Here is a 68,164-nt window from a genome sequence, read left to right as displayed (position 1 = left end):
CTCACTTTAAACACAAAGACACACATGTTAAAAGAAAATGAGTGAAAAAAGACTTACCATGGAAATACTAATTGAGAAAGCTGAAGCGACTACATTAATACAAGGCAAAGTAGACCTCAAGACGAGGACTATTGCCAGGCATAAAGGTGAATATTTCATAATGATGAGGGAATCAGTTAATGAAGAAAACATATCGGGCTTCCCTGGTGGCGCAGTGGCTGGGAGTCTGCCTGCCGATGCAGGGGATGTGGGTTCGTGCCCTGGTCTGGGAAGATCCCACAGGCCGCGGAGCGGCTGGGCCCGTGAGCCATGGCCGCTGAACCTGCGCGTCCAGAGCCTGTGCTCCGCAACGGGAGAGGCCACAACAGTGAGAGGCCCACGTACCGCAAAAAAAAAAAAAAAAAAAAAAAAATAGTAAAAAAAAGCATAATGTAAGAAAAAAATTCCAAACTAAAATATCAATCAAAAGATTAAATACCAAGTTATAAACTGAATAGGAAAAGTAAAGGACCTATTGATATGGGAGGGGGGACCTTTAAAACACTAGTAAAGGACATATACAACAAACTATAACTCAGGGAAAAGGACAATTGAATACTGTAAATATGTCAATTCATTCTAAAATAATCTCCAAACCCAATGCAATCTCAATTAAAATATAAAGCGGATTTGCAGAGGGAACTTATTAAATGGTACAGAAGTTCTTCATGAAAAATAAGCATTGGTGAATAGCAGGAAAATTCTGAAAAAGAAAAGTTATGGGACTAGATTGGGGGGTGGGGAGGCATTAGACCTATCAGATACGAAATATTTCTGATATGAAAACAATTTTTTTAAAGTTTTGTACAGAAGAAACCATCAACAACTAGACAAATAGAACAGAATAGAAAGTACAGAAATATTCCTCATGTATATGCTAATTTAACTTTTAAGAAAGATGACATTATAAATCAGTTGGGGGGGAGAAATTACTAAAAAAAATAGTGTAGTTACATGCAAAAGAATCAAATTGGACTACTTTTTCACACCATATACAAAAATTAACTCAAAATGGATTGAAGACTTAAATGTTAGACCTGAATCCATAAAACTCCCAGGAGAAAACAAAGGCAGCATACTCTTTGACCTTGGTCTTAGCAATATTTTTTAGGTATGTCTCCTCAGACAAGGGAAACAAAAGCAAAAATAAACAAGTGGGACTACATCAAACTAAAAAGATTTTGGGACTTCCCTGGTGGCACAGTGGATAAGACTCCGCACTCCCAATGCAGGGGTCCCGGGTTCGATCCCTGGTCAGGGAAGTAGATCCCACATGCATGCCGCAGCTAAGAGTTCGCATGCCGCAACTAAGAGTTCGCATGCCACAACTGAGGAGCCCGCCTGCCACAACTAAGGAGGCTGCCTGCCGCAACTAAGACCCGCCGCAACCAAATAAATAAAAATTTTTTTTAATCTTAAAAAAAAAAAAACTAAAAAGATTTTGCACAGCAGAAGAAACTATCAATAAAACAAAAGGCCGCCTACTGCATGGGAGATGATATTTGCAAATGATACATCTGATAAGGGGTTACTATCCAAAATATACCAAAAGACTCATACAACTCAACATCAAAAAAACAAACAACCCAATTGAAAAATGGGCAGAGGACTGATATATACATTTTTTCAAAGAAGACATATAGATAACTAACAGGTGCAGGAAAACAGGTTCAGCATCACCAATCATCAGGGAAATGAAAATCAAAACTACAATAAGGGGGGCTTCCCTGGTGGCGCAGTGGTTGAGAGTCCGCCTGCCGATGCAGAGGACACGGGTTCGTGTCCCGGTCCGGGAAGATCCCACATGCCGCGGAGCGGCTGGGCCCGTGAGCCATTGCGGCTGAGCCTGCGCGTCCGGAGCCTGTGCTCCGCAATGGGAGAGGCCACGGCAGTGAGAGGCCCGCGTACTGCAAAAAACAAAACAAAACAAACAAACAAACAGAAAACTACAATGAGATATCACCTCACATCTGTGAGAATGGCTTCTATCAAAAAGACAACAAATAACAAGTGCTGGCAAGGATGGGGAGAAACGGGAAACTTCATGCACTGTTAGCGAGAATGAGAATTGGTGCAGCTGCTATGGAGAACAGTATGGAGGTTCCTCAAAAAAGTAAAAATAGAACTACCATACAATCCAGCAGCTCTACTCCTGGGTATTTTTCTGAAGAAGAAAAAAAACACTCATTCCAAAAGATATATGCACCCCTATATTCAATGCAACATTATTTACAACAGTCAAGATATAGAAGCAATCTAAGTGTCCATCAATAGATGAAAGGATACAAGAAGATGTGGTATATATATATACAATGGAATACTACTCAGCCATAAAAGAGAATGAAATCTTGCTATTTACAGCAATATGGATGGACCTAGAGGGTATTATGCTAAGTTAAATAAGTCAGACAAAAACAAATACTATATTATTTCACTCGAATGTGGACTCTAACAAACAAAACATAAGAACAAACCTAAAACAGTAAAAGGCTCATAGATACAGAGAACAAACAGGTGATTGCCAGAGGGGAGAGGGTGGGGAAGTGAATGAAATAGGTGAAGGAGATTAATAGGTATAAACTTCCAGGTACAAAAATAAATGAGTCAGGGAGATGAAGTGTACAGCACGGGGAATATAGTCAATGATATTGTAGTAACTTTCTATGGTGACAGATGGTAACTAGACTTATTGTGGTGATCATTTTGCAATGTATGGAAATACCAAATCCCTGTGTTGTGCACCTGAAACTAACATAGTGTTAGATGTTTGGATGAATGAGAGTTTAGAGCTGGAGAGCTGAGGAGAGGGCTGAACCCCAGGACAGAGCAGATAACTCAGGGCGGCGTTGGCCAAGATAGCTGGAAGCCCAGGCAGGGTCACCTCACCCACCCAAGCCTTGGTCAAGGTGCTCCAGCCAGGGCAGCCACAGATGGAATAGAAAGATGAGGCCAGAGGAATGAATGACTTGGGGGTCCATCCTTGCAGGGAGAGCAAGTAGAGGAGGCATGCTCTGGTAAAGATAGAATGTCAATGGTCCTTTATCCTCCTAGAGGTGACAGAATCTCTGCTTCAGGCGACAGGTCTGCATCGTTGGGTTTGGCACTCAGCCCAGACACCAAAGAGAAAGAAGAAGAATTCCAAGAGGAGAAATGGGCTCACTCCCAGACACAGAGAGTGAGTCAGAGGGTCTGAAGAAAGGGCGGGCTCAGCCTGTTTACATCTCAGTGAGAACTAGGGAAAGTACTGTAACCTTGGGTTTTTGTTTTTGTTTTGTTTTTTGAGATTTCTGATAACTTTTCCTATTTGTTGTTTCTGTTACTCCATCTCAAAAAGAAAGTTTAGATTTGTGATATAAAATATGCTCGCAGGAAAGGGCATAAACAAGACAACTTCACAAATTAATAAAAAGCAAACACCTGGGTAGCCACCACCCCAATGAAGAAATAAACCCTTCCAGCCCCAGAAGCCCCCATGTGACCCCTGAGAGCACAACATCTTCCCACAAAGACATCCGCTACCCTGACTTTTATAGGAATCACTTCTGCTTTCTGGTTTTACCCTCTAAGTATATATATCACAATACAATGCCATTTCGTTGGGTCTGTTTTTAAATTTCATCTAAATGAAATCAGTCTTTTATATGCCTGGCTTCTTTCACTCAACGTTATCTTTTTTTATGATTTATCCATGTTGCCTGTCATGTGCATTGCTGACCTTTTCTCCCTCTCTGTGGGTGTGTCTCTTCGCTCTTCAAGGCATCTTTTTAAAATTTTTTTTGCGGTACGCGGGCCTCTCACTGTTGTGGCCTCTCCCGTTGCGGAGCACAGGCTCCGGACGCGCAGGCTCAGTGGCCATGGCTCATTGTAGTTTTGATTTGCATTTCTCTAATAATTAGTGATGCTGAGCATTTTTTCACGTGCCTACTGGCCATCTGTAGGTCTTCTTTGGAGAAATGTCTATTAAGGGCTTCTGCCCATTTTTTGATCAGGTTCTTTATTTTTTTGTTGTTGAGTTGTATGAGCTGTTTGTATATTTTGGAGATTAAGCTCTTGTCGGACCAAGACCATTTAAAATTTAAGTTCAAAGTTTGAGGTTTCCTGGGACACCCAAAAGACAGGAAGCTGAGTGAAGTCCATGTGGCTTGGTTTATTTGCAATTCAGTCTTCTCCAAAAGTGCAGCTCTTTGGGGTCCTAGCCTAAGGTGATAAAAAATTACATATATACCAGATTTCTCACCCTTGGAGGGCCCCGCACTCCTAGCTCATCCCCTTAGTTGCTTCCTCTGAATCAGTAAATGCTCCCAAGGACAAAGGGACCTTGCCTACTCAGTTCATCTTTCTGGGGTTTTACTTGCAGACCTCAGCCGGGTAATCCTTCCCACTCTCGTTAGCTCTTCACTGCTTTTTTTTAAAAATAAACTTTATGTTAGGGAATAATTTTAGATTTACAGAAAAGTTGCAAAATTAGTACAGAAAGTCTCTGAATACCCTTCACTCTGTCTGTTTCCCCTAATGTTAACATCTTACATAACCATGTACATTGGTCACGTCTAAGAAATTAACATTGGTATATTACTATTAACTAAAATCCAGACTTTCTTAGTATTTCGCTAGTTTTTCTAATATCCTTTTTCTGTTCTGGGATCCAATCCAAGACACCACATTGCAGTTAGCCTTAAATGTTTTTGAGAATATTTTAAAATATATGTCTATTTCATCCAGCTTCTGAGGGAGGATGGCCCTATTTACTTCGTCTTACATTGCTGCCCTCCCCCATTGTTTCATGGCATTCCTAGAAATTAAAAAAAAAAATCCTTTAAACAGTCAACATAAAAATCTCGAAAGCAGTTTTTAGACTTGTATAGTGGAGGAAGTTGAACAATTGAGTTTGCCACTGGCTGGGGATGGGGGAGCTGTAAGTGGAATAGAGGATGAAATGTATGTGAGAAAACAAAAAACTTTGTGTTGGCTCAGGCTATGCCCCAGAAACAAACAAACTGCAAAATCTCAGTGGCTAGGGACTTCCCAGTTGGTCCAGCGGTAAAGAATCCGCTTTACAATGCAGGGGACGCAGGTTTGATCCCTGGTCAGGGAACTAAGATCCCACATGCTGCGGGGCAACTAAGCCCACACGTCACAACTACCGAGCTCGCATGCCCTGGAGCCTGCGTGCCACAACTAGAAAAGAGAAAACCTGCACACCACAACTAGAGAGAAGCTCGCGCTCCGCAATGAAGGGCCCGTGTGCCACAACTAAGACCCGAAGCAGTCAAAATTATAAATAAATAAATAAATCTTTTTAAAAAATCTCAGTGGCTAAACACATAAAATCCTCTCTTGCTCATAAAAGCAAGTCTGCCGCTGGCATGGAAGACAGTCAGCTCTCTTCCAAGTGGTGACTCAAGGATCCAGGTTCTTTCCAGCTTTTGGCTCACCCATCTTTGCTGGGTGTAACACTCTTGCTCTCTCCCCACACCTTTACTTATTTGATAGATGAATTGGAAGGAGGACAAGGCATGTGTCGCCCAGCGCTTTTTACTTCCCTTCCTCCTGGGAGCTGGCTTGCCTGCAGAGACTGTGTGTTCTGCACTGCCTGTGAATGTATAGTGTGCCTAACTCTGAGGTTCAGGAGTAGAAAGCTCACTCTCCTCAATCCAAAACCTGATTACTGTACCTACGTAAACACAACTTACACTGTTTTTTTTCCCCAAAGTTTCATGCATCATCTAAGGCAGTGGTTCTCAACCCAGAGTAATTTTGCCTCCCAGGGAAATATTTGACAACATCTAGAGAGACTTTTTTTTTTTTTTTTGGCGGTACGCAGGCCTCTCACTGTTGTGGCGTCTCCCGTTGCGGAGCACAGGCTCCGGACGCGCAGGCTCAGCGGCCATGGCTCACGGGCCCAGCCGCTCCGTGGCATGTGGGATCTTCCCGGACCGGGGCACGAACCCGTGTCCCCTGCATCGGCAGGCAGACTCCCAACCACTGCACCACCAGGGAAGTCCCTGGAGGATCTATTTCTTACGGAGTCTTCAAACCTCACTCCTGGCTAGGTGTGGGGCTGGCGGGGGTGGAGGAAAAGGACCTCACAATACACATGAAGGCATCAGAGGTGTTGCACAGTACACCCCACACCCTCTTCATAAAAATAAAAATTGGAGTAACGCTTCCTTTACTCTCCCGAAATGGCAATCATCAATAACATGCCTTCTCACATACTCAACTTTTAAAAATCACAATATAATGCCTGAGCTGTAATAGAGGGGGAAAAAATGGAAGGAAAACGATTTGTAACCAAATAACACATACTCAAAGTGTCGATGCTGAGGCCTCATGACACTAGAAAACACAATAAAGTGTCAGATGCTTGCCCCTGCTTATAACAAATAAGTTAGGATTTAAGAAAGCAAGAAGATCAGAAATTATTCTGTATAAGAACCAAAAAATAAAAGAGCAGAGATATACTGTTAAACACTAGAATAAACATTATTTTCATCTGTGTTTTTAAAACGGTGATCACCGGGACTTCCCTGGTGCTGCAGTGGTTAAGAATCCGCCTGCCAAGGCAGGGAACACAGGTTCGAGCCCTCGTCCGGGAAGATCCCACATGCCGTGGAGCTAAGCCCATGTGCCACAACTACTGAGCCTGCGCTCTAGAGCCAAAGAGCCACAACTACTGAGCCCATGTGCCACAACAACTGAAGCCCGCGTGCCTGGAGTCTGTGCTCCGCAACAAGAGAAGCCACTGCAAGGAGAAGCCCGTGGGCCACAACGAAGAGTAGCCCCTGCTCGCCACAACTAGAGAAAGCCCGCGCGCAGCAACGAAGACCAAATGCAGCCTAAATTAATTTAAAAAAAAAAACTGTGATTACCTTTTGTAGTCTGAGATGATAACAGAGTTTTCACCCATGTGAACCCCTGTCCCTGCCAATTGAATGCCAGCAGCGGCCCCCAAGCCGCCAACATTGTGAAATTCAAACATATCTCCCACATCACTCACACACACACACGCACACGCACACGCACACACACACACACACAATCTCCCCTCCCAGAACCACTGAGTTAATGCTTCAAATATTAGCCCAGCAAGTGGGTAAAAATTCCACCTGTACATATGGAAGTATATGCCAAAATATTAACAGTGGTTTTCTAAGAGAGGAGGAGAATAACAGGAAACGTTACCTTTTTTTTTTTTAACATATCTGCACCGTGTAAAATTTTGCTTGCAACCGGTGTGACCTTTGCAATCAGAAAAAACAAACAGAACTATTTTGGAAAAACGGTATGTCAGGGCTCCCTCTAGTGTGCGTGTTTGTTCTATTCCTTTCAGGAAGGATTCAGTTCCGCGGTGGGAAGCCGCTAATTAACTTTTTAAAAGGCAAGACACCTCAGCGCGGCTCCCCAGCCTTTGTGCTCGGCCTGCTGGTGGCTCCAGGTACCCGGCTCAGCCCAGCCGGACAGCTTCCCTCACCCTCCGCCTGCACCGCCGCCCTGTGGTCCAGGGCGGTACTGCGCCCTCCGGGAGGCGATGGGGAGAAGCAGTGGCGGCTGCCTGTGGACCCCCTAACTTCTGTACCATAGACCACTTGGCAGTCTGGTGAAGCTTATGCGCCACGCCTCAGAATAATGGTCTTTTTAAACATATAAAATACTATACACATGCTTGAAAGAAAACCAATAATAAATGAAGTGGTTATCAAAATATAATTGTGTAATACTGTAATAAATGTGCTTTTTTTTTTTTTTTTTTTTTGCGGTACGCGGGCCCCTCACTGTTGCGGCCCCTCCCGCCGCGGAGCACAGGCCCCGGACGCGCAGAACCAGCGGCCACGGCTCACGGGCCCAGCCGCTCCGCGGCATGCGGGACCAGGACACGAACCTGTGTCCCCTGCATCGGCAGGCGGACTCTCAACCACCCCGCCACCAGGGAAGCCCAAATGTGCTTTTTTAAATTAGCACTTTAAATAACAACTCCAGTGGCAGATCTAATAACTAATGATTTTCCAAGTAGTGAGGTGCGTACACAGTATTTCAAGCTATCAGTGACAATTTGAACTCCTAGTGTCTGTGATTTTTTTTTTTTTTTTTTTTTTTTTTTTTGCGGTACGCAGGCCTCTCACTGTTGTGGCCTCTCCAGTTGCGGAGCACAGGCTCCGGACGCGCAGGCTCAGCGGCCATGGCTCACGGGCCCAGCCGCTCCGCGGCACGTGGGATCTTCCCGGACCGGGGCACGAACCCGTGTCCCCTGCATCGGCAGGCGGACTCTCAACCACTGCGCCACCCGGGAAGCCCCTAGTGTCTGTGGTTTTTAATTGGTGACAGTCACGGCACTGCGAACACTACTCATCATACAAGGAAAAATAAGTATTACGTAAAGTTTAGTGAAAAGTCAAGATGTACTATTTCCCCTCCCAGATTCATGAACTCCTTGAATTCTACACACAGGCTCTCTGGGGTGCGCGGCCGGGGGCATGGTTAAGACCCCCTGAAAGGGCATGGGTTTGGGAGAAGCGCTCGGTGGGTTTTCAGGTGCGGGTCACTGTGAACCAAGGCTAAGTACTGAAGGGATCAGCAGAGGCGCCTCCCCCGGCTGGGGGAGCCACACGGCCCCTCCCCTCCCCTCCTTCTCTCGATTTTGCCTCTGGAGGAAGTTAAAGTCCCGCGTGGCCCGTAGAGGAACTCCCAGCTCCCGGCCGTGCACTCCAGCTTGGCCAGCGCTCACCATGCGGCCCCTCGTCCTGCTGTGGGGCTGCCTCGTGCTCCCAGGTGAGATGGGGGGCGGGGATGGTGAGATGCGGGGCGGGGATGGAGGGATGTGGGGCTTATCCCCAACGTCCTTATTGCTTATTCTTATTGCCCGTTGGGTCTGCAAGAGAGGGACCTGCTGAACCTACATTTCCTTGTGGGGGTGACCCAGCCCAGCCGCCTGATCCTTCCAGGCTTCACCCCTCCCCATTCGTCCTCAGCCCTCAGAGGGTGCGGGCATTTGCTGTTTCTGGAACCCAGAGCCAGGTCTTCCCCCAGACCTGTGGGCTCCAGACCCTTCATGTCCAAGTGGCTGTGAGAGTACCTTTACCTCTTTTGTCTTCATTTCCTGACTCTGTGCCAGCCTGGGGACAGACAAGACACCCCTTATTTAATGTTGCCACATTAAACTCAGCAAATATTTCTTGAACCTCTGCTGTACCACTCACAACAGCCCCGAGAGATAAATTATCCTGTTTCATCAATTCACAAGCCTGCTTTTCTTTTTTTTCTTTCTTTCGTTTTTTAACCTTTTAACATAAAAAATTAGGATGCATCTTATAACTGATGTCAGTTGTTCAAATGACAGTGTTTTTTTCTTAATGTTTTATAAAATTATGGTGGCTCTTACATATGATAGCATCTTAATTCAATGAAATAGGACATTGTCATCATCTATAGGTGAGAAAACTCAGAGGGGTCAAGCAATTTCCCCAGGGTCACACAGCTACTAAGTGGCAGTGCTGGGATTCAAACTCTGGGCTGTATGAATCTAGATCTTCCCCATCACCAGCCTTCAATATGCCAGGTATAGGGAAACAGTAACAGTCCTGCCCCAGGATCCCTCGGTGGCAGAGTGGAGTACCAGCTCCTACCAGGGCTGCCCCAAGAAGGGAGTGACTGAGGAAAGCCTTCTGGTCTTGATCCTGGTACTTGAATCAGGGAATTCCAACCTTCATCCCTGCTGTGGTTTCAGGTTATGAAGCCCTGGAGGGCCCGAAGGAGGTCAGCGGCTTTGAAGGTGACACCGTGTCCCTGCAGTGCACTTACGGGGAAGAGCTGAAGAAGTACAGGAAATACTGGTGCAGGGAGAGCGGGTTCTTGATCTCCCGCTGCTCTGGGACTGTCTACGCTGGAGAATATGGCCAGGAAGGCAGGGTGTCCGTCCACGACAACCCCCGGCAGCTCAGGTTTGAGGTCACCCTGAGGAACCTCACCCTGAAGGACGTGGGGCAGTACTGGTGTGGGGCCAAAAGAGTGGGCTTCGATAAGACTTTCTCGGTTTCTTTGCTCGTCTTTCCAGGTAACAGATGTCCCTCCTTCCCTGGGAGGGGTTCAGGGTCATGGAGGTGGGGGCTGGAGCACGGCACCTCCCCACAATAAAGGACAGGCTGCGGCTCAAACGGGGGGAGCTGAGAGCCACGCACAGGTTTGGGGTGTTCCTGAGATATGACCTGCTTGCTCAAAATGGCTTCCTCAAGGCCTCTGTTTGAGGCATAGCTGGGGAAGTTCTGAGAAATTGGTCCTGGGGAGATTAGGGTTCAGGGGTCAAGGGTCAGAGGTCTGGGAATGCTGGGAATCAAGGATCAGGGAAGGTGCTGAGGCATTGCTTTTGGACTTGTAGCTTCTGCTGGTCTCCACCTGACAGTCACCACAGCCAAGCTGGGGAAGACGGGGGCAGAGGTCTCTCCATTCACAGGGACCTCCCCATCCGAGCGTGCAGCAACCTCTCCGTATGCAGGGACCTCTCCTCACCCGGCAACCTCTCCATTTGCAAGGACCTCTTCTCACCCAGCAACCTCTCCGTATGCAGGGACCTCTCCGTATGCAAGGACCTCTCCGTATGCAGCAACCCTTCCAAATGCAGGGACCTCTCCTCACCCAGCAACCTCTCCTCCTGCAGGGATCTCCCGCCAAGCCACACGGCTAGACTCTACCTCCACAGAGGACACCAGTTTTGTCCCCATCAGAAGCAGCTCCAAGACCAGGTGAGCAGCTCCAACCAAGGCCACCTTTTCAGGTCATCCCTGAACCATAAGGTGCCCCTGAGCGAATAGGAATACAATACTCCTTCCTCCGGGGGAACACAGCTTCTTGACGTGGCCACAGACACGCAGAGAGGGCAGATTCAGCCCCCATCCCACCCCCTACCCGGCAGGGCCCTGGAGCAGTGAATGACCTACATTACGGGGGCCAGCAGCCCTTTTGCCTTGGACATGCAGGCCCGCCCAAGGTGAAGGGTCCGCCATGGCCCCAGTCCCCACCTCGCTCCCCGCCCGGCTTCAGGGACAGCCACCCCAGTTCAGTAGTTCTTGTTTGTGCACTTTACACTGGGCCCTGTGCTAAGCAGGAAACTGTAGACCAAACAATGTGATGTTTTCTTACCCAACTGGGATCCCAGCCGGAAGGACTGGCTCTTGGGTCTTTATATATAACTGCCCTCCATTGCTGGTGGCCAGGTAACTACTCACAGGTTCAGAGCCAGCTGAAAGTACCTCCTGGGGCTGGCGATGGGGGCTGAGGTCCCTTCCATTGGGACCAACCAGATGCTGTGGTCCCTGGTACCCTCTGACCCCCTTGGGAGAGACGAGGGATATGACTGGGACTTAGAATAAGAATGCCCAGTGTGCTGCCGACATCTGACGACAGCCACCAGTCTCCTTCCATCTTGTCCGCAGGGTGTCCGTCCCAATGACCCGCATGTTGGCCCCAGTCCTGGTGCTGCTGGCCCTTCTGCTGGCCACAGGCCTGGCCGCCCTCGGCAGCTATATGCTCCAATGGAGGAAGAAAGGTGAGCAGTGTAGACGGGAGGGGTGAGAGGCTGTCAGCCAGGGGCCTCGCTGAGACCCACAGTCCCCACCACCGCCCCAGAGAGACCTCGTGGGCCTCGGCGTATGCGTCCGAGACATGGGCATCGGGAGCCCTGCTCCTCTTTTCTGAGGGACCCGCAGGGCCGTCCACACCAGGCACAAGCAATTCAAACGGGGGAGCAAGAGGCTGGGGGGCTCTCATCTTGCTCTGGTCTGTCCGACCAAGCTCATGAGCCACTTCTCTCCCTGTTGATCCCAGTGAATCCATGTCCAGTCTCTGTAGGTCCTGCTTCTTGTACGAGGACTGATTACAGGGGGAAGTGCAGGCCTGAGCACTTGAACTTGAGCAGGATGTGTGTATGGCCCCGCCCCTGCCACTGGGTCTCTAGAGGTGCTCAGCTCCTTTCAAGACTTGGCTTCAAATTCCAGCTCTGCCACTTTTTAGCTGTGTGACCTTGGGTAAGTCATCTAACTTCCCTGAGCCTCAGCTTCCTCAGATATATGCCCAACAGAAATAGAATAGAAGCCACACGTGTGATTTAAAATTCTCTGATAGTCACACGAGAAAAAGAAGAAACTAGTGAAGTTAATTCTAATGATACACTTTATTTAACATGATATATCCAAAACATTATCATTTCAACATGGAATCAATATAAAGATACTAATGAGGACTTCCCTGGTGGTGCAGTGGTTAAGAATCCGCCTGCCAATGCAGGGGACACGGGTTCGAGCCCTGGTCCAGGAAGATCCCACATGCCGCGGAGCAACTAAGCCCGTGTGCCACAACTACTGAGCCTGCGCTCTAGAGCCTGTAAGCCACAACTACTGAGCCCACGTGCCACAACTACTGAAGCCCACGTGCCTAGAGCCCGTGCTCCGCAACAAGAGAAGCCTCCTCAATGAGAAGCCCGCGCACCACAACCAAGAGTAGCCCCCGCTCACCACAACTAGAGAAAGCCCGCGCGCAGCAACGATGATCCAACGCAGCCAAAAGTAAATAAATAAATGAATAAATTTATTTTTTAAAAAAAAGATACTAATGACACACATTCTACGTTCATTTTTTCCAATTGAGTCTTTCAACCCCAGTGTAATTCAGAGTAGTCACCTTTCTGGTGCTCAATGGCCGTGTGTAGCTCCTGTGGTGGATGGCACAGATTAAGAGGGTTTAACCGAAATAACGGTAATGGGAGCTGCCTTGTGCCCGGCACAGTGGTGTGGCTTATGTTCTTTTTATCTCCTTTAATCTCCTCAATACTGTCGAGTTAGGAACTACTTATTCAACACCTACAAATACCCCCAATTTACAGGGCAAGAAACTGAGGCACAGAGTGGTTAAGCAACTTGCCCTGGGTTTGTATAGCTGGAAAGTGGTAGAACCAGGAAGCCAACTTTGTAAATTGGCAGTGTTGTCCCAGCACTGGTGGCCATGGTGGGGAACGCTGGGCTTGCTACGTGACTCCCCTCTGTGTGGCCCCCAGGAAGAAATGTCAGCTTTGCCCACATCCCTAGGCCCCCTCAGAGGAGTCGGGAGGAACACACAGGGTGAGAACGTTCCCATCACAACCTCAGAGCCTCTTCGCACTTTGCCTCTCCAATTGCGGTCCCCAGCTGGCAGCAGCAACCGGGTAGCCTGTTAGCAACTCAGACTCTCAGGCCCCAACCTCAGCCTACTGAATTAGAATCTGCCTTTGAGTAAAATTTGCCAAGGTCCTGTACACACACTGAGATTTAAGAAGCAATGACCTTGGCATACAGGATCACTTCCCTAGCCAGTTTCTGGCCCATGCGAGGGGATTTCCATGTACCAATCTCAAAAGTCCAGGTCATTGCCGAGGTGCTGGGGTTCTCGGGCCAATCTGCTTGCCAGCTCCCTCTGGGAAGCCCCAGGTGCAAGGAACCCAGTCCACGTATGCGGGAGCAGCTGCAGACTACTCCCAGCTACTCCTGGCTTCAAGGTGCTCCTTCTGTTGCAGGAAGGGGGACCCCATCCAGGGCCCGAGAGTGGGCTCTTGTCTAACACTCAGAAATGAATTGTCTGAGGAGACACATGTGCTGACACAGCAAGAGACTTTATTGGGAAGGGGCGCCCGGGCAGAGGGCAGGAGGGTAAGGGAACCCAGGAGGACTGCTCTGCCACGTGGCTCGCAGTCTCGGGTTTTATGGGAAGGGGTTAGTTTCCGGGTTGTCTCTGGCCAATCATTCTGACTCAGGGTCCTTTCTGGTGGCCCATGCATCACTCACTCAAGATGGATTCCAGCGAGAAGGATTCTGGGAGGTTGGTAGGACATACGGACTGGAGTCTCCTCTCTCCTTTTGACCTTTCCCGAATTCTTCCAGTTGGTGGTAGCTTGTTAGTTCTGCATTCCTTACCAGGACCTCCTGTTTAAGATACCTCGTGCGAGTGGTTACTAACAGGCCTGGCCAGGGTGGACGGTTTCAGTCAATGGTTCCCTTAACACTTCTGGTCTCTTTCAGCTCAACTGGCCACGGAGACACAGAGGAAGGAGAAGGTCCATCTCTCCCACTTGGTAAGGAAGGAGGCAAAGCCCACGCTCAGATCCCTCTGCGTCCGGCTCCCAGGCCCTGCCTCTCCGGCTCCCTGCCTGGTCCTCCACGGCTGACCTCAAGGCAGGACTTGCATCCCACATCCAGGGAATCTGTGTGAGCCCCGAGATGAGCCCTTCGGGCTGCCCTCCTCACCCAGACTTCCCACCGGGTGCCAGTGGGGCTCTGCTCCAGGCCCAAGGCCCTCTTCCCATCCCCCCTTTTAGAATCAGAGAACATTGGAGCTGGTTCCACAGGGGGGCTTTGATATCAGCTCGTCCAGCCTTTCTCTAAATTTGGTGCAAAATCCCTTACGAAACACCTTGGGGGGTGTGTGGGCGGCTATTAGAAATACACTCTCCTCGACATCGGTCCCAGCCAGAACCCCTTGGGGTGGGGGCCAGGAACCTGAAATTGAAACGCTGCCCTGGGGGATTCTGATAGCACCAATAGACTCTAGTCTGCTTTTGCAGAAGGGAGAACTGAGGCCCAGAAAGAGAAAGAGTCTTGCCCGAGGTCACACAGCAGGCGGTGGCCCAGATACAGAGCGGGTCCCAGAGCTCTCGACTCCCATCTCTCCTCTTTCCGGAACACCCTTCTCTGAGCTGTCGTTGGCTCTGAGACCAAGGTGGTGTAGCGACCTTGACACTCGGGCCGCGGTGGTGCTCTGGAGACCGGGGGACAGAAAGAACGGGGGTCCCTGTGCCCATCATCCTGGAGAGAGGACGCTGCCCTGAGTCTACCTGCTGCTGGGCCCCTCCCTGACCCCTGCAGAGAGAGACCCTCTTCCCACACCAGCACTCCTACGGAGAGAGTCACTGCTTAGGAAACCGAAGCTTCATCTGCCTCGCCAGCACCCCCGCCCCCAGCCTCTCCCTCCTCAGCTGTTTACTGAGAGGCCTCCACCCTGATTCCCTTAGACACTGGAGCAGGAAAGGGGGGCTGCCATTGCCTTCTTTCCTGGTGCCAGCAGGGACAAAACACTCAGGCCCGATCCCCCTAGGGAGGGGCTGCGGTGGGATGGGGTACTGGGCCTTCCTTCACTGAGGAAGCAGCTGTTGTTACCTCAGGAAGCTCAGCAGGACAAAAGGGGTGGACAGGAGTGAGGGAAAGGTCATGGAAACAGATGGAAGGGCTGCCACGACCACCGCCAGGGCCCTCCCCCTGGCTCGGGGTCCTGAGGCTAGCCCCTCCCCCAACTCCAGAAGAGGGGCTGGGCTCGGAGGGAGAACCGCCATGGCTTGCTGCCGTTTTTCTAGTGCCTAGAAGTAGAGGCTCTCGTATAGATCTCGTATAGTCAACAACCCAGAAGATGCCTCCACACTCGCTGGAACAGCCCAGGGTCCACTGCGTGGGCAGAGGGACCGTTGAGAGATGCAGACGCCCCCTGGACAGAGGGTAGTGGTCCTGGCCACAGCCTACACGTGCGGTTTGCTCTCTGTCCCCTGAGGTTCTTTCCTCAAATTCTGTCACCCTTGAGAAGGTGACGCTTCTGCAGCTGTTGGTGGTCAGCGGTCAGCAGTGGCTGGGTTTCGACCAAATCAGAAAGCTGTCAGTATGGGATTCATGGGAAATGGACCTGGTGTCAGGAGTTCTCTGGCCCAACCCCAGCTCTGCCATGTCCCCCCCACAGGCAGGGCTGGGACGCACGAGGGCCATGAGTGACAGCATTTGTGAATTCTCCCTCCCCCTCCCCTATTCCTTCAGGCCCTCATCCCCCCAGTCACATCTCACCTGAGGGATTCTGTTCTGACTCTTACCTTGTCCCCGTAAAACTGAAGGTGTCACCAGAGGTGGCTCAAACATCTACCTCTGCCCCCATGTCCCACACCTAGGGTACTGATAGAAGCAGGGGCCCAGTTAGTAGACAAGGGACACTGCCACAAAGAGAAGTGTGCAGGACGCCCTACCAGGAAGGCAGCATGGTGTAGGAAAGAGTCTGAGACCAAAGAATCATGAAGACAAGGCCCAGCTCCACCACTCACCAGCTGTGTGACATCTGGCAAGTTACATCACCGCTCTGAGCCTCGGCTTCCCCATCTCACGAGACTGTGGTGAGGAACGAGTGAGATGAGACCCCTCGTAGTTATCCAGAAAATGGGAGCTGCTTTCCTTGGCTTCGGTGCCTATCAGGCCAGGGGTTTGCTGGCCGGGCCACCTCAGGGCAGCTGCGCTGTTAGGAGACATGGCTGGGGGCCTTGGCCAGCTCCAGCCTCCGCTCTGCTCAGCTGCTGGGCAAGGGAGCAGGTGACGGAGGGGCCCGGCGTTCTGACCTGAGGACCACGGGGGCAGCTGAGCCCAGGCCAGGAGACGGGCTTCCGCACTCGCTCTGGACTACCCACCTCGCTTCCCTGGGCCTCAGTTTTCTCATCTGATCAGGGAGGGATTGCTCAGACCCATGATCCCTAAAGAATTCTTCCTGTGCTGTTTGTTATTTGGCGAATCTTTGAGGTGTCCAACTTTGCTCTCTCTGGGCCTATTACAAAGAACCTGCAGCCTGCATGTTCTTCCTGCTTCAAGGATAGAAATAATCATCATGGAAACAAATTAATCATTCCAGGAGTTCCCAGTTGTTGAGTGATAAAAACATTATCAGAAATATTTATTATAACCCTAAGGGAAAACTTTCTATCCCCATTTTATAGCTTGGGAAGCTGGGCCTCAGAGAAGTTGGGTGGCTCACCTGAGGTCACACTGAGACATAGTGAATGGGCCGCAGGACTCTGACTCTGCAAAATCCACCCCCTGCCTTTCCCTCCTCCTGCTCTGGCTTGCGGACCATCCCTGCTGCCAAGAACAGGCCGTTCTGACTGAGTCTGTGTTTCAGCCACTGGGGAACAGCGGGGTCCCAGAGTATGCTGTGATCGACCTTGCAGGGCCCACTGGGCCTCCTGCCAGCCCCAACGTGGAGATCCGGTGCCTGAGCCAGGTGTGGACAGAGGGCTCTGGGGGTCTGGAGCGACCTAGCCTGGCTCCACTCAGACAATGCAAGGAAGTGGGGGAGGTCTCTGCCCTCAGTCCACCTACCTTCCGCATCGCAGTCAGAGCTTAGACCATTTCACCCAGGAAGCCAGGGCTCCTGACCTCACATCCTCATTTCTTGTGATCCAGAAAATTCTTGAATAGCGTGGTGAGAGTGACAGCTTAAAGAGTTCTGAGCTGGCAGGATCCCCACGTCTGCAGCCGCAACTGGGCCCGAGGCCATGAGGTTGATCTCCCAGGGAGTGGGGCCTGGTGTGTGCGGTGGGGGGGGGGGGGGGGAATGAATCAAAGCCTGGGGGTTCTGGGAAAAAGGAGTGGTTAGTCCTGTGACCCCCAGACGGACAGGCCCAGAATGTGCAGAAAAGGCTGGGCTGGACCCAGCAGCTACCTGGAGACCCCCCCAAGCCGGGCTCTGCTTTTCAACCCCTACTGTTGTCTTTACAGACTTCAAAGGAAGACGAAGCCTCGTGGCAGACCCCTGAGGGAGACATGACCCCAGGCCCTCCCCTCCCCGTGTCTGGGGACGAGGCAGACTTTTCTAAGTTCATCTCAGTCTAGCCGCCTAACGCCCTCCGTGAATCTCTGGAAGGGCTGAATTTGCGCTGACTCGGATAAGTTTTCTGCTACGGCTTCAGAGTCCTCCTGCCAGAGTCCGGGGCTCTCCTCCACCCTCCCCAAGCTTTCCTCCTGCATGCCCCAGCTGACCCGGAACGCTTCGTCAGCGCTGGAGCCTGGAGTGGTGGCTTCACGGTTCCAGCTGGAGACGGGGACCTCCCCAAGATGGTCACATTCCTGGGCAGAGCGTGCAGCCACTGGACCCTCAAGGGGCCAGGCAGGGCTCAGGGGGTCTGGTCCGAGTTTGTATCTGCTACAGGAGCTCCTCTGGGCCTGGGTGCCGAGCCACGGGCCGCTCCTAACTCCCCCTCCAGACCCCGCCTTCTCTTTCCTTCCTTCCATCCTCAGACGCAAGGTCAAGTTCTCCTACATGAGCTGGTGAGGAGGAGGGAGACTGCTGGGTTAGACGGGATTCTGATTTCTCAAAGCCGGGCTGGGAACCTCCTGCATCCCAGTCCTTCAGGAAGCTGGTTCTGAGAGCTGGGTTCTGAGAGCTGGGGAGGGGGTAGGAAAACACAGGGTGCAGGTGGAGGTAGGTATCTAAAAGGGAGGAGGGAGGGGACAGGGCAGGACCCTAAGGGGAACCTGACGGTGACCTGGAGTTTGGTCCCCTGGAGTGGGCAGAGGGAAGGTAGAATAAAAGAACGACTGGGTTTTTGAAAAATGAACCGGGGGCTGCTCAATATACAAAACCTAGAAAGATGGGGGGATAAAAGGAAGAAAACATATCACCCATCATCTCACCGCTACCCGAAGACGAAATCACTGCAATTTGTTATATTTCTTTCCAGTCTTTTTCCTCCACATCACTTGCTGATGTGCTTCTACAAATTATTTTGTACCTATAACTTTATATCCTGCTTTTCCCACTTAATTATTATATCATAAGCATGTTTTTGCATAATGTTTTTACAAACCTTTTATAAATTAAATGTTGACCAGCAGCATAATATTTCAGATTGGTATGCTTCAGTTTATTTCAGTTCTCTCTCACTAGATATTTAATTTGTTTCTATTTCTGTTATAAATAACAGCATGGTGAATCTAGGCACACAGCTTTGCCCGCATCTGGAGATTTCTTTCAGAAGGATGTGCATATGTGGAAGTGTCAGAGGGTGTGAACGGTTCTGAAGTTACTGATACCCATTGCTAAACAGCTTTGAGAAATGGCAGTACCAGTTTCACCCCCACCAGGTCCTAGCAGTCGGCATTTCTCAAAGTCCTCACCAGCCTCTGCACCCATCCCAGTGGGTGTGGGAGGAGAAACCACCCGTAAGGCCTATGGAATGAGGGCCTAGGGGGCTGGGCAAGGTGGAGCCGGTCTGAAGATGCAAGGGAAACTCACCAGAAGGTGGCAGCCAGTTCCCCGGGGGGTGAAGTAGTGAGCACTTTTTACCTTCTCTGAGTGGAAAGGGAGACCCGAGTCTGAGCTCTAGGGACTCTGCCCAGGATCTGGGCACAGTGTGTGCCCAGATGTTGGGGGAAGTAGGAATTAGCAAGTTTCAGGTGGTCTCAGCTCCAAAGCAGGCTTCGCCCATGAGAAATCCCTCAGCTGGAGGCTGGTGAGAACAGGGGCTTCTCAGAAGGGAAAGAAACTTCCTGTCCTCTCAGCCTGTCACCTACAGCAGCCAGAGCTTTTGGGGGACCAGGAATGCTCAGCTGGGTCATCCCAGTCCCACCCCTTGCCTGATTTCAGACCATGTGCCTGCTAAAGAGATCTATGTCTTTTGTGAAGCAGAGCTCTCTCCAAGGCAGCCCAGGATTGGCATCCACTGGATTCCAAGTTTCCGTGGATTTATTAGATACTCAAGCATCCTTCACAGACCCTGGCACACTTGTCCTAGCTCCCAGTGCTGCCACAGTGCTGGCCCAGCGCCACCCTCCTGGGCAGGGGAAGAAGTCTACTCCCTCGCCAGCTGCCACTCTGCAGTCCCCCATCTTGATACACCTTGGTTTTGTATTTGTACACCCACACCTTCAGCTCTGTGATCTCGTGTACCTATGAGAGGCCCTTGAACAAAAGAATTGCAATAAGCCGCCGCTCGCCCATCCCAAGAGCACGGGTTTCCAGCCTGGGGACTTGCTGAGAGGTAAAAACTAGGGGAACATCAGCATTGCTAAAGTTCTGTTTTGCCAAATTGGGATATTAGCTATAATAAACTACCCTCTATCCTCCCATTAGTTTCTTTTAAAGAAATATTTTAACACCAAAGAGAGTGTCGATGGGAAAATGAATGTTTTAAGATAGTCCTTCCCTAATCGACCCCTAGACAAAGAATTGGATGTTATGATCCTAATCCACTGAGGCCTATTGAAGAGAGATTTTCTACAATCTTTTGGTTACAAAAGGGGAAGAGTGGGGAAGGGATAAATTAGGAGTTTGGGATTAACAGATATGCACTACTACATAGAAAAGAGTTAAACAAGGACCTACCATAGAGCACAAGGAACTATATTCAGTATCTTGAAATAACCTAGAATGGAAAAGAAACTGAAAAAGAATATATATGTGTGTGTGTGTGTGTGTGTGTGTGTGTGTTTCATAGAGACCCTTTACCAGGTTGAGAAATTTCCCTTCTAGTCCTAGTTTACTGAGCTTTTTAAAATCAGAAATTGATGTTGATTTTATCAATGATTTTTCAACAACTATTGAGATGATTATATGTTTTTTCTTTTTTAGTCTGCAAATATGACTCTATTCTTTGATTTTCTAACATTAAGCCAACCAGGGATTAATTTGACTTGGTCAGTACTGGTATGTAGTTTTCTTTTCTTGTTAAGTTCTCTGCCTGGTTTTGGTACCAGGGTAAGCTGAGAAGTGATCCCTCCTCTTCAATTTTCTGGAAGAGTTTGTGTAGAATTGGTAATATTTCTTTTTCATATGTTTGGTAGACTTCGTCAGTGAAGGCATCTGGGCCTAGAATTTTCTTTGTAGGAAGGTACAAACTAGACATTATTGTTAATTGCTATTTTACACAGACAATGTTTACTTAGATCCTTACATTTCAGATTTTCTTTTTAAAAAGTCATGTTAGTGGTAAAGTCTGTCAGTTTTTAACTGAAAAGCTCTACTTCATAAAAATTCTTGAAAGAAAAAAAAAATTCTTGAAAGAGTTTTGCTGGGTATACAATTCTAGGTTTACAGCCATTCTCTCTCAGCATTTTGGAAATACTATTATTTTGTCTTTTAGCTATAAGTGTTGTTGTTGAGAAGTCTGCTGACAGACTGAGTGATGTGATAGTTTTTCTCAGACTGCTTTCTACTTGTACTGGTGTTCTGCAGTTTTACTCCTGACCATGAGTAAATTTTTCTTGTTTGGTGTAAATCCTTACATCTGTGGATTCATGCCTTTCATCATTTCTGGAAAATTCTCTTCAAATATTTATCTATACTCCATTCTTTTTAATGTCTCCATTGACCAGGATAACATTTTTTTAGACCTTATCTTTATAACTGCCATATCTCTTACCCTCTCTTTCATATTTCCCTTCTCCTTATCTCTGTTCTTCATTCTATATAATTTCTTCAGCTCTATCTTCTAGTTTAGTACTTCTTAAACTTGAAAATGCCTATTAATTACCAAGGAATCTTGTTAAACTGCAAATCTGATGCAGTAGTTCTGGATGGGGCCTGAGAGCTGCGTTTCTAACAAGCTCCCAGGCTGATGATGCTGCGAATCCAAGGACCATACTTAGGGGAGCAACTTTTTGGTTCATTCATCTCTTTTCAGTTGTGTTTGATTTGCTGTTAACCCCCTCCAATTCGTTTTTGTTTTAAGCATTGTATTTTTATTTCTACAAGTTCTGGATGGTTCTCCTTCAAAACTAACTGTTCATTCTAATGTCTTCTTGCTTGTTAATTTTTGTAATGCCATCTTTTATTTCATTAAACATTTACACGCACATGGTTAGTTTACATGTTGTGCCTAATATCAGAAGTCCTTGGACATATAAATATGTTGTTGTTTATGTTGACTATTGCTCATGGTGGTCTGTTTCTCTGAATTTTGTGATCTCTTGTTGTGAGCTCATGTTTGGATGAATCTATGGAAAATCTGGGGGCTGAAATTGAGGATACCTTCCTCCAGAAACGAGTTGCATTTGCTTCTGTCAGGACGGGTCCAGGATAAAGATACCAACTTGGAACCAGGTCCCTAACTTACCAGAATCTCAGGTTATCTTACCGTGACCCTGGCTTTATGTTTAACTTACCAACTAAGATGCTAATATTGGCATTTTCCTTTAGGACAACTCCACCTTTCCTGTCCACTCACCATGCCTAAGAGGGCTGTTTTCTTTTGTTTTGTGACCTCTTTGAGATTTCCCTCCCCACAAGCCCAGCAATGCAATAAAAAAAAATGTTTCACATAGGATCTCATTGTTTAAGAGCACAAGGTACCTTGTTCACCCTGTCTGCACTAAAACCCTGACTCCCATTTTCCAGGCACCATGTAAGGCCCTTAGATTTTTATGTAACTCTAGGGAAGGGAAGAAGCCTTCCAAAACAGGATTGAGATATCATTTCTTTCCACTCTGGTGAGCAGGCACTCAGGGAAAGATTTTATTCAAGTTAGAAAAATAATGGGGTGTTTCTTATACCGGCATGTGACGAAATAAAATTCACAGTCACCACGTCAGAATAAAGGGTAATCCTTAAAATTATATATATTCAGCTTAATTATAAACTATCCTCCTGTACTTAATTTTCTCACTTGATACAGATGAAATGGTCCACAGACCAACACTTGGGTACCAGTACTACACAGTATAAAGGCAGGTTTATGAGAAACTGCAGAGAGAGGAAGATCTGTTTCTGGAAGGAAAACCAAGCCCTGAAAAAAATGGGTGGAAACAGCCTTAAACACTTAGATAATTTCTGAAATTGTCAGGCACTGTGCCAAGACTTGCAAACACGAAATAAGAGAGGATACAAATAGAAACATCCGGATGCTGCACTTTCTCCTCCTTAGGTGGGGATGGTGGTCAGAGGTGCACACTTATGCCTCACACCTGGCACATCTGGTTCTCACAGTGCACTGTGGCTCCAGCATGGCCTTTTTCGAGGATATTTGGCTGCTCCCGTGAGCTGGACTCCCACCAACTGAAAGATGTCCTTGGTTAAGTGGGTTCAATGAACACTCTTAACCGTCAGCTCCATCTTCTGGCAACTCTCCATACACTCTTCCTCAGGCTCAGTCTCACTTCCCAATAGCTTTTCTCCTTGATTCCTCAGCCTAAAATAATTTTCTAACTCACTCACGCCAAGAGTCCTGAAAATGTCTATCAATCTGTTATTCAGAACGATTACAGTCACTATTGAAATTAACAAGTGGATCGAACCATCCCTCTAGTTGACGGGACCCCTCCCAGGTGTGGGGCTGTAGCTGGGAGTGTTTGTCTGTGTGTGTTTAAAGTTTGTCTCATTTGGGCCAAATTTACCTTTATCCTTTTGTGTTGTCCCAGAAAGCTCATACTTTAAGTTCTTTCTAGATCCTTCATCATGAATTTATGCTGACGTTTGACTAAGCTAGTGGTGATACAGGGAATGAAGCCTCTGTTCCTAACCGGTTTCAGGGTTCAGAACTTACACACACAGGGTCCACTTCCTCCATGTAAAATGACATGACACTGCATCTTATAAATCCCTTTCCTGTTCAGAAATTCAGAGGCCGTTGCCCAACTCATAACTTTTTAAGGGAAGAAAAGGTCAACATGTCAGCTGATAGTATTCATTTGTTCGAAGAAATGGTTTTTGGTTGATATAATTGTACTAAGCCTTGTGCCAAAGGACAAGAAAGCTTGGCCTCTGCCCTCTAGGAACTCCTGGTTATGGAGGGCGGGAAGCCACATAAACAATGACCACAGTGTCCCGAGGGGGTCCATGGGGTTCTTGGAGAGTCACATGGAAAGTGAACAGCAGGCACATGCGACTGTGGATTTGGGTCTTGGAAAATCTCTAAGAAGTCCATCCAGGTGGAGATATGTCTCATGAGCAGTTGAAAATAGGGTTTGGGAGTCTTAATGTGTACAAGGTAACAGACGCTGTGGACCCACTGGCCCAGGAGTCCGTGTAGCAGAGAAGAAACAAGAGCTAAAGGCAGCATAACATTTCAGAGGTTGGCTTCTTATATTCTTGTTTCCTCCCAGTCTTGTGTCCCTCTTTAGAGAACACAGCTTTATTTTCTGCATTAAGTACAGTAGATGAGGACACACCTTAGCCCCCCAGTAGGCAAAAAAAGGGGGAGTATTCTAATCTGGAAAGTCTGAGTATCTTAAGTCTGGCCCTAAGCCAAGGTAGCACGACAGACTAAGGGGAGTGGGGGGATGCTCCCTTCCTAACTTGGAAATTTGTAAACGGAAGGTAGTGGGGAATTAGGTGATCTGTGCTTTAAGCAAAAACCCCACGACCACCACCTCCCCTCACACGTGTGCACACACACTCATAGGCAGGATTCCAGAGTAGAAAAAGAAATTCAATATCAAAAATGTTACCAAAATACCAATTCCTTTTCAGTGTGCAACAAGCGTTTATTCATCCACTTAGCAAACATCCCCGTATGTTTGAGAATTCGTTCCGGCATCAGCACCTCTTGGAAATGCTTTTTGATGCTCCCACGGACTGACCGAGGAGCCATTTCTTGGTGCTGCCGTAACAGCTTCTCATTACAGAGTCCTGATCAGGACCCTCTTCCTATCTGCTCCCGTAAACTCTGGGCCTCTGGATGTAGGGACCCCGCCTTGTTCAAAGATGCTCAGTAGATAATTGTTGAATGAATACAGTAGTCCCCACTTATCGGCGCTTTCAGTTACCCATGGGCAACGGCTGTCCAAAAATATTAAATGGAAAACTTCAGAAATAAACAACTTGTAAGTTTCAAATTGCGTGCCTTTTTTTTTTTTTTTTTTTTTTCGGTACGCAGGCCTCTCACTGTTGTGGCCTCTCGCGTTGCGGGGCACAGGCTCCGGACGCGCAGGCTCAGTGGCCATGGCTCACAGGCCCAGCCGCTCTGCGGCATGTGGTATCTTCCCGGACCTGGGCACGAACCTGTGTCCCCGGCATCGGCAGGCGGACTCTCAACCACTGCGCCACCAGGGAAGCCCCCGTGCCATTTTTTTAAAAAAATAAATTTATTTAATTTTGGCTGAATTGGGTCTTCATTGCTGTGCCCGTGCTTTCTTTAGTTGCGGCGAACGGGGCTACTCTTTGTGGCGGTGCACGGGCTCTAGGCACACGGGCTTCAGTAGTTGTGTCACACTGGCTTAGTTGCTCTGCAGCATGTGGGAACTTCCCGGATCAGGGCTCGAACCCGTGTCCCCTGCATTGGCAGGCAGATTCTTAACCGCTGCGCCACCAGGGAAGTCCCCAAATTGTGTGCCATTTTGAGTAGAGTGATGAAACCTCTCACTGTCCCACTCTGTCTTGCCCAGGACACGCATCATTCCTTTGTCCAGCGTATTTCACCTGATAGTCACTTAGTAGCCCTCTAAGTTAGATCGACTGTCTTGCTACCACAGCGCTTTGCGTTCAAGTAACTTTTATTTTACTCAAAATCGCCCCAAAGCACCAGAGAAGTGATGCTGGCAATTCGGATCTGCCACAGAGAAGCCGTAACGTGCTTCCTATAAGGGAAAAGGTGAAAGTACTCAACTGCAAAAGGAAAGAAAGGGAATTCCCTGGTGGTCCAATGGTTAGAACTCCGAGCTTTCGCTGCTGAGGGCCCCGTTCCATCCCTGGTCAGGGAACTAAGATCCCACAAGCCACACGGCCAAAAAACAACAAAAAAAAAAAACAAAAAAAAAAAAAAGGAAAGAAAAACATCAAACGGTCTAAGAACAAATCTATCCAGGAGACTGTGAAGAAGGAAAAACATTTGTGCCAGCTTTGCTGTCACACTTCAAACTGCAAAAGTTACAGCCACAGGGACTTCCCTGGTGGTGCAGTGGTTGAGAATCCGCCTGCCAATGCAGGGGACACGGGTTCGAGCTCTGGTCTGATCCCACATGCCGCGGAGCAACTAAGCCAGTGCGCCACGACTACTGAGCCTGTTCTCTAGAGCCTGAGAGCCACAACTACTGAGCCCGCATGCCACAACTACTGAGGCCCTCGCTCCTGGAGCTGGTGCTCCGCAGCAAGAGAAGCCACGACAATGAGAAGCCCGCGCGCCGCAATGAACAGTAACCCCTGCTCACCGCAACTAGAGAAAGCCCGTGAGCAGCAACGAAGACCCAATGCAGCCAAAAATATAAATAAATTTATTTTAAAAATAATAAATAAAAAAAGAGAGTAATTGAAAACTTTCCTTACTAGATAGTAAAACAGAAGTTTTTAAAGAATTAAAACTCTGATCATGGCAATTAGGCTAGATAAACAGATCAATGGAACAAGCTAGACGGCCCTCCTTACCAGCTGGCATGGCCTGCACTTGTCTCTCCCAGAACTCTGTGGTCCCCACCAAACCCAGCCCAGAGGAAGCCGGGCCAGTGAGCTTGTCTAAAGGTGATGCTCTCAACCCCCTGGGTCTCTTGAGGAGCTGAGTCTGGGGATGGCAAGGGAGCCCACGCGATCCCTCGTGGTTCCCTTTCTTAGCCCATGTTTCTCCTCCAACAGTGCCTCCTTCCCCAAGCACAACCCTACCCCCATTTCTAATCAATCCCCCTCCATCTCTGGAAGGCAGCATGGCAGGGAAGCCCGGCTGGGAGCCGAGAGTCCAAGAGCCTGGTTCCAGCTCTGCCGACAATTTTCTGTGTGACATTAGGCAAAGCCCTTGCCCCTCCAGGCCAGTCTTCCCAGCTATAGTGTGATAAGAATCCTTTCTGCCCTACTAACCACATGCTACCGTGCCAAGAGGGAAAAAGGATTTAAAAAAAAAAACGGGCAGAGTTCCTTTTAGAAATGTAACTGCCTGTATTAGGAAAAACTGATGCCAGTTTGGGACTAAAAGGAAATTCCCCACACTACAAAGTGATGTCCAAAATAGAGAGGCAGTGGTTGGCACACTTGGCTACATGTTAGAATCATCTGGGGAGCTTTTATTTATTTATTTATTTAATGTGGTTTTTTTTGGCTGTGTTGGGTCTCCGTGGCTACGCACGGGCTTCCTCTTGTTGCAGTGAGTTGGGCTGCTCCTGGTTGCCGTGCGTGGGCTTCTCTTTGCGGTGGCTTCTCTTATTGCGGAGCACGGGCATGGGCTTCGGTAGTTGTGGCACGTGGGCTCAGAAGTTGTGGCTCGCGGGCTCTAGAGTGCAGGCTCAGTAGTTGTGGTGCACAGGCTTAGTTGCTCCACGGTATGTGGGATCTTCCCGGACCAGGACTCAAACCCATGTCCTGGTTAGATCCTGTTTCCTCTTCTGGAGCACCAAGAAAGACTACATTTCCCAGCTTCACTTGCAGTAATCCAGGGCCCTGTGACTAGGGAGACTGGATCCCTGAATCACTTGCAAGGAGTGCCACCCAATCTCCATCAGTCGTGTTGTGAGAAAGAAATGAATAGTAAAGTTGTTCGGTTGCTGAGATGTTATTCGTTGTTCAGTGGCTAAGCTCTCAGCCTTTCCTGAACTTCGGATTTAATTGTGCTGGATTGGGGTCCAGGCAATTGTATTTTTTAACCCCACAGGCAATTTTAATGTGAGACCAGGGTTGAGAACCACTGGATTAGGACAGAATTACAAGTGTGGGGTTGCTAGGTATAGTAAAGAAATATTGAGTTTCCAGGGGTGCCCCAGGAGATGGGGAGAAAGTTGTCCAGAAATGAGAGAAAAAAGCAGGAGAGCGCCCAGAAACATGGAGGGAAGCAGGGGGACCCAAGAAGAAAAAGTTGGCCAGGAAAACATTCTATGTGCTGGGAATGGTCAAGGGACATTTCAGAATTGGTATGTTTAATATTTGGGTCTAAATTCTCATCAGGGCTGTCAGGTGGGTGATATAAACCCCTATGCCTGCCTCCAAGTCACCAGTCAAATTAGCTCCACACTCGTCCCTGTGTGAACGGATGCTTGGGGGGGAAGTCAAAGGAAAGGGGGCCCGTTCCACACCTGGTCATCACAGGGAGAAGGGAACAGCCAAAGCCCCCTCTTGAAAATCCTCAGTAAGCATTCTGGGCTCCCCTGAGGAACTCAGGTGGGAAGGAAGGCTGACCCCTCAACCACACACCCACAGTGACATCGGGGTGACATTTCAACCAACTCTCTACGACCCTTGTTGTTAAGCACCTAGAATCAATCCTAGCATTAGTCCTGGGAGAGGCCGTGACACTTTACAGAGGATGAACTTGAGGGCCAGAGAAGCAGAGGAACCTGCCTAAGGCCACACAGCAAGTTCCAGGTGAAGCTGAGTGGATCAGCCATGGGGTCCCTGAGTCCCCTGGCCCCCGTGGATGCTCAGACTCCTCGATACAAGCATTTACCAAGAGCATCTTCTGGGGGTGGGGAGCGTGGAGTGGCGAGACGGGAAATTTCAGAAGACATCACAGAACGCAAGACATGTCACTCCAGCTTCCATTCCAGAATCATCTATGCTGTGCTCCCCACCCTCAACCTTTCCCAAAGCCATCCACCCGACCCCAGTGAAAGACAAACAGAGCCCAGAAGCTTTGCTTTCACATTTAATCAAAGGAAAAGAAAGCCAATCAGAGAGAAAGCTCCAGAACTGGATGGCTGAGAGAGGGGACAGGAGAAGCACAGCTGGGCTGGGACTGAGTGTGGACGGGGCGGCAGGCTCCCATAATCCTGAGGTTCCTCAATACAAGCGTCCACAGTGGGAAGAGGGAGGCTGGAGCCTGAGGGCTAACGCGGTGGGCACACACATCCATTCCAACCCAGTACGGGTCCCCGGAGTACAGCTAAGGCAGGGGAGGTAGAATGCTGTTCAGAGAGGAATAGAGACGGGAAGGGAGGGGCCCAACCCACAGGCATCACCAGAAGTGAAGGTGCCAGACAGTAACTGGAGCTTCACCCTCAAGGGCCATGTGCCAATCCTTCAGCAAGGTGCCCAGCCACACCTCCCATCAGAGAATGGTCTTCTAATCAGAGTGCTTTGGAGGCTAACCAAGGGGGAGGGGGTAGCTGTCTCTATTCCCAAGTCTCCTGGGTGACGTGGGTATGAACAAAGAACCCCATGGCCCTGGGCCAGCGCGAGAACACCCCATTCTCCTCCCACTCCCAGTCCCCTTGGGTTGAGGGTGAGGGTGAAGCAAGAGAGAGCTGAATTGAGGATAAATTAAAAGAACACTGACTAAAGGGAAAAGAGGAACATAAAGCTGACTGCATAGTGGAGGCAGAGCTATGCAAATGAGATGGAAGCGGACTTGACCTTTATATCTCATTTGCATATCCTAGGCAAATGCAAATGAGATCCCTAATATAATAAATATACTTCTGACTTTGTAATAAATATTCTGTTTCTTCTCCCTCCCCTTCCCTAGGAAATGGGCACACAGTGGTTCAGGGGCCAGCGTGGCTGACACTGCAGCGAAGACTGATTAGACAGAAGAACTGGGGAGCACAAAGGCTGGGGGTGGGGTCATGGGGGGTCCCCTACAAGGACAGGTTCACCCCAGGAGGGGCCACAGGGACGTCTGGGGAAGGCAAGGACAGCAGACTTTTTAAAACAGGGATTCTCCTATTTTACACAGCTGCCCGCCTCAAGGACTGGAGGGTGGCATTTAGGGTCGGGGGACAACAGGAGAGTGGAGGGAGACATCTGGGGAAGGCCGAGCCTCTGGAATCTGGGATAAGGGTCTCATAAGAAATGGGGGGCTGATGGGGAGCCCGGAAACGGGGCCCCAAAGAGTGACCTCCAAAGCTCAACAACGCTTTGCTTCCCCTCTCCAAAAACTCAGCCTGACACACACGCCAGTGGCAGAGCACAGACCAAGCACTGCAGCCTGAGGAACCATAAGCTGTGGCGACTCCAGGGTGGATGACGCCCCGTGGAGGTGTGCGGGGAGTCTGCTGGGGTGCAAACATCCTCCAAGGCCATGCCCCGTGGCCCAGCCCTCCCCTTTCCCCAGCCCCCAGGCCGCCTTCATGTGAGTGGGCACCTGGACCCGGCCACAGAGACCAAAATGGACACTGACCACGGACAGGGAGCCCAGACACGTCCCCACCACGGGCCACGGAGGGCTGGGAGCTTCCCGTCAGGCTCCTCGTCACAGGGCTCGGCCTCCAGCCCACCCCTGCCTGGGCTGAGCCCGCAGCCCCTGCCGCCCTTGCCCTGCGGGGAGCAGAGCTGGCCTGTCAGGGGCACATCGGAGAAGTCTGTGGAGAGACTTCGGCAGTGAAAAGCTGTGCGTGAGGGAAGGACGGGAGCCAGCCCCGTTCCGAGGGGGCAGAGAACCGCGCTGCTCCCTGGTGCGGCAACTGGCTGGTGCTTCGGCTCCTCCAGCCTTCGGGATGGTACCAGGCTGGCACCGCACCTGGGCTTGCCTAGCTGCCAGGGGGCCACGTAGCCCCCTGGCCACAGGGAACCAGCCTAAGGCCTGCCCCTAGGCTGCAGGGGCGAGAAGTAGGAGCAGCCCAGGAGTGGGGTCAGGGTGGCCAGTCCAGAGGAGAAAAACTGACTGGCGAGAGGGGTGGGGGCAGCGCACCTACTGACCACCTGGTCCCAAAGCAGCTTTTCTCTTCTCTGGACTGAGCATTATGGAGGCGACTCCGACACTCCGGGGCACGGCTCGGCCCTCAGCGAGGGACATCTGGTGGCCAATGAACGTCGGGAGTGGGTAGCACCTGGGCACAGACGTGCCCCACGAACACCCACCTCCCTGGCAGTGCACGCCTCCTGCGCTGAAGCCAGACTTAGGGCCATGACCCAGGGAGAGCCAGAGCGCCGGGAACGGGAGCTGAGGATCATGGCTGGGGCTCACGGTTGGGAAGGGGACGGATTCAGGGTTCTGGGTCCCAACCCAGAGGGCCGAGGTCCAGGAGAACAGGCTCAGTACACCCAGCTGACGGGCACCCACTGGGGCTCCGTGCGCAGCTTCTCCAGGGCGGCCTGGAGTTCACGGAAGGTCCTCTCCAGGTTCCTATTGACCAGACTGAGGTCGAAGTAATGCCCGTAGCCCCTCTGGATACGGCTGCTCTCCTCCACTGTCCGTCTCAGGTCCGCCTCCTGCCAGCACAAGGGGACCTCCCGCCCATCAGTATCCGCCTGGCACCCCCAGCGTCAGGGGTCCCACAGCCTGCCCCGTCTAGCCCCCTCCCCAAAGCCCAAAGTACCAACCATGGCAGGCACAGACCCCCTGGCTGGGGAGGCAGCAGCCCCTCCCTGCATGCCCCAAGGCAGCTCTCCTGTGACAGTGGACAGACAGATGGGTGGTGGGAAGGGAGGAAGGAAATAACCTTTAGGGAGCGCCAAGCACTGCACTAAACACTTGGCGACCAGCGTAATCTTCGCTACAGCTCTGCAAGCGGGACTAATTATTCTCATCTACAACAGAGAAAACTGACCTACAAAGAGGCCACACAGCCAGCCAATGGCTGAACGGGGTCTGCCTGACTCCAAAGCCAGCGCCCCCTTCAGTCTGACTAGGCCCCCGTACCTAGACAGCCTGAAGGCAATTGCCACGCCTGGTCCTAGGGCTGCCCACAAGGGCCCGAGGCAACCCCTCTCCAGACACAGCCCAAGCTGGACCGGCAAGGGTGGGAAGGGAACTTGAATACTGACTTACTGAAGCCGAGGCAGGAGCTCTAGGACTGACCCAGCTGTGTCCCGGGGGCTCCAGTAGGCTCTGTTTGTGGCCAGAGCCGGCTGCAGCAGTGGGGAGCCCAGCCCGGACCTTTCTCCTGGGTCTGAGCCCCTGACCGGGGCCTGAGAGCTGCAGTACCATAAGTGGCCAGCAGAGGGACCCCTGAGTTCGGAGCTCTGCAAACCCTACACCCGCTGGGGAAGGCTGTTCCAAGGGGTCCCTGGCGGGAGAAGGGTGCCCTGAAGTCCTGCAACACCTGCCTTGAAGCCTCTCCTCCCTGCACTGCCTCCTCCCTGATGCTAACTGGTCCCTCCAGGCAGCCTTCCAGCCTCTGGCCTCCTCCCTCCCTTCAGCCTTACCCCCAGCTGTAAACAGCCCACCTCTGCCCACAAATCGCCCACCGGCCCTCTGGGCTCCCCTGGAGCCCTGTTCCCACAGAATGGACCGAGCAGGGGGCTTGGCAGAAGCTCCCGTGCCCCGGGCCAGCTGTGTCCCTGACTCTACACTTCACTTCCTCGCTCAGACCTCCATTCCCACACCTATAAAGTGGCATTCGCGAGTCTAACCTCAGTGGTACCTCAGGTGGGCGCCTCTCCCCTTCCCAACACCACCTTCTTCTCTTCCTCGGCTCTGGCTGGCCCCCCACACCACCCCAGTCAGCCATTAGACCCCCACCACCACACCTCAGAGGCCCTCACCGTGAGCTGCTTGGTGGACACCCCACTCTCCAGCGCCGTCCGGTTCATGGCTCGCAGGGTCTCAAAGTCAGGGGCCTCAATGAACACCACATAAGGGACAAACTCAGCTGTTCTCAGGACCTTCACTGCCTGCAGAAGAGGAGGGTCAGGAGTTTATCCCCATGTACATCTGGGGTGATGGGGGTGAGAACCGGTACCTGGGAATAGATGAGAATGTGGACCTGGGGCTCTGGGACATGAGTCCTGGGGATGAATGGCAAAATAGCTGGCAGGTGGCTAGGGATGGGGTGACTGGGGGTCCAGGAGGCTGAGAAAGAGGTTCTAGGTGGGCTGGGTCCCTAGCAGTAGTTGAGGGGTTATAGGGGGGTACTTGGAAATATATGGGGTAATACTGGGGGGCAAGCAGAGTACCCAGAGAGGTATTGAGCAGGCTGGGAAGGAGCAGGCCAGGCAGTACCTGGGGGTTGACATCCAGCACACACACCCGGCCGGCAGCGACCACGCCCCGGATGGAGTCGATACGTGTGCCATACAGGTTGCCCTCGTATTCACCATGTTCCAGGTATCGCCCAGCACGGATGTCAGCCTCCATCTCCGCACGGGACACAAAGCTGTAACCCTGGCCTTCCCGTTCTGAGTCCTTGGGCCTCCGGGACGTGTCTAGGGGGAAGGAGGGGCCGAATGGGCACAGGCAGGCCACACCACCTCAGACACACGTGCTCGTGCTCTACCTGCACCAAGCAGCCCTGCTGCCTTCCCGCACACCTTGCCCTCGCCCTCACCATTGGCACCCACAGACTCGAGACGTCCATACTGAGGGGACCTTCAGAAATCACTGTTATAACCCAGTGCTTACAGATGGAGGCTGAAGCCCAGAGAGGGCAATATGCAGCCCAAAGCCACACAGCAAGGCCAAGCAGACCTGGGGTCAGCACTCAGGTTCCTGCCTCTGGTTCTGTCACCAGAAGCCCTCTTTTCCACAAGGCCACACACAGCTCATAGCCCTGCTTCACATGGGTTCCCAGCTGGGCTTTTAGCAAGTGAAACATGAGAGAAGGAAAGGTAAGGCTAGCACCACCCACGTGGCCAATGGTTCCTCGCCCTCCCCAGCCTGCAGTTCCCACATCCACCCACAGAGGGCGCGCACCACACACCTCACACCCAAAGGTATCACTTAACCTGGGGCCTACGCAGATGCCCATTCAGTGGGCCCAGCCTTGGCCCCCAGGGCAGCCCCTGCTCCCTGCCTCCCACCCGGCAGGACCCAGCCCCCACTCACAGGGCACTGTGGTGCCATAGCGATCCGGATCCCACATGATGAGTCTGTTCTTCAGGCTGCGCCGGCCCACACCCTGAGCCCCGATGAGCACCAGGGTTTTCCGGCGGAAGGGGGGCATGCGGGCCACCTCCTCATAAATGAGCAACTCATGGCGGTCAAACTCTGGACAGGGAGATGTCACTGCTCATCAGGTGAAGGGCGTGGGGCTGGGCTCTCAGGGAGGCCAAGGATAAGAGGGCTGGGGCCGAGGGCAGGAGGGAAAGACAGGGCAGGGCTGAGGGACAGGACTGGCAGCATCAGAACCAGGAGATGCACAAGTCATTGGTGGGGGACGGAGGGAGCACTGAAGGAGGATGGGGGAAGGGGGCCCCCAACACCCACCTGCATTCTTGGTGGTCAAATACATCATTCGCTTCTTTTTCTTTCCTGAAATGCTGCCGCACAGGGTCCCTGGCCATAAGGAGATGAGCAAGTGAGGCCAGGCAGGGCCATATCAGGTCCCAGATTAGAGGTCTGGGGGCAGGACTGTACCTGAGGTGGGTGTCAGCTCCAGGTCCCGCTTGACAAAGGCTTTCCGCTTCTCCTCTAGGAGCTGACTGGGGATGAGCCCAGCGCTGCCCCCTTCTACGTGGCACGCCTGAAATGACCGTGGGACAAAGACGTGCCCGAGTAAGCCCTCACTGCCCGCCGACACCATACCTGGAGAGACAGCATGGGTGCCCAGGGCTCACCTGCCACCAGTTGGCGTCGTCCTGGTTTACAATCTGAAGCAGGTCCCCAGCATTGAAGCGCAGGCCGGCTTCCTTGCAGGGGATAAGGCTGTCTCTGGCTGGGTCATAGTCAAAGTGGCATTTCACAAATACCTGGGCCAGGGATTTGGCAAAGGGTCAAGGGAAGAAGCAGGGGAAGGCTGGAGGGGGCGATGCCCATTCCTGTTGCCACCCCTACCCCGAGGGTGGGGGGATGGGAGTGTCATACAGTTCACCTCCTGCCCCCTCCCCTCACAAAGATGAAAGAGACCCTGGCACTGCCCATCTAAAGGCATGATGCCACAGGCCTGCCTGGTCCACCTCCCTGGTACCAGCCTCCCTTTGCATCCAGAACAAAAGGACCCAGAAGGATGGGGATCTGCTCAGGCCTGGGGCCCTGGCCCTACCCATCAGGAAGGTGGGATCACCTGGTAAGGAACACGATCCTGGCACCTGATGCAAGATCCCTCCATCCCCCACACCCTCCCTCGGAGGAGAGGGCTCTGGCAAAAGGCTAGACAGCCAATAGGAGAGGTGAGCAGAGCAGCGAGACCTCCACAATCCACCAACCTGAAGGCATCTGTATAGAACACGTGATAACCCAATTCTGGGCACCCGTGCCTACACGCAGGCACACGGAGGGCTGCGCACGATGCAGGAATTCATTTGTACACTCAGGTACTCCAGGCTTTAGATGCGCGCACATCCCTTACACGTGTGCATGAGTGCCCGAGACTAGGGCGAACGCGTGGCCACATTCGCCAGATGCCTCTTGCTTTGACTACACTGGCTGGCGAGGAGGGGCTCCCATCAGGAGGCCCGTGACCCTGGCCGCCGGGAAGCTCAGCCACCCCCTGGGCCTTGTGCTGGGCGAGGGGCTTGGAGGAGGGGCCCACCTGGCGGGGCAGATGGGGCTCCTGGTAGCTGGGCAGGATCTTGAGGATAACGCTGCCGCTGGCGTTGCGCAGGAGCTCCTGCAGCGCGCGGGGGTCGCTGCCCACCGGCTGCCCGTTCACCTCCTTGATGATGTCGCCCACGTGCAGTAGGCCTTGCTGAGCCACCATGCCCCCGTGCAGAATGCGTGCGATCACCAACTCGCCACCCTCCACGCGGAATGTCACGCCCTGGGGGACGGAGGGCGGGTATGATGAGGCGCCAACTGCTCCAAGTCAGAATCTTCAAATGGGTCTCTTAAGAGCCCCTCCATTCTACCCTTCTACCCCCGCCCTCACAGCGACCTTCTCTGCCATCTTCTGCCCAAATTCTCTACCTACAGGGGCACCAGTGGACTGAGAGTGGGCAGAATGGAGAGAGTCACAATGTCTGCGGTCTCCTGGGTGTGCTGGCGCCCGACCCTGGGCAGAGCTGATCCCGTCTTCATCTTCAGCCCTCTCCTGACCAGACTTGATCCCCGCCGGTCACTCTCAACCCCCCCCCTCCCGAGATTCCACCGCTGGCGCCGCCCAGCGCCCTCACCAGATGCTCTCCAGCCGTCTTGCGGACGCCCACCATGCGCACTGCGTCAGGAGGCACGGGCTGGTTGCTGAACGTGGGGTCCAGGCCAGGGCTGGGGGGCGGTGTCTCATAGGTCTTTGAGGCCACAGAGTCGTGCGTCTCCAGGAGGGACTGGGGAGGCGGGGGGAAGAGGAGGGACCATGGGGCAGAGGTCCCTTCCCACCCCAGTTCTAACTTCCTGCCGGCGCCAGCCCCCCAGCAGCCCGGGAGAGGACCAAACCTGGAAGTGGGGCTCCTGGAGGATGCGGACCAGCTCCGCCGCCGCGCTGCTCCGCTCGGCCAGCCGCGCCAGGTCCCGCAGGATCTCCCGCACCAGCTCTAGGTTGTTGTCCCGCACGGCCTCCAGCTTCGTCTCCTCCAGCCGCTCGTGGGCCTGGGGGCGGGGGCGGGACAGGTGAAACTTGACGCTTCCCCAAGAGCCCTGGGGTACCGAACAGTGCCCCCCCACCAGCTCCCAGGCATCTTCCCACCCCCAAATGCTGACTTTAGACCCCATCCACAGCACTGCTCCTGGTATCAGTCTCAGAGCCTCACTCACTCAGACACAAGCACACTCACACGTGCGCACAGGTGCCTTGCTTTCTCCTTTCTCCCCCAAGACAGTGACTGGGACTCAGTTTAGGGAAGAGAGAATCCAAAGGATAAAATTTCATTTCCATCTCTTGCCACAGAGGACCATTAACATCATCAAACTCCCCAGCCTCCAGAACCCTATAAGCATCTGAGTTCAAGGACAGCTTCTTCCAACCGACATCATGGCTGGGTGGGGTCTTGGACACCCTGTAGCCCAGATTAAGGAAGCCGGGGAAGTGGAGTAACTTGCCCAAGGTCACAGGGACTCTAACTTGGGTCTCCAAGCCTTGAGCCCAGTGCTCCCAGTGAAGAACGGGACAAGATATCAGTACATGGTACCAGGAGAAGGTCCTGCACCTCCTTGTTGCTCTACTGACTCTGGGCTCCATGACAATGAGCATGGGCTCCATGACAAGGTGCTCTGAAAAGGGAAAAGGAAGCCTTTGCCAGTGACGAGCCCAGCGGGGAGAGTTATGTTACGTTAAGTGGGAAGAAAGGAGTCCCATTTCAGGGATATACATGCAGACTTCTTTTTCCCTCTGAATCATCTGAAAGATAGTTGCAGACAAAAAGTACTTCGCCGGGCTTCCCTGGTGGCGCGGTGGTTGAAAGTCCGCCTGCCGATTCAGGGGACAAGGGTTCGTGCCCCGGTCCGGGAAGATCCCACATGCCGCGGAGCGGCTGGGCCCGTGAGCCATGGCCGCTGGGCCTGCGCGTCCGGAGCCTGTGCTCCGCAACGGGAGAGGCCACAACAGTGAGAGGCCCACATACCCCCCCCAAAAAAAGTACTTCGCCTCAAAGTACTTCGGCATGAATCTCCTAAGAACAAACAGGAGATCTGCTATATAAACTACAGTGCCATTATCACGCGCAAGAAATTCAGCACTGACACACAATATAGTATTATCTAGAAGACAGTCCATGCCCATGTTCACTATTGTCTCAAAAACATTCTTTATAGCTTTATTTTTCTGATCTACAATCTAACCAAGATCACGTGTTAAATTTGGTTGTCACATCTTTTTATTCTCCTTTAATCTAGAACAGACTCCAATCAGTCTTTCAGGGCTTTTTTTTTTTTTTTTTTTTTTTTCAGGTCAAGCAGTAAATACACATGTGGTTTTGTTAGATATTGACAAACTCCCCTCCGTGGGGCTTGTGCCACTTTGCCATCCCACCAGCATTAGCTGAGAAACTTTCCTGAAGCCTTGCCACCAGAGTGTGTGATCAAACCTTTGAATGTCTGCCAATCACATGGATAAGAAACCATCTCTCAGTGGGGTTTGATTTGCATTTTGCTTATTATGAGTGAAACTGAGCAGCTCTTCATATGTTTAAAGGCCATCTGTATATCTTTTTCTGTGAACTGTCTGTTCATGTCTTCTGCCAATTTTTCCATCAGATCTTGTTTCTTTCTTTTTCTCACTTTTTTAAACATTCTCTATATTAGGAAAATAAGCCCTTTATCTGTAATACGTCTTGCAAATATTTACCCCCAGTTTGTCATTTGTCGTTTGACTCAGCTTATGTTTTTTTGTCAATGCAAAAAATATATATTTAATGTAGTTAAATTTACTAACATTTTATGCATCTGAATTTTGAGGCATAGTTTTTTTAAAAGGCATTCCTTACACACAGATCCATGTTTCCTTCTAGAATGTGTATGGTTTGTTTTCTCAACCTCTGATCTTCTTGGAAGTTTATTTTCATGTACAGTATAAGGTATGGACTTACTTTGATATCTTTCCAAATGACTATCCAGATATCCCAATACCATTTAATAAAAATCCATAAGAAAATTATTCCTTAATTTTCTATGTGTGATAATGATAGTGTGGGTTTTTTTTAAGAATCTTTATCTTTGGGCTTCCCTGGTGGCGCAGTGGTCGAGAGTCCGCCTGCTGATGCAGGGGACACGGGCTCGTGCCCCGGTCCGGGAAGATCCCATATGCCACGAAGCCGCTGGGCCCATGAGCCATGGCCGCTGAGCCTGCGCGTCCGGAGCCTGTGCTCCGCAACAGGAGAGGCCACAACAGTGAAAGGCCCGCAAAAAAAAAAAAAAAATCTTTATCTTTTATCTATACAAATTGAAATACAGATACAATTATGTCTGAGATTTCCTTCAAAATAATTCAGGAGAGAGAGGAGGAGAAGGTGGAGGTATGCATAAAACAAGATTGTTCATGAGTTGTTAAATGTTGAAGTAGGATAATGGATGATGGGGGTTCAAGAAACATTTTTGAAAATTTCCATAATAGAAAGTTGTTCAAGCCCATGAGATGGGGAGATTTTAATAACATCTCATAAGGATACTCTGAGGATTTGGTGAGATGGACACAGTGCCTGGCACACAGCAGGTGCTCAATAAAGGCTCGCTCCTTTCCTGTCTTCTCTTCCCCAAACGGGCCAGGGAAACAGCATCCCACACAGGGAGGCATACTGGCCCCACTGTCGCTAAATCATCCTCTGCTGGGGGAGCAGCATTTCAGCCTGACTCCTACAGTCTGGCTGGGCAGAGGGTTCCCTGCTGGGGAGACAGACAATTGAAGGGGCAAAGGAGTAGTACTCGGAGCCCCGTTATGCCTTGATGATCCTCAGAAGCCAGAGGGCAGAGACATGCCCCAGAAGGTTCCACCAAACCCTGTGTGATCTTCACTCATTAAGCTCAGCACAGCCCACAGAGCTTGACTCCGTTACCAGTGTCTAGACAATGCTGAGAGCCCAAGGCCCCAGGAAATGTTTCAAGAATAAAGAAAGGCACTCAGGCTTGCAACCGTCTCACCATGGTGACCCTGGCCAGGCTCCTTCGGGTTGACGGGAGCTAGCTCTGGCCCAGGTTACGTGAGAAGCATCGAGGTTGCCCATTTTAGCTTTAGCATCTTCTGCTCCATGGATGAAGAGGACAAGTTTCCCCGGAAGCCCTCACTTTACCAAGCAGGAAGCCAGTGTGTCTCCCACGCCTTTTACCTCCCACCTTTGACTTAATGACCCCTCCCCCTAGGCCGATCCATTCCTCCGCCTGTGGCCCCCCCGGATGTCTTACCCACAGATGGAAGATCACAGCTCTCCAAGCTCAACCTTCATGGGCCAGAGGAAACTTTAAACATTTAATCATTCAAATACAAAAGAAACACTAGCAGCAGGCTGACCCAAACAGCTGATTGACCAATACTGAGAACACCCAACATGTGTCACGATTTGCAACATACTTTTCAGGGACTTTGGGAACTCAGAATTGGATTAATCGTATCTTTGGCTCATGACGTTTTCTCATCATTGGCTTGTGAACGGCCTCCTTTTAGTTGGTTGGTATTAAATTAGGTACTTTTGTAATAATACAACAAGGATCTAAGTAGCCACCACTTAAATCATAAAGGAGGATCTTGACCATATCCTACATCTAATCACATGCCCCGCACACCCATCCACCCACCTCTCCTGCTCAGAAACCACCACCTTGATTCCCTGTGTTCATCACGCCCTGGCTTCTCATTTTACATAGTTTTATTGTATCTATATGTATTCAGTATATTCCTAAAATAAATACTGTTTTTAGTTATTTTAACCTTTAAAAAAAGGGAACTGTGCTATATATGATTCCTGGAGGCCTGATTTTTTTTTCACTTAGTATTAAGTGAAAAATTGTTTCACTTACTATTTTTTTTGCAAAGATTTACTCTTATTTTTCATATTAGGTGAATACATATTCACTTAATATTAATTTTCATTTAATGTTATTTTGCTAAGATTCATTCTTTTTTCCCATATCACATTAGTTCATTCTTTTTTTTTTTTTTTTTGACCATGCCACACAGTATGCGGGATCTTAGTTCCCTGACCAGGGATTGAACCTGTGCCCCCTGCAGTGGAAGCGTGCAGTCTTAACCACTGGACCGCCAGGGAAGTCCTAGTTCATTCATTTTAATGGCTGTATTATAGTCCATCGTGTGACTATGCCGTATCTGATTCATCTCCTCTCTCCTTGAAAGGCATCTGGGTCATTTCAGGTTTTTGCCATTCCAAACAGTACTACTATGAACGTTCTATGTCTCCTGGTGCACATGTGAGTTTCTCCCAGGAGCAGAATTGCTGGGCCATGGGGTATATACATGTTTGATGGTAAAATAACATACTTGACAGACATTCCACTTAAATGTCACAATGACCCTGTGAGAGTAATAGTATCAAGGCCATTTTCCCAATAAAGTGTCCGAGGCTCTAATGGGTAAAATGAATTCCTTTTCACAGCTCATGGGTGTACAGCAGGGACTCCTGTCAAAGTTTCCTGAGCGTCCCCACAGCTGTGATGTCACTATCTGGGCGCCTGTTTTTAGAAAGCGTGCTCTTGTACAACACACACTACAGTATTGGAGGCACAAGGCCCCACAGCCAGGACAGTGATTTTGAATTTCTGTGGTAACCATTTGCTTAATTCGGCTCTGAAAAATCACCCTCAGCACAGCAGGGGCTTAAGCTCCTTATAGACCAGAAACTTGGGCCAGGTTCACACTTGGCTAATGGTAGAGCCGGCCCTTAAACCCAGATCTTTCAGCTCCCGATCCAGAGCCGGATGTAAACTGCAGATGCAGAAATGCCACACAGCTTTTCTTTGAAAATCTTTTTCCCTCTGCCTTCCCACTCCAACCTCTCTGATCAGGAGACAGAATTCTCATTTGAAGCCCAGGCTCATAATTAAGTAGTTCAAAATCTGAAAGTCCAGAGTGTGGTGAGCCAGAAAGGAAAGGGACTCTTCAACCTGGATTTGGCCGTGTGACCTGCTTTGGACAATGGGGCAATAGCAAATGTGATGCAAAACAGAGGCTTGGAAAGTGCCTGGGATTGGGGGCTGGTCTTCCACTGCTGCTGAGACCACCATGTGAAGCAGCCTGGGCCACCCTCCTAGAGGATGAGAGACCACACCATCCGAAACATTGCAGTCTTCCCAGCTGAGACACCAGACATGTGACTGAGGCTATCCTAGACTACCCCATCCCAACTGAGCAAGCTCAGACCAGAAAAACCACCCAACCAATCCACAAAATCATGAGACATAAATCAAAGTTGTTTTAAGCCATGGTGCTGTGGGGTGGTTTGTTACACAGCGAAAGCTAACTGATGCACTGGGCTCCCCACCACTGTAGCCTCTGTTTGTCATGTCCCCTGGTCAGAGTCTCCATCTTAGTGACCCTCCCAGCCCCTCATTCTTGTAAGGCCCTGCCTTGCTTTGCCAGCTCTCTCACCTCCCCCTTGCCACAGGACTGGAGTCTTCCCTATGAACTCGAGTCCAATGGCCAAGACTGCATTATAACAACTCTTTATGGTTTAAAAATGCTTCCACATCCATGACCTCCCCCTATCCCGACCACAACTCTGAGACGTAAGCATCGTTATCCCTGTTTCTCAGAAGAAATGACTGAAGCTCAGAAAGGTTCTCAGACCTACTAAAGTCACACAGCTAGCCAGCGAATCTTCTGACTCCAAACTCTGTGCTTTTTCTTCTTCATCTCATGTGGATTAGTTCACAGGCCTCCCAGCTGGCAGATGTCCCCACTGGTAACAGTTTACCTAAATTTCTGACTGTCATCTGCCTTTGATTTCTCACCGTGGCCTTGTCCGTTGTTGGAACACCTGTTACTGGGTCCATGTCAGAGCTCCCAGATGTCACCCACCTGCCAGGGCTGCCACCTGCTGTCTGTAGCCAACCCTCTGGATATGTGATCTGCCTGCCAAATTTGACTTCCTTCAGAACCTGTAACTCCCTGGGTTTGTCCCCTCAGGGACCTGCTCCTCCCTGGTCCCAGATCTACCCAGTGTAGCCCCTCCCACATCATCTGCCACATCCCTGGAGAGGAGAGTCATCAGGGTAAGGGAAGGAGGTGACTAGCTACCACATGGGGTTCCAACTGGACTCCGCTCCTGTGGGTTTCTGGGCCACCAAGCTTTTGCAGCTGGACCTTTGATCAAAGTACTTTGTCTAATAGGTTTGAAATTGATCTGTGTGTACATAATCATTAAAATAGGTGAGAAAGAGTAAGAAGTAGGTTCTGTTGTCCAAAGCGAGTCACGCAGTCAAGCCCAGACTGAAGAGTAGAAACTCTCCCTTTTGATGGGAAGACTGGCAAAGTTGCATTGTAAAGGGTCGCGCATGAAGGGATCGGAAAGATTTCTACTGAGCTCAGATGGGCCTTTATGGAGATTCACTTCCTGTTTGTTTCACAGCTAGATGGAGAGAAGTCACTGGGTTGCCTTAGCCCCTGAGCCTCTTACAGGGGTCTCAGCATTGAAGACATGTCCACACTACCTTCTGTTGTGTTAATGCACAACTGGAACCATTCTAGGAATTTCTTGGGAGGAAATTCTGGCCGGCTTACCCCAAGGACACTTCTGGAGAAGGGAGTTTACTTACGGTCTGACACAGCACATTGGTAATTTCTCAATCAGGCAGGGGTCCCAGGACTGGGACATTGCAGGGCTCAGTGAGAAAATGACAGACTCGGGCTCCCTCAGGAGAAGAATAAACTTTCTGACAGTTCATTGCCATAGCCCTAGCTCTGTGCCTGGGACTTGGTGAGCACGCCATAGATATTTGTTGAATAGAGGATGGATGACAGTGACTAAGTGAAGGACAGAGCCATCCGGCCAGCAATCCCATCTTTGGAGAGCTGTCAAATGGGTTCCACAAGGCCATCAGAGAGGAATGCTATAGGGGTGGGGGTGGGAGGGTCACACCTTGCAGGGTGCTGGCTACAGGATCTTCTAACCCAGAGGTTCTGCATCCCGAGAGCCCCTCCTTATTTCACTGGCTGTCCCGCTATAGAAGCAATAGCTAGAGTGACTCAGAGATGATGTGGTTTAATAAATCCAACCGTGAAGTCAGCTTTGGAAGGTTACAGATGTTGAGGTTCAAATGTGCACACTCAGCAACTCCACTACCAAGTGTCCACCCTAGAGAAACTCTCACCCACGTGCAGAAGCAGATGGATATGAGGATGTTCACGGCAGCTCTGTGCTTTACAGAGGCAAGTCAGCGACAGTGTGCCTGTCTCTCAGCAGGGGAACCAGTAAATGAATACACTGGGCTCTATTCACCTATTGGAATACCACACAACAGTTCAGATGAATCTATATCTCTACGCATGTCAATAACTATATTACTTATATGAACTAGACATCTCAAAAACCACAGCTGCTTACGCTATCATTCCATTACGCAAAGCTTAAAACCACATATAACAGGGGCACGTTGTTTATATCTAAATATGTGTATAGGCAAGACAGGCACACATTCAGGGGAACAGCATCATCGACTCAAGCCAGGGGTCACCTGTGGGCAGGGGAAGCAGTGGAAATGAGGAAAAGGGGAGAAGCATTCACTGGATCACGCTTTTATTTCTTAAAAAAAAAAGAGCAGGAACTAAAGCAAACATGGTCGGCATTCACATCCTGGAGGTGGGTACTCAGAGGTCTGTTATGTGCTTTTTCTACACACTCTCTTGTATTCACTCATTCAATAAATATTCAGTGAGCACCTACTATGTGCCAGGCACTGTTCCAGGCTCTGGGGATACAGTAGCAAATCAAGCAGACATCCCTGTCCTCAAGGAGCTCGAAATCTCCCTGTATGAAACATGCATAATTCCTTGTTTTGATTTTTAACACATGAATCCAATCCTTGACCACCAAATGAGAAGCAGCTTGCCTTTCTCCAGTCCCCTACAATCTGCTCAGTTTCTCTTCCCCAGAACCTCCCACTAGCGACCCTCTCACACCTCTCATCTTCCATCATTAACGACTGCCCTTGGTCTTCAGCCATTCCACAGATGATAACATACCGGGCTGTGTCCCCGGGACACAGCATCCCCTGTAGCAAGGGGGCCTAGTTCCCTTCCACGCCCCATGTCAGGGCCGACCACAGCTGTCCTGTGACAGAGTCCCCACCCTCACCCTGTGGAAGACCCATCACCTGATTGTACCCCCCTCCCCCTCCCCGCCATCACTGTCATTGCCAACTTCCTGGTTATGCTCACCACCATTCACTGGAGACCCTGGGACTGCCTCTAGTCTCCCCCCGCCACAACACCTGTGTAGACACCCCATCCCACGAGCCCTCCATTCCTAGATGTCTCTTTTTTAAAAAAATATTTATTTGGCTGTTCCGGGTCTTAGTTGCGGCATGCTGGATCTTTAGTTACGGCCTGGAGGCTCTTAGTTGCGGCATGCAGGATCTAGTTCCCTGACTAGGGATCGAACCCAGGCCCCCTGCATTGGGAGCACAGAGTCTTAGCCACTGGACCACCAGGGAAGTCCCAATTCCTAGACTTCTTTAACATCGATGACCTTCCCGTCCACTGCAGCCACATCCTAGATTGTCATGTCACCCCCAGAACTGTCCTCCTTGGAAATCTTTCACTTCCCAACCCTCTCTCTGACCTCGGCCTTCATTTCTTCCAGCTATACGCTCTATCCCCAAATCTGGAGAGCCCCCAGGCCTTCACCTCTGTTTTCTCCCTGCCCCCCTGTCTGCTCCTGGCCACTCTCTCCTCCCCTCCCAACCTCGGCCCCAGAGGTGATGCTCTGGACCATTCTCACCTCTCCCTGCATCTCAGCCTCCCACAGCCCCCATCCAGCACAAGCCCTGGACCAAAGCCACCCTCTGTGTCTCTGGCCTGAGTCACCCCCACCCTGGGATTGACAGTCTGGAGCCCTGTCGATCCCGCTCCCCGGCTTTGGTGAGTTCCCTCTCTCCCCTTCAGTTATTAATTAGTTGGACCTTCACTTCCAAATCCCCCCCTCCGCCCCGCTCCACTCAACCCCTGACCCCTGATGGCCAGCTGAAGACTGCCCGCCTCCCCTGAGAAATCTGAGCCATTAGCATGATTCCCTGCAACTCCCAGCCTTGGGAGTCCTCCTCATCCTCCGCAGCGAAGGATCGCCCCCTCCCCAGTCTGTCCTTGCTTCTTATCTCACGTGCAGGCAGCACCAGCCTTACACTTGCCCTGTGCAGAACCCCAGGTGCGTGGCTACCCGCACCCCTCACCTTCCACACCCAAATATCAAGGACTGACAATTTACTTCCTAAATATTTCTTTCATCCTCCCCTCCCTCAAGCCCTGTTACCACAGGTCTAGTTCAGGGCCATCCCTGACGCTGGTCTCTCCAACTCCAGCCATGACCCTCCAACCATCCTCCTTGTGGCTGCCAGAGCGATGCTCCTAAAACACCTGTGTGCCGTCCTCACACCCATGCTTAAAACCCACAAAAGGCTCCAAGTTGCTCACAGGACATCACAGGACGATGCCCGAGCCCCAGGCATAGCCCCCAGGGCCCTGCACCAGCCGCCAACGTCTCCACAGCTCACACTCCCTGTCTCACACCTAAAGCTCCGGCCTCACGCTGACACTTGCAGCTCCTGTACACTCCTGGCTCTTTCTCACCTCTGTTTCTGCTCAAGCAACATTCCATGGCATGGAATGCCCTGCCCCTCCTTCTCATACTTCAAGACTCAGCACAAATGGCCCTTCCTCCAGGAAGTCTTCCCTACCCGCCCTGGGCTGGGCCAGGCATCTGTCCCTTACACTCCCCAAACGCCTAGCGCCTCTGCCTCTATCACTGCTGTTACCAAAGTGTTTTATAACTTTCTGTTTTAGTGAGTCTCTCCCCCACCTGATATGTGGCAGGTGACCTTAGATAGATGTCCGCACAAAATGCCCAAAGGCAGAAAGCTAAGCAGGATGAACTCTGGAGATTCCAAAGCACAGGCATGCTCACCCCTAACCAATCATACCCTCTACAAGTTGGCAGTCACCAAACACCCATCCATGTGGGCACATCTACACACTCACCAGTCAGGTGTGGGGGCAGCCTCCCTGCCTGCAGTGTCTCAGATTCATCACCTGGGCATGGATGTCCATGCTTACCCCCCTCTGGGGGTCTCCGGTGCCACGTGCCCCATTCCCAGCACCCCTGTGGCTGACATCCCCCCACACCCTATGCCTCCCCAGGCACAGTGCCCTTGTGTCAGCCTCCCTGGAGCACTCTACCTTGGCCAGGGATCTCACTATAGGACTTTCCATAATGCCTCGAAGGAAGATCAGGTCCAGTTCGGCTGCCCCTGTGGCATTGGGGAGGGATCCCAGGTTGTCCAGGACTTGCTGCATGGCTGGAGGGAAGGAGCAGGCAGTGAGACACACAAGTACCAGCTGAGCACAGGGGACCCAAACACACCATAGAAACCCTGCCCTTCTTACCCCACATCCCACAGAAGACAGCGCCTCCCCGGCAGCACATACTTCCCTGCCCAGCACTCCTGGGACTCCTTGAATGCCTGGGGCAGGGGCCCTAAGAAGGGAGGGGCAATTTCCTTGGCCCGTTCTCTAGGCCCTAGGTAATGTTAGCCTGGGCAGGTGGAAGGCTCCAGGCACCAGGAAGTGGACTCTGAGGTGGGGGGAGGGGAGAAAAGAAAGCAGGTGTCAGGTTCCAGGTTCTGCCCTAAACCAGAGAACCACATCATTCAACCTCTGGATGGGCTGAAGCCACAGGACTCAGCCACCTGCACGTGGCAGGCTCAGGGATGAGAAACAGTGCTTGGAGCACGTCCCTGAGTGCAAGTCAAGCAGGCAGCCATGCAGGAGGTCAGGGCCTACCCAGTATCCAGTACCAGCTGCGCCACTAATTCAGAGTGATTTTGCACTAGTCACTGTCCCTCACAGGCCTCAGTCTTTCCCTCCTGTAAAATGGGTGGATTAAACTGGTTGGTATCTACAGGCCCTTCAGCTCTGAAAGACAATGACCCAGAACTTAATACAGGTCATAGGAAGCCAGGGCTGAGGCCCAGAACACTGGTAGGAGCTGGGGAAACAGGCACCCTGGGACTGGGGATGGTTGTGGACACCCAAGGGCAGAGGGCAGACCAAGTCATCCCAGGGATCAGCAAACCCTCAGCCTGCGATGGGACATAAGCAAGGGCATGAGAACACCTGAAGCTGGGCCACTGCTGAGGTCTGAGGTGGGGGCTGTCTTCCCTCACCAGCAGAGGTGGGAGCTCCTGGCTGTGGCAGGTTCTGGGGGAAGGAAGGGAGAAGCAGAGTGTGCCCAGCTGGGGGCAGAGATGGGCAGGGGGTATCATTATTGTGCCACCCTGCTACGCACGCCTACGTCTGCATAACAGCACCCAAACCGGGGAGGAGGAGGGGTGGTGGGTACAGTCCCTGGCAACTCTCACGGCTCCCGGCAGTGCCCCCCTCCTCCAGGACGGAATGGGGGTGGGACGCAGGAGGCTTTGAGACTGGAGCTAGCAGCTACTGTCCAGGGACTTTTGGCCTCCCAACCTCTTCCCCCTCATCCTTCCCACCTTCTCCAGAAAAGACACCCACACCTGCCCTCCAGACCCCTTCTGCTCAGGCCTGGGCTTGGCATTGGTCAGACACCTGCAAGGCCCTTAGTGGGCTCAGAAAGAGGCCAGGGCAGGGACCCTTCCCGCTCTGCCAGGATATCCTGGGACCCTCCCTCTCCAGTCATCCTCACACAGAGATTCCCCAGCCTGCCAGCCATCGGGAGGACTGAGCCAGGGTGGTTGGTGCCCTCAGCCCAGGCCAGCGCTCCCGGAGGGCCGCGCCCCCAGACCCTTAGGCTCCCAGACAGCCCGCTCCTAGGGACTCTCTCCAGATGCCCCAAAGCCCGCAGGACCAGCCCCCAGCCTCCCCACCCCGCCTTTCCCTACCTTCCCTCCGGAGCTCGGCTTCCTCAGAGGAGCCCAGGGATATACCCTCCAAAGAGGCCCCGCAGCCCGGGCTGCCGGCCATGGCTGCCCCCGACCCGGCCCAGGGTTCCCGGAGTAGCCTCCACGCCGCCGCCGCCTTCCCGGTCAGAGGCTGGCAGCGGTGGAGGAGGCGGGACTCAGAGAGCGCCCGCTGCAGGGTCAGCCAATAGCAAGGCTCAGCTGGCTGACCGCCTTGCTGATTGGCCAAAGCCCCGACTGTAGCAGAGAGGCGGGGAAGGGGCGGTGGGAGGGTCCTTGTCCCACGGGTGGCAGGATCCCCCAGTTTTAGTACCTACCACTAAAAGGGAAGGAGGCGGCTAAGAGAAGGTTTGCAGGGCGAAGGGGTTAAGCGTGCAGCCCCTTCAGGACGGGAGCGGTGCTCAGAGACCCTCCCCTCCCAGCCCAGCCGTGAGAAACGCAAGGTGGGTGGGGACTTGGCCCCATCTTGTTCCCGCCCCGCCTCCTGCAAGTCCCTCCTCTATTACACCCCATGCCACCTCCTCTTGAGCCTTCCGACCTCACCTCTCAGTCCCCTCTCCAAGCCCAGTTTCCTTTACAATGACCCCCTCCGGATCTAAGGAAGCCACCAAGAACGACTCTCGGTCCTCCGCCAGGAGGCTGCGGCACCACTGTGGCATGGGACAAATACCTCAAGCCCCAAATGCCTCCCCCAGCTGCTAGCCATGAAGCGGTGAGGGGGAGAAGGAGGGAAAGGGGTGACACCACTGTGGGCAGGGAAGGGCGCCCCAAGCCCGCTGACCCCACATCTCAGCAGCAGCTTCTCCCTCCCCATCTCCCAGTTGCGCTCCCCCTTGCTTAAGGGGGTGATGCCCGTGGGCAAGTCAGGCATCTTGGGGTTGGGGAAGGGAAAAGGTGAGGAAGCATTCACGCTGCAGAGACCAGGGGGTCCGGGGGGGAGGGGGTGGATGGGGATTTGAAAGTTAGCCCAGCCCAGAGCCACCATTCATTCCTCTGAGACCCTGTACCCATGAAGCCACCACTAGGCGCTGCTGCTGCCACCAGACTGCCATTCCCTGAGGAGTGACACCAGGTCACAGCACACCCAAGGTTGCCATGGCAGCAAGCAGGATTACACACTAGGACACTAACCCAGAGATTTAAAGGGACAGCTCCAACTGAAAGCCCCACATCCTAGCCTTGATTCAAAGAAAGGAGGGAACCAGCTGAAGGGGGAAGAGAGGGCAGAGCTGATGGACTGGAGCCCAGCAGTAAGCTGTCTAAACTCTCAGCCCATGCCAACACCCATGTATCTCCAACCCTCAGGAAAAGGACTCCTCCACCTTACTAGAAATAGAGTTGGGGTCCCTCTGCTAGAGGAATACACCCACACCATCTCCCTCTCTCCACAATGATAGTGGCCATATTGACACGTAGGTAAGGGTAGAAAGACCCTGCTAGCTTCACTCTCTGCAGAGCCCAAGGCAAGGACCTCTGGGGGAAGGCAGAGGGGACGGGGAGGGTGAACCTGACCTTAGAGGCAGGGGCGCAGCTGTCTATCAGGCCCATGGGAAGTGTAATGACCACCAAATGAGGAGGGGCAGAACCCACCATTAGATTTTCGAGGCCAGGAGCCAAGTCCAGCCCCAGTGCAGGCACAGAGGGCCACCTGAGGGAAAGACAAGACTCCTATGCTTTGAGTCTCCCATCACCTCTTTACAGAGGAGGAAACACAGGCCCCAAGAGGTTAAGCAGCTTGCTCCTATCCTTCTTCCTTTGCATATGGAAAGGCAAAGCAGCCCATGGCACAACACCCAAGGCAGCAGGTGCCCCAGGAGTCCTCAGAGGAAGCAGGCCCTCACCCCCCCACCGGGCTCCACTCCCTGCCCCGTCCCCCACCCCACCAGGGCTTATCAAGAGGCCTGCAGCAGGGAAACTAAATTGCTGGGCCTTCCCCTCCCTCTACACCCCTCCCAGGCACTATTAATGGGTTTACTGAACAGTCCCAGATTGGGAGGCCTTTAATCACAGGCTCAGGGATGGGCTTAATTAACCCCTAAGCAGCTTACACAGGGGCCCAGGGAGGCTGGAGCAGCAGGGGGAGGCACTGAGCCCTCCAAGACTGCAGAAGCTGGGGGACATTGGTACAGTCCCGCCACTGCATGGAGAACAGGCCCTTCCTGGGGGACAAGGGTGTCACAGATTAGGCTCTGGCCCACTCACAGCAGCCTTCACTTTCCTAGTTCAGTTTGTCAGAGGAGAGGAACAGGCGACTCAATCTAACCAAACTGGGGGGCCTGAAACATCTTGCAGAGGCAGCAGCAGAGCCTAGAGGGAGGGAAGGGGCTACATGGGTAGGAGGCATGCAGGCAGGGGAAAATTCAGAGAAATCAGAGCAATACAAGAGCAGTTTACAATTGTCAGGGCCCTTAGAAAGCCTCTAGCACAGGGCCCTTCACCTGGTGGGTCTCTGAATGCACTTAAGGGGGCATCCCTGAAGCCCTGGAGTAGAATGCAGATTCTGTGCATAGAAGACTTTGTCTATGATGAGGACCCTCAGCTTTCATCAGATTCTCAATGGGATTCAGGACCAATACAAGTTAAAAACACTGCTCTTCTCCCATCACTTCATCTTCCAGATGGGGAAACCTAGGTCCTAAAAGGGAGGTGACTGGCTCAGGGCCACAGGTTAACAACTCAGCAGCACAGCATAATAACTGAATATTCTTAATAGTAACGTGCTTTCTCTGTCATAGCCTTTACACCTCTTTACAGAAGAGACGCAGCCTCCAAGAATTTAAGCAGCTTGTTCCTGAGGCTTCCTAGCTTGTCTGGGTGACCCACACCCTTGCCCTAAAACGTCCTATAGAACTAAGTCGAGGCTTCCTGACCTGGCATTCTCCACGCACAGCTTCCTGTGCCCCAGCACACACACACTCCCAACTTAGCACGTGACAGTCCACTCTACCCATCTGGTGGGCACTGCACCGTGGACTTCTCCAGAGCATGCATTCCCCTGGCCTCCCTGGAGGTGAGCTGTGCTGTGTCTCCAGCCCCACCCTGGGACGGGTGCAGCAGGGTGATAGAAGTTGCCAAAGAGATGGCCGAGCAGCTGGGTGGAGCAGCTGCGGCAGGGGTAGTTTGTTCTTCCAGGGGAGATGTGGGAGTGCCTGATTGCTGCTCCCCACCCTCTGAACCACTGATATACACTGATATCCCCACTCCCTTCTTACCAGACTCAGAGTTGGTGGCGGCAACTGGCATGGTGAAATCAGCAAGGGCTCTGAAATGGCTCTCCTGGAGGAGGGGAGACAGGAGGTTGAGAAGGCACGAGGGCAAAGCAAGGGAAGGAATCAGGAAGGGCCTCGCCTTCAGGATCACCCAGCGAGGTAGGGGAGAGGGCATTGCCCTGACACTAAATGATCCCACAGTCCTGGGAGGCAGGAAGAGCAGATATTACATGCCCATTTCTCCAAGGAGGAGAAGACAGAGGATCAGAGAGGTTAGTTGATTTGCCCAAGGTCACAAAGCTAATAAAGAGAGCTACAATGAAAACCCAGGTTTTATGACTCAAAAAAAATTGTTTCTGCCTACCATCTGTCTTTTTTTTTTTGAGAGAGAGAGAGAGAAAGGGTGGGAAAAAGTCCAGTTTGAGTCAAAAGCAGGAAAGATGGGTGTTCCCTGACTTGAAGCTCCATGGGTCAAGAACCGCATCAGTTTTCTTTTGCCTCTGGATCCCAGACCTAGCGCGGTGTAAATGCTCCGCAAACGTTTGTCCATCTGTCTGACAGAAATGATGTCATTCATCCCCAAGGCCTCTCTTGCTTCCTCTTTCTCCCCCTGCCCCTTCTTAGCTGGAGCTGGGACAAGGAGAGCAGGGGCTCTGGGCAGAACCAGCCATGGAGTTTACAGACCCAGTTCCCATCCCAGGTCCTCCCCAAGCTGGGGTTGGATCCCTCATTCTCCAGGGGAGGGTGCAGGTGGGTAACCCACCATTCTTCCTCACTTTGCCTTCCTAGGCCTGTGCTGCTGGAGAAAACCCTAATTCCTGGTTGCCTTGACAACAGGAGGCGGTGGCTCACAGCAGGGGTGGGGGAGTGCAGGGAAGCAGCTGGCAGTGCCCACTTTAGGACTGAATGCTACTGGGCCCTGGGGGTGGGGGAGCCACAACTTCACCTCCCCCACCAAAAGGTCCCTAGAGGGACCACTACCTGATTTTAATAAAATCTTCTCTCCTCCTATCACCTTCCCAGGCCTGAGCTGGTCATCTGAGCTCAAGTAGCAGAAATTACAAAAGTGGAAGGATGGCTCCCCTTCCTCCTGCATCTGCCCCTGAGAACAAGGAAGAAAGGAGCTTTCAGGGAGAGGAAGGGCACCCCCTGTCAGGCTAGCACCCAGGCTGGGAGCAATGCCCAGGATCCACTGTACCAGCTAGTGCGCCGGGCGCCAAACCCTGCTGTCCTATTCCTAGACAGTATCGAGGAGGGCTCCCTTCCTGCCCCCTCCCAGGTCCCAAGGACCTGGAACCTGCAGCCCTCTCCTGGCTGGAGCTAATCTCCCTGACGGTTGCTGGCAAAGAGAACTCCCGATGTCCTCCTTCCCCCGAGGGTGGAAGGTGGGAAGAGGCAGGGAGGATCCTGTCCCCAGAAGTCTTGCCTAGCCTGCCTGGGTTTTCCCTCTGGGGAGTCGGTTCCCACGGCATCGGCTAGCTCTGCCCTCCCCCCACCCAAGCCTCCGAGAGGGCGGGGCCCGGCTGTGCCCACAGGAGAACGCAGTGCCAGGCAAGCCAGCCTGGCTCTGAGCCAAGGTCCGGAGCCCAGGCATCTGGGAACCCGCACCTCAGCTTCCAAAACCTTGGGCCCAGGAGCCCTCTCACCCCTACGTCCAGGCTATCCACACTACCCAGGGTCGGTAGATGATGTGGGCCCACCGAGAAAGGGGGAGGTTTCCTCCAAGCTCCGTCAATACCCGTACAAAGGGATGGAGAGGAGAAAGGTCTGACAAAGGCACTTTGAAGACCGACAGGTCGTGGGGAGGGGTAGACAGACTGGGTCTCGGTGGCCGGGCGGGTCTGCAAGCACCGACTATCAGAGCGCCCCCGTCCCCCGCCCCACCCCGCTCCAAGAGCCCAGCCCGAAAACGCTGGGCGCTAGGACCTGGGAGGAGGGGGGTGTGTTGCGAGGCATCAAAGTAGGCTCTTTGCTTGCACGCCCGCTGGAGACTAGGGGATGAGGTCACTGAATGGCTGCGCCCCCACCCCCACCCCGTCCTCACTCTCCCCCCGCTCCCCCACCTTAGTTGACCTAACTTTCTGGCCCTGGCTCCTCGCTCCTGGCACCGATCCCTTCCCAGGTCTCCAGATCCTAGCCTTGGCCCCCGACCCAGACCCGCCCCCTCTACAACCTGGGAAGCGAAGAAGCATCACACCCCCTTCCCAGGACCCCCTCCCAGGAAAGATTAAGGTGCTGGCCTCCCAAGGTGGCAGGGGAGCCAAGGGGACCAACGCAACCTCTGTCTTGCGCCCCCAACCCCGGAAGAGCTAACAGCGCGGTTCTTACGTAATGCCTGGCTCCGAAGTCCCCAGAATCCGCACGGCCCCCAGAGAAGCCGCCCGGACGCCCGGGCCCCTCACAGCTCACCAGCTCTGTGCCTGACGTCACTTAGGAGCCCTCGCCGCGGGGGCGGGGGCCAGCGAAAATGGGCAGCGGGGTTTGGTCTCTCTCTAGGAGCACCCGAGAAAGGGGGGTGAGGGCGGGAGGGTGAGAGGGAGGGGACTGGCCTGAGGGAAGAGGCCAGGGGAGGTGGGACGCAGAGAAAGGGCCCCAAGTGCCGTGCCAGGACGAAGAGGGCCCTCGGGTGGGTGCTGGCTCGGGGGCTGGGGGGCGCCTACCTGCGCCCCGAGAGGCCCCTAGCTCGGGATTGCTCCAGCGCAGCCCGGCGCTCCGCGTTTATTGCTTGTCAATCGCAACCCCCGGTCTTAAAGCGGCGAGGCCTTCTCTGCGCGAAGGGGCGGAGACCGAGAGAGGAGGGGAGGGGGATATAGATGCCGCGGGACCACTCCGAGGAAAGTAGCCTTTCCGAGCAGCTAGTGGGTAGGCCGGGAGGTGGTGGTCTGGGAGACACTGCACAGTCCAGGATCCACCCTCCTCCCCAACTTGCTTTCTACTCGGGGAAGCAAGGACTGGGACCTGTACCTACTCTCGGCGCCCAGCGATCCCTTAAAAGGGCGATGGTGAAAGATTACCCGCCCCCTTCTCTCAGCTTAGACCTGCGTTCCAGTTCCAAGCGTGCCTCACCTTTCCTCATTATCCTGCTTCCCAACTGGATAAGGGAGCAGGAGGAGTTTAGGGAAACCCCCAAGGAGCAAGAGACGCACCCCCGTAGGGCCTCGGGCTCAGGGGCAACTTTTAAGGATTCAGTGGTGGCTACCTGGATCCCAGATCCTCTCGGCGAATTTGCAAAAAAAAGGGGGAAACGTCGAGACCCTATTTCAAGCCTGGACCGGAGAGCTGGTCCACACCTCTGTCTACGGAGTACAGAACGAGGTAACCCTTGCTCAGAGTGCCATCTCAAGAAATAAAGAAAGACTTAAATCCAGTTGCTCGCCTTCGCCCGGCTTCTGGCTCCACCCTAGACCTGCACTTAGTTCTGGCCTTGGAATACAGGAGGCTCAGCCCCAAGACCACCCTTCGCTAAGTGCGTGGAGCATTCGGGGCCAGCCGCGGTACTACTCTGGCCGCAGTATCACCCAACCCCTCCAGCTGCCCTCTAGAACATGCAGGGCTCCTAAGATCAGAAATGAACTTCATCCTGTAAACTTGCTTGGAAATCTCAGAAATGGGTTTGACTTGGAAATCCATCCTGGAAGAATGGGACTGATCCCCGGGTCCAGGAGACTCAACTCGCCCCTGAGCTCCGGAGAGCATAGGTTTGGGTATCGGTAAAAGGAAGAGGCACAGAACCAGGCCAAACTCGACTGAAAACCCTGATGTTTTTTGGTGCTCTCTGCCCTTGTTACTGAGGAAGGAGAAGAACGTTGGTTAGCGACCCCAGATGGCGGGGACTAGAATTGCAGGCTTCTGTCTCCAACCAAAGAGCTTGCTGGAGCACTATGCTTCCAGCCCTCTCTTCTGCCTTCAAGCCAGAAGATCCTCCTAATTCAATTCAGGAAGAAGTCCCTTTCCCATTATGAAGGCTACTGTCCACTCTCACCTGTCCACCTCTGGGCAGTGAATCACTTGGCTATTTGCGTTTGGTTGGGAAGTGGAAGGATCTTGAATCTCTCCAAAATATTAATTACTTCTTCTCAGTCACGTGACTATTACCCCATAGCAACACACAGCAAACTTTCAGTTTCACTCAAGGTCACCAGGACAAGGTGGGATCCCAGATTTTGGCCCTCTAGGAAGCTGGAGCCCAATTCGTTACCCTTACAAGCTGCCTCCCCCCATTAGTCAGTCAACAAGCATCTCCCTTATAAGGGCCTTATAGAATGCCAGCTCCTCACATCTGTTCAGAATCTTACAATTGATATATTGTTCGATTCTCACAACAGCCCCATGAGGTTACAGAGAAGGGAGAAACATTTCCTGCTACAGAGCAGGATGCTCTTATTCTGTTCTAGATAGGGTGCCAGCTTCAGTGATAGTGAGTCAGATACCAGCTTCAGCGCCAGCGTCAGTGATTCCTGAAGGTGGAGATCGGGGAGGGGTGGTGTCAGACACAAAAATCACTTTCTGGCGGTATAACTGAATGTCATAACAGAGGTGCAGTAAGTGTTCTAAGCAGGGCCCCAAAGGAATGAGGGTGCTACTAGTGGGAAATAGAATTGCTGGGGCGGGAAGCAGGGTTGAGGGGTCCACAGTGCATCCCATGGCAGTTAGGGGCTGCCCCTCTGGCCGAGGGATGGGGGAGTGGGGGGAGTAAGGGGGAGTGGGGGAGTTGGGCGGGGGGCATGGGGGGAGTGAGAGGAAAGAGTCCTCTCCCTCTGGGGTCTGTATTTAGCTCTGTCTTCCTCCCTGCTCCCGCCCCAGAGGTCACAAGGGTGCAGGCAGTGTCTCTGCTTCCCCTAAAATCAAGGTTTTCCTCTGGTGGATATTCATTCCAAGGCTTTGGGATTCAAGGCACAGAAAGAAAGAAAACTCGGAGTGGGTGTTCTGAAGGATGCTGTATTGAGTGATGTTGCACTTCCGGTGGTGACCAGCAGGGGCCGCCAACAGCTATCCCCAGTCTCTGTTTCTACACCCACCCACTCCGATCTCTTTCCCCGACCCCTGCAACTCGCCAGTCTTGTTCTGGAAGCCTTTTCTATTGGCTGTAGCTCTCAGTAAAAAAATAAATAAATAAAGTTTGGAACCATCACTGTATGTATATTTATGTTTATGTATTATATTTATGCTATTGAACTAATATGTATATTAAAAATCATTCACGCACCAAAAATTTTTCAGGATTATTTTTTAAACTAGGATCATCTGATGCACCCCTAGGTGCATTCCGCACTTTGGAAACCAAATTTCTAAAGAAAAGCTGCGCCCCTACCCTCTCTTCAATCCCAGTCTCAACAGGGCATCTAGACAGGTAGCTTTGCCTCCTCTCCAGGACCAAACCAAACCCTCCCTGGAGGACCAAGTGTCCTGACCACTTGCTCCCGTCGCAACCTCAAGACAGCCTGAAACGTCCTCCACCATCACCACCACCACCACCAGACACACAACAACCTGCCCTGCACCCACGTTAGACTGCTGGTCTGGAGGTGCAAAACCTCTCCCGAAAGCAGCCTCCTGGCCCTTCTCTCCACTCCCCACCCCTGGCCCAACAGTCACACTTTGCTCTGCCTTCTTGCTTTACTCTGCCACAACCCCATGGGGTGGGATGTTCTGGAACTAGACGGTTCTGTGCTGACATCCTGGCTCCGCCACGTGGTGTACGTGTCCTAGGCCGGTTACATAACATCTCTGAGCCTCAATTTCCTCATCTGCACAATAGGGATAACAGCCTCCACCTTGGGAGAGGACATAGAGTGGCTGCCACAGTGCCGGGCACACAGAAAGTGCCCCATAAATGTACTTCCTTTCTGGGAGTAGGTCTGAGTAGGCTCTCACTAGGTGCCAGCTGGGAAGTGGGTGGTTCGCCTCTGTCTCTGGCTGTCTGATGTACCCGTAACTGGCCTCAGGTCCTCCTGGGGAAGGCGGTGGTTCACCCCAGGGCTTCTGAAGCCCCAGGTATCTGGTGCAGAAAGCATGTCCCCTTCCTGCTGCCCACACACCCATTAGTGGCATCCTGCCAAGCCCTATCTGTGCCACCCACCTCTCTTATCCTCTTCCTCCAGTGCCCAACCAAGGTGCCAAGGACTTTGCTGTGGGGACCATGTAAGGGGCCCAGGAATAAGTAGCTTATCACTAGAGTGAGGACGAGCTTGCAAAAGGCAGTGCAGACCCTGGGAGTGGGAGGAAGTCCTGCTAGCCAACCCCAAAACCCAGTGTCCATTGCTGGAGACGCCAACAGTGCCTTTGAGTGCCCCTATAGACCCTGGACAGGGCAGGAATGGGGGAGGGTCAAAGATGAAGGAGTGAAAGGAGACTGGGGTTAGGATAAATGCAGGACATCTTTTCTTTCCCCTGAGTCTAGAGCATCTGCTTAGTCACAGTTCACCCCACTGGTTAAATTTGCATTCTTCGATTTTCAGAGACCTTGCTCATAGTTTAAATTTTTATCCTACAATTGTGGGCTGATGCTCTGAGCTCTAAACATCATCCCCACCAGAGCCACAATTTGTAAGCACACTGCCAGGCACAGTTCCAGTCTCTTTACATGTATTAATTTGTTTGAGCCTCATAATTGCATGTTGAGGCGGGGAATACTATCACCCCATTTTACAGATGAAGAAACTGAGTGCAGAGAGGTTAAGCAATTTACCCAAAGGCATTACGCTAAGTGGTAGAGTTGGGATTTGACCCAAGGTCATCTGGCCTCGGGCTCTGCTATACATGCTGCGCCTCACTTCATAGCTACTATTATTAGCTTCATTTTATAAATGAAGAAACTGAAAGCCAGAGAAGTTCAATGACTTGCCCAGGATCACCCAGCAAGCTAGTGGCAGAGCCAGGCTTAGTAGGTTGGTTAGTAAAGAGATTTGCTTAGTTTTCCATCAATTATTCTTCAACTTACAAAAATATGATAGCTCACAAAAACAGCTGAACTTAAATAACATGTAAATTTGACTTAGATTAAGATTATGCATATAATCATCAGCCTTAAAAGAAATAAATACCTAGAAACAATTTGCAACCTTTCTTGCTAATCTTTAGCTGTTATCCATCACAGCTTAATCTAATCTTGAATTTATCTAGACTTGATTAAAACACTTTTACTAATGCGCCCTAAATCTTTTATTCGCTTGGCATCAGATACTGGATTGAGAACAGCTTAGCAGCTCTCAAGAGCTCCTGGCGGGGGATGCCACAATGCAAGAGCCTTCTGGCTTTCGGAGACCGCTTTCCTCCTTGCACACAGAAGACTCAGCCTCTTGGCCTTGGTTTCCTCATCTGTAAAATGGGAGGTTGGGGCACAGGGACTAGTTAACTAAATTCCCTTCCAACTCCATCGATCTGTGTATCTCCGGAGACCACTTTCCGCTCTGCTCATAAAGGAGATAAAAACCTTCTTGCCAACAGGGATATCCAAGAGGTAACCTCTTGATAGATATTTCTTGAAATGTTCATTATTCCGCTACATATTCCGCTTCACACCTGTGAAGTTCTTTGAAGACGGTGAATGTATCTTATTAACCGCTGTAACTCCAGCACCTAGCGCAGCGCCTGTCATCAAGTGGGTACTGGTTAACACGGGTGCAGGCTCTGGGTGCGGGGCCACGCAAAAGAAGTTTGAAAAGCTCCCCAGGGGATTCCAACGGACAGCCAAGGCTGGCAATAAGTGCATGTAAGGGATCGTCAGCAGGAGATGTGGCCTGAGGCCCTTGGTCATTAGACTGGGGCTGGGGCGTGGACAGGTGAGGACTGCCGGGCAGCTGGATGCAGAGACAACCCCCAAGGCCTCTTTCCTGAGAAGGTAGCTATGGACTCAGGGCAGCAGGAAGAGCTGAGGGAACCCAGAGGAGAGCAGATGAATGTGCCCTCACACCCAAGGGAAGAGAAGAGGCAGCCAAGAACTGATGGCCCCATCTGTGCTCTCTAGTGCCCACCCTGCAAAGGGGGCTTCCATTTGGTGTCTGAGGACGCGGAGGCCCAGAGAGGTCCATGACTGGCCCCTGGCCACGCCCAGCTGGGGGCTCCAGGGTCTCTGGTCCTCGCTGTCCCTGGCACAGCCTCTGAGAGCAGGGGCAGAGCTGATGCCCTCAAGAGGAGTCAGCTCCGTCCCCTCACTCAGGGGAGAGACGGTCCTCTCCTTACACAGGGACATGCAAAAACAGCTGATCCGCATGATGAAAGATGTTTCTTTTTATGAATTTTAAGTTATATATATGTATATAATGTTTCATCAGACATCTTTTTCTTTCTTTTCTTTAACCGAGGTACAGTTGATTTACAATGTTCTGTTAGTTTCTGGTGTACAGCAAAGTGATTCAGTTATATATATATATTCTTTTCCATTATAGGTTATTACAAGATATTGAACGTAGTTCCCTATAGAGTCGGTCCTTGTCATTTATCTATTCATCAGACACTTTTATTAAGTCAACGTCAAATTCCTTCCTGCTTCTCCTGGGTCTGATGTGAGGCTAACATCCCTCTTAGAGGCACCCCCATTTGGAGGGGGGAGCTGGGAAACGGACACATTAGGCATTTGTTAGTTTGTGATACCACGATAAGGGAGCTGTCCTCCTCCTCCTGGGTCTGGGGATCACAGGACAGGAGGGAGTTCCCTGCCAGCAAAACTTCAGTCAAAACACCTCCTTTGGGCTTCCCTGGTGGCGCAGTGGTTGAGAGTCCGCCTGCCGTTGCAAAGGACACGGGTTCTTGCCCCGGTTCGGGAAGATCCCGCATGCCCCGGAGCGGCTGGTCCCGTGAGCCATGGCCGCTGAGCCTGTGCGTCCGGAGCCTGTGCTCCGCAATGGGAGAGGCCACAACAGTGAGAGGCCCGTGTACTGCAAAAAAAACAAAAGAAACAAAAAACACCTCCTTCCCGTTCCCCTCTCCCTGCACGAGTCTGCAGGAGTCTCGCACGACCGCATCTCGCCACTGCTCCGCTGATGACGCAGCATTATCTTGAGATAATTGCTCAAGTTTCTTCCTTGTTGAATGGTACAAAATAGCTCTGAAATTAACAGGAAGATATTTTTACATAACTGGTATAACTTGTTGCTTTAATTAAATATTACCTCACCTCATTTTATTTTAACTAGGAGTTTAAAAGTATTATTTAAAGAGTCTGAAATGCTTGTAACTAAGAACCAACAGAAAAAATTAAATTTAGAATACAAATGATCTCCTTAATTTCACCTTTTTGTTTTTTGTTTGCTCTAAAACATTATTGAACTTTTGGTAAATATTTTGATTTAAGGTATCTTGGATCTTGTTATTTGGTCATCTAAGACTCATTATTTCAATACGGGGGAAAAAAAGATTTAGCAATTTCTTTTTATCTTGCTAACATGTAAAGTTTGCCATCCAGTCATTTGAGTGTGATCCCTAGGTCCTCGGCAATATGTATTTGCATTCACGTTATTTCTGTTCTACTGCAGTTTTGAAAAGCATATAACGTGCCACCAATCGTCATGTAATTTTTAGATGATGTAACTATAGCTATCAAAATTGATATTAAGTAATGCCTAATACTGTGATAAGTAAACTTCATGAGATCTTCATTTTCACATTAAACGTGAAAAAATAAACTTAAAAAAAATTTATTATTATTTTTTAAATTCCCACCAACAGTGTATGAGGATTCCCTTTTCTCCACACCCTCTCCAGCACTCACCATCTGCAGCTTCCTCGACGATGCCCATTCCGACCGGTGAGAGATGACATCGTACTGTAGTTTTGATTCGCACCTCTCTAATGATTAATGATGTTGAGCATTCCCCCATATGCTTGTTGGCAATCTGCATATCCTCCTTGGAGAAATGTCTATCTAGGTCCTCTGCCCATTCCTGGATTGGGTTGTTTGTTTCCTTGACATTGAGCTGCATGAGCTGCCTGTAAATTCTGGAGATCAACCCCTTGTCACTTGCTTCATCTGCAAATATTTTCTCCCACTCTGAGGGTTGTCTTTTCATCTTGTCCATGGTTTCCTTTGCTGTGCAAAATCTTCTAAGTTTCATTAGGTCCCATTTGTTTATTTTTGTTTTTATTTCCATTTCTCCAGGAGGTGGGTCAAAAAGGATCTTGCTGTGATTTATGTCATAGAGTGTTCTGCCTATGTTTTCCTCCAAGAGTTTGACAGTGTCTGGCCTTACATTTAGGTCTTTAATCCATTCTGAGTTCACCTTTGTGTATGGTGTTAGGGAGTGTTCCAATTTCATTCTTCTACATGTAGCTGTCCAGTTTTCCCAGCACCACCCATTGAAGAGGCCGTCTTTTCTCCATTGTACATTCTTGCCTCCTTTATCAAAGATAAGGTGACCAGGGCTTCCCTGCTGGCGCAGTGGTTGAGAGTCCACGCCTGCCAATGCAGGGGACACGGGTTCGTGCCCTGGTCCAGGAAGATCCCACATGCCGCAGAGCGGCAGGGCCCGTGAGCCACGGCCGCTGAGCCTGTGCGTCTGGAGCCTGTGCTCCTCAATGGGAGAGGCCACAACAGTGCGAGCCCTGCGTACCGAAAAAAAAAAAAAAAAGATAAGGTGACCATATGTGCATGGGTTTATCTCTGGGCTCTCCATCCTGTTCCATTGATCTATACCTCTGTTTCTGTGCCAGTACCATACTGTCTTGACCACTGTAGCTTTGCAGTATAGTCTGAAGTCCAGGAGCCCGACTCCTCCAGCTCCATTTCTCTTTCTCGAGATTGCTCTGGCCATTTGGGGTACCCTGTGTTTCCATACAAATTGTGAAATTTTTTGTTCTAATTCTGTGAAAAATGCCAGTGGCAGTTTGATGCTGCTCTCTGATCTGATCTCCATTGATTAGTTTTGCCTATTTTATTTTAGTTTTGCCATTCCTATAAATGGCATCAAACAGTGTGTTTTTTTTGTGTCTGACTTCTTTCACTCAGCATCACGTTTTTGACAGATGTATTGTTAAGCATCTCAGCCATTTGTTCTCTTTTCTTGCTGAGTGGTACTCTTCCTTTGTGAGATGTATCACAGTTTGTTTATCTTTCCCCTGTTCTGGCCATTTGCATTTCAATCCACTTTTTTCAGCCACATTTCCTGCTGTTCCTGATCATTGTACCTGTCCAACCCTCTACCTGTTTGACTCCAGTGGCCTCCTGGATAGTCTTGCACCCTCACATCCCCCCCCCACACACACACACACACCTTGCCTTTGCTTGTGCTGTTCCTTCTGTCTGGAATGAGCTGTTTTCTGCTCCTCTGCCCAGCAAAATCCCCCCTGGGGCCCAATTCTGGCAATTCCTCTTCTGTGAGGCCTCTCTGGTCCCATCCCTGCCCTGCCCTGGACTCCTGGGGCTCTTGTTCTGCTCAAGCGGCTGTGACGGCGTTTAGGGGTCTTCTGGCAGGTGATGCCCACGTCTGGCTCTTATGCTAGACTGAACTCCAGCAGAGGGAACAGTGCCTTACTCACTCCCTGTCCCGTGAACACTGCCCAATGCCTGGAGGAGAACAGATGCCTGACGTTAGTTGAGTGAACACATGATAACTATCTTGCCTGCGTAACAGAATATGAAGAATCAGGATGTGAATTTCACTTCCTTGCACATTCCCAGGGGGATGAGGGAGGGCAGGCCAGGCCACCCCCCAGATGGGGCCAAAGCATCTGGGGAGGGATCAGAGAGTCTCAGAGAGAAATGGTGGCAGTCAATTCTTGAGCCTGGCTCTTCCTGTCTGAGCTTGGTTGGAGCATTCAATACCCTTTCCTCCAAGCCTGAGACTCCTTCCAAAGGAGACAGGCCTGGCTCTCTCCTCACAGCCCATGGATCTGAGAGCCTCAGACTCAAATCTTTCGTCCCAAGGAATCTCTTTGATGATGTGGGTATTTGGGCTAACCCATGGGAGGCTGGAGGGGCTGATCCCATGCCTGGGACACAGTAGGTCGATCTTCTTGATGTCCCTCCCATCCTCTTTGTCTTGCCTTCACTCTTAGGCCACAGGCCTCAACGCAATCTGGCTAAGCCTTTTGGCTGGGTCCCAAAGCAGAGTGGAGGTACAGATGCTCTAAGAACAGCTCTTGTTTTTGCGAAGGGGACTGGTCTGGAAAATTCCAGACTGGGAGTCCTCAGGGCCCTGCTTCAGCGCCAGGGGTCACTTGACATATTTATTGCACAATATTTATTGAGCACCTGTCCTCCTGGAGGGGTTGCAGCCACTGGGACACACCAGTGAACACAGCAAAGTCCCCTTTCTAGGAGCTTCAATTCCACTCACACTATTTTTGGGGGGATAAAATTTTTACTGAGACATAATTCATATACCATAAAATTCACCCATTTACTCTGTACAATTCAGTAGTTTCTGGTGCATTCACAGAGCTGTGCAATTGACAACCACGATCAATTTTAGAGTATTTTTATCACCCCCCCAAAAGAAACTTCATGCCCTTTGGCACTCACCTTCCATCCCCCGACACCGCCCGGCCCTAGACAACCAGCAATCGACTTTGCAAGGTTCAGTTCTCTACTACATAATTCCGTTATAGCTGAATAACGTTCCATTTCATGGCTGTACCACATTTTGTTTATCCATCCATCAGCTGATATATACTTGGGTTGTTTCCACTCTTTGGTTATAATGGATAATACTGCTATGTGTGGACATAGTTTTTCATTTCTTTTGAGTCCACACCTAGGAATGGAATTGCTGGTTCATATGGTAATTCTATGTTTAGCGTTTTGAGGAACAGCCAGACTGTTTCCCACAGGGGCTGCACCATCTGTTCTATGCACTCTTATTGAGGGAGGCCTCCCCTGGGCCAGACCAGAGTGGGAATTAGTAAGCTGACTGTCATTTTTCCTGTAAGGCAAAATACCAGTAATTTCCAGACCAGCATTTCTTTTACCAGCCTCAATGTAAGATGATATTATTTGCATTCTTGTCATTTTAATATTTAGTCTACTAATGAGGGCTCAATGTATAACCTACTTAATTTCTTAACACGATAGCTACATTTTCTCCTAAGTCACCACAGACAACTGTTTCCTCCAGAACCTTCCATCCTGGGCCACATTCTCAGCCTGAGGGGATGCCCGGTTCTGGCCAGACGAGCTGGAAAGCAGCAGGAGGGAACTTGCTGGGGTGATGAAAATGTTCTGTATCTCGACTGTGGGGTTGATTACGTATTTGTCAAAACGCATCCAATTGTACATTAAAATGAGCGGAGTTTTGTGCTTAAACATTTCTATAAAGTTGTTTTTAAAGTTATTTTTTTTAGTAGTCTGAGGTCAAATTGCGAAGGACTTTAGATGTCATGCTAAGAAGATTGGGCTTTATCCAGGAAGTAATGGGAGGCTTATTAATCAAAGATTTTTCAGTTTGCTTTGGTTTGGTAGCAAGTAAAAGTCCAACTCAAGACAGCTTAAGCAAAAGAGGGAACTTCTCTGAAGGGTCCAGGGGCAACTCACAGAATTCAAGGCAGATTTGGGGCTGAAAGCCTAAGGAGGCTTCTCTCAGCTTTGCCTCCCAATAACCCTGTGGCCACCATAGCTGAGGACACCGTGCTCAGAGAAGTAAAGTGACTTATCCAGGGATGCACAGCCAGCAGGCAGCATGGTAAGCTTGGAGCCCAGGTCAGTCTGATGCTGATGCCTGTGTCTTGACTGGAGCGGCAGAGAAGAGTTCACTCGAAAAGGTCCCTGGGAGAAACAGAGCCAAGCAGATGGAAGGAGACTGGGAGTGGGGGAGGGGCGCAGAGCACGGCCAGCAGTCTTGCTTGAGTTAAGAGCAGTTGATGGACCAAGGGACTGGGAGGTGATGGAGGGGGACTCAGGACTGCAGATGGCCCGAGGTCTGAAGGACAGAGAGGCATGTAAGTGGCTGGGGGTAGCTTTCCAAGAAGATGGGCCTGTTTCTCCAGATCCAAGAGGGTAGGTTTCAGAACTTCTCTGAGGCTGTTTCCTCAAATGAGGAGTTAACAATGCCTGCATGGGTCATCAATATTACAGATGCTGCAACAGAAAGCTTCTCCTGGTACCCAGCACTGAGCAACTGCGATGATTATCAGTTATCAACAATATATAACTCTATATTCATAGAGCTACCGTTATTGATAATAATATTGAGTCCTTTATGCCTCCTCCTGCAACCTGCTCACCCTATCGAGCATTTTCTCTTATTCTGGGCCAGGAAAGAGGGGAGCCGAGCACCATCCCTCAGAACTTGATGGTTCCTGGAATGAACTGAGCCCGGAAGAGTGAGGGACTGAGGGCCCTTGGCGCTGGAGGAAGAGCCCAGGGGTTTGTAAGGGCAGCCTGGGTTCTCACAGCCAAAGCTGCAAGAGGACACATATTCGAGCTCTTTCGGGGATAGGGGCATCAGCGCTGGGCTTGTGCCTAAGTAGGATAAATAATAGCCTATTTGTTGGGATTTGAGGTACACTGGCCCCTAGATCTCTCCTCCCGCCTTGTACTATGGAATTTTATCATAGGAATCTCATTGCTTTTTCTGGAGATTCTCGGCTCCATGGAAATGTAGTCCTGGTCTCACTTGGCTACTGAGCCATCCTATAAACTTCTGTGACACTGACATTGAGTTTCTCACCCCTTCCCCCGAGGGAGAAGTGTGAATGGGGGTGGGGGGAAAGCGCGCATCGGGGAGTAGAGGGGCTCACACACGCTAATCACTTATTTGTGCCGGGAGCTGTCCAAGGGCTTCAGCTACATCATCCGACTCAATCCTCACAACAGCTCTGTGCTCTAGGTGTAACCAGCTCCATGGCACAGACAAGGCTGCAGAGACTCAGGGGAGATAATGTCCCTTAATCAAGGTCACACAGCCAGGAAGTAGTGAAGTCAGGATTCCTACCCAGAAGCCCCTGCTCTTCCTACTGTGCCCCTTCTGGGAGTGGGATGGGCATGAAGAAGCATCAGCCTACATTTCACAACCTTACCCCAGAAAAGCAGTAATGTTGTGCAGTTACAGGGGCCCTGACAGGCCACACAGCCCAAACTCTGTGACCTGAGGCAGCCCAAGGCCTGAGTCCATCCCTCAAGCAGGCAGCCAACCCTTCAGAAGGCTCTGCAGGTCATCCATCAGGAGCTCCAGAGTGGCAGGGCAGGCCGGGAAAATACCCAGGACGAGCAGTGAGGTCTGCGGTCCTGAAGACAGAAACCTCACCTTCAACCCCCACCCTCCCCACGCCAGAGGCCTAGAAGCCAGGAGCAGGGGCTCTGAGGTCTCACAGCAGCCCTGCAGGGAAAGGAGGCCCCCTGGAGCCAGCTGGATGGGAAGGAACGCCTGGTCTCTCAACATAGCTCCCCTCCCAACCTTGAAAATAGCCTCTGGGAAAAGCACAGCTCCCTCTCAACCCCCGAGACAGTTCCTCTCTAGGATCTGTAGGCTTGGAGCAAAAAGTTCCCCAACTCCTCAGTGCCTCTGCCTCTGCCGCCCAGGCCTCTGGGCCTCTGGCAGGGACTGTGCCCTGGTCAGGACAGCTGGCAGCCCCTGTGCTTCCACCCCCACCCTCTCCCTGTTCCCAACTCCCAGGTTATGACACAGGGGCAGGAGAAGGAGGAGGTGGAGACTTAGAGGGAAAGGGGACATGGATGCCGAGGAATGTAAAGGGGCTGGGAGGTCCTGACCAGAAACCCTTCTGCCGTGCCGCTCTGCACCTGCCCAGCACCGTGGGAATGTCTGGTGGTCGCTGTCAGCTGTGCTCTCCAGGAGCTTGGGACGGAGGCTGGCACCAAGCGCCCCTCCTCAGGCCATTAAGGTCATGAATGAGGCCAGGGCAGCCCCCTCTGCCCGTCTGATGGCCAGGACAGCTGCCAGCGCTTCCTGTCCCTGCTTTGGGGGGTGGGGAGGAGAGGCGTTCCTGGTCAAGAGAGGGTTGAGGGTCTCAGGGGCTCCGGGGGTATGTAGCACGTGTATGGGCATCAAAGCATGTGAATCACTGGGTGTGCCTGTGTGTTGCCAGCACGAAATTCTCTGCGCACGGCTGGGTGTGCGTGGGGATCCTCGGGCTAGCATTCCTGTATGCAACTGTGTTAGTCTTTCATTTAACACGCAGTATTGAGCACCTACTAAATGTCAGGCACTGTTCTAGGTGCTTGTGATACATCAGTGAACAAAACAGGCAAAGAGCCCAGCTGTCATGGCGCTTACATTGGTGGAGCGGTGGAGGGGTTACTGCTGGGGATGAAGACAAGAAAAAATAAGCATAGAATATAGTAAGTTAGAAGGTGCGGTGAGGGGGCGGGGGGAGTAGAACAAGATGAAGGGATGAGTTGCAGTGTTAAATAAGGGCGTCAGAGTAGGGTCCATTTGGAAGGTGAATTTTGAGCTGACTCCTGAAGGCGAGGCGAGGAAGTTGGTCATACGGATATCTGGAAGAAGGCTTCCAGGCAGAGTGAACGGCATGTCTGGCATTGTTGAGGAACAGCAAAGAGGCAGGAGAGGCCAGAGTGGGGTGAGGAAGGAGTCACGGAAGTCAGTGAGATTAGGGAGCTGACCAATGGCTCTATGGCGTCCTGGTGTGTTCATCTCAGGGTGTGCCTCCCAGTCCATCGCCAGGGTCCCCGTTTACCTGGTGCTTTGTGCTCATCACTGCGCACGGCCAGGTGTGCACCATTCGGCCTGGGCACCTGCAAGTCCCTTATGGCAGTAGTGTACCTGTCTATGTCCCAGAGTCTGAGGGTCCCTGGGTCTGAGCGTCCGGGAACCCCAGCTTGCCCACCCCGCCACGCGTCGGAGGGCTGGGCGTCACGTGACCGCCCCGCCTCTTTCTGCCCCGCCCGCTCCAGACTTCGGCTCTGCGCTGCGCCTGCGCATTCGCCCTGCTGTGCCTGCGCTGCTGCTGCTGAGACCTGACGGGGCCGTGGGCAAGTGCAAGTGCCGCAGCGTCTCAGGCCCAGGGCTGCCCGTTGGCTGCCCAACTTCGGCCAGTTCAACAAGTACATAGGGAAGCTCTTCAACAGCAG

General features: G+C 51.4%; 2 protein-coding genes across 5 annotated transcripts; one reads left to right on the top strand and one right to left on the bottom strand.

Annotated features, from left to right (window-relative positions):
- Positions 1 to 8,765: 8,765 nt before the first annotated feature.
- On the top strand, positions 8,766 to 17,726 carry CD300LG (CD300 molecule like family member g). Its single transcript, XM_070044581.1, has 6 exons — positions 8,766 to 8,808; positions 9,764 to 10,090; positions 10,691 to 10,775; positions 11,466 to 11,578; positions 14,079 to 14,131; positions 17,574 to 17,726. Exons 1-6 carry the CDS (start codon positions 8,766 to 8,768, stop codon positions 17,685 to 17,687), a joined length of 735 nt encoding a protein of 244 aa, XP_069900682.1. The 3' UTR covers positions 17,688 to 17,726.
- Positions 17,727 to 28,338: 10,612 nt separating this feature from the next.
- On the bottom strand, positions 28,339 to 54,104 carry MPP2 (MAGUK p55 scaffold protein 2). 4 transcript variants are annotated; one of them, XM_060289974.1, is made up of 14 exons: positions 53,515 to 53,828; positions 52,168 to 52,288; positions 51,190 to 51,253; positions 46,281 to 46,399; positions 35,888 to 36,040; positions 35,629 to 35,778; positions 35,049 to 35,276; positions 34,135 to 34,266; positions 33,935 to 34,040; positions 33,785 to 33,853; positions 33,404 to 33,565; positions 32,582 to 32,784; positions 32,125 to 32,253; positions 28,339 to 30,849 (listed from the first exon to the last, which is right to left on the bottom strand). In XM_060289974.1, exons 3-14 carry the CDS (start codon positions 51,218 to 51,220, stop codon positions 30,673 to 30,675), a joined length of 1,659 nt encoding a protein of 552 aa, XP_060145957.1. In that variant the 5' UTR covers positions 51,221 to 51,253; positions 52,168 to 52,288; positions 53,515 to 53,828; the 3' UTR covers positions 28,339 to 30,672. The 4 variants fall into 4 exon arrangements, with proteins under 4 accessions (XP_060145957.1, XP_030704879.1, XP_030704878.1 ...); XM_030849019.2 differs by lacking the exons at positions 52,168 to 52,288; positions 53,515 to 53,828 and adding an exon at positions 53,847 to 54,104; XM_030849018.2 differs by lacking the exon at positions 52,168 to 52,288.
- Between the last annotated feature and the right edge of the window lie 14,060 nt (positions 54,105 to 68,164).

Source organism: Globicephala melas, chromosome 20 (genome assembly GCF_963455315.2).
Source record: "Globicephala melas chromosome 20, mGloMel1.2, whole genome shotgun sequence".
In the NCBI taxonomy this organism is placed as follows: Eukaryota; Metazoa; Chordata; class Mammalia; order Artiodactyla; family Delphinidae; genus Globicephala; species Globicephala melas.
The sequence above is the reverse complement of the archived record's forward strand: the minus strand, read 5'-3'. Positions and strand labels throughout refer to the sequence as shown.

Excerpts from the sequence above, each read along its gene's own strand:
- CD300LG (XM_070044581.1), top strand. The coding sequence starts at position 8,766 with ATGCGGCCCCTCGTCCTGCTGTGGGGCTGCCTCGTGCTCCCAG. Across the intron at positions 8,809-9,763 it reads GGGCTGCCTCGTGCTCCCAG|GTTATGAAGCCCTGGAGGGC; the intron begins GTGAGATGGGGG and ends CTGTGGTTTCAG. Across the intron at positions 10,091-10,690 it reads TTCTTTGCTCGTCTTTCCAG|GGATCTCCCGCCAAGCCACA; the intron begins GTAACAGATGTC and ends CTCCTCCTGCAG.
- MPP2 (XM_030849019.2), bottom strand. The coding sequence starts at position 51,220 with ATGCCAGTTGCCGCCACCAACTCTGAGTCTG. Across the intron at positions 35,779-35,887 it reads TCCAGGAGCCCCACTTCCAG|TCCCTCCTGGAGACGCACGA; the intron begins GTTTGGTCCTCT and ends CCGCCTCCCCAG. Across the intron at positions 34,267-35,048 it reads AGCCCCATCTGCCCCGCCAG|GTATTTGTGAAATGCCACTT; the intron begins GTGGGCCCCTCC and ends TCCCTGGCCCAG.